The sequence below is a fragment of the Dipodomys merriami genome, unplaced genomic scaffold, assembly GCF_024711535.1.
Source record: "Dipodomys merriami isolate MVZ:Mamm:240054 unplaced genomic scaffold, mDipMer1.0.p SCAF_440, whole genome shotgun sequence".
Taxonomy (NCBI): Eukaryota; Metazoa; Chordata; class Mammalia; order Rodentia; family Heteromyidae; genus Dipodomys; species Dipodomys merriami.
Window position 1 is genome coordinate 749,966 of NW_027206003.1, and position 72,089 is coordinate 822,054.

Below are 72,089 nucleotides of genomic sequence, written 5' to 3' on the forward strand. Positions count from 1 at the left end.
GGGGACGGACACAGCGGGAGTTACCTAGTTACCTGCGGGGTTCAGGTAACGTCCTGGCAGGAGCCAGGACGGAAGGAAAGACAGACTCCTGCACAGCCAGGAGCCGACATATTGTGGAGGCTCTGCATTGCACAGGGAGCGGAGAGCTCGTGTGAGCGGGCTCTGCATCCTTCTCACAGATGCCTGGTCTGCAGACTCTGAGTGATGGCCGTCTGCCAGTGTCTTCCCTCCGTGGGAACCGTCCGTCCTACATCCACAGGGTCACCTGGCCGTGCACCCCGTGACCTGCGGCCTACTCTGTGCCCGCAGATGCTTCCCAGTGGAAGCCAGACTTGGTCTCTTCATTTGGAATCTCATCAGCTGACTATTAATGACTCAAGAAGTGAGTGGTGGTGGGGAGGATTAAAAGCCAGTCCACAGGAGTTTGAAGATGAACCTGCGGCCCTCAGCCGGCCTCAGCCGGCCCGGGGAGGTTTGGGCTCACGGCTCCCTTCCTCGCTGGCCAGCCCAGCGAGCGGCTGGAGGTAGGAGGCCCTGCTTGCTTTCACTCTTTCCAAGTCCTTGCGCTTTGCTTCCCTGGCGCAGCTGGGCGGGGAGGAGCCGCCGTGAGGCGCGGCGCCCGGGAAAACCTCTGGCCAGAGGAGGCCGCGGGGGTTTTCTCTCAGCTAGGACAAAAAGCTGGCCCCGGGGCCCAGTGGGAAGCGCACGCTGGGCGCGGGGCTGCTTTCCTGAACGAGAGGGAGCAAGGCGGCAGGGGCCATCTGCGCATCTGCGCATCTGCAATCTGTACATCTGCACAGCTGCGTTTCCGTCCGCTGGGCCTGCCCTGTGCGATAACTCCCCCTCCCCCTTTCTGTGGTGTGTTCTAACTCGTGGCATCTTAAGCAAAGAATGAAATGGCTTTGCCTCAAGAAATGATATTGGCCTGCCGGGTCCCAGCGAGGGCTTGCGCACCTCCACCGGTCTGTAACCCTGCCCAGCGTGTGGAGAGAGGAGGCGGAAGGCAGCCCGGCTGGGGCACGGCAGCTGGTACGCGGGGTGTGCGGGGCATGGCCAGCCACCTTCCTCCCGAAGAGATTCCCGCTGCGTTCCAGCAGGACTGCTGACCGTGCAGAAGGACCGGCGCTCCGCGATGCCGGTGCCAGCAGCCATGACTGACAGGGCTGCCCCAGGGGGAGGAGCGCGGGGTTAGCCAAAATGCCAAGAGGAAAATCAATAGGATGACTGCGCTGTGCCTCCAACGAGGGGAAAGAAAGCAGCAAAGAAGCCGTGCAGTCAAAAAAGACGAAAGGAAAGGGGAAAGAGAGAAAGGGGAAAGGGAGAAAGGGAAAGGGAACGGAAAAAAGGAAGGAGCTTCCACTGTCCCTGGTACTACCTCAGGCTCTGGCTCTGCTCATGTCCTCCGTCCGAGGACGGCTCTGCGAGGGATAGATGTAGATGTAGACATGCGTGGAGGGGGAGTCAACCCACCCAGGTGTACAGGGCTAGCAGCCTTTTCTTTCTGGTCTGGTGAAGATCTGGGAATACAGGGAGACGCAGGGCCGGGCCAGGTGTGCGGGAGACAGAGGTCTGGGCGCCCAGGGCCGGGCCGGGTGTGGGGGAGACAGAGGTCTGGGCGCCCAGGGCCGGGCCGCTGCACGCCTTTTGAGAACATTCTTTTACCTCTCTGCACCCGTCTTCAGTGGGTAAAGCATATCTCGTTGGAAAGTCTTTATAAAGCAAGCAGCACACATCTGGATGCTAGCCCACGCTCAAAAGCCATCGAGAATTGTCGTTGGGCAGTGGGAGGGAAGGAAGGGCGGTGAGTGGTGAGTGCGTGGGGAGGGCAGGCGAGAGGCGGGCCCTGCCCTGCGGTCGCTGCCCCTGGGGGAGCCCAGAGCACCGAGGGCAGAGCCACACCTGCCTGAGGAGAGGAGAGCGCGGCTCGTCATGGGTGCTGCTCCCTCGGCTCCCGCACTTTGGGAGACGGGCCTGGACCACAGTCCGGAACACACCCTGCGTCCCGGGACGGATTCCCTTCTACTCTCTTAATGATTCTGACCTCGTGTGTACCCCACACAGCCGCTGCTTCTGTGTTTCCTCTGGTTTTCCCTCTGCTGAGTCGGCTTTGAGAACGTGTGTTCCTCCAGCCGCTGGCTCTCCAGGGGCCAGTACCTGCGCTGCGCCCAGAGTGTCCCTCTGACGCGCTTACCTGTCCCTGCCCCGTCCTATGAAGCTGTCTGTGACCTGGCTGGGATTCATTCAGTGCTGTCTCTCAGGGAGATACATGTTTGTAGCCATTATCTATACACAGGACGCTGAACTGAGAGGCTGTTAGGCTTTGAAGGCGTTAGCGGTGAGAGGCTGGCTTGGATCAGGTGACCCATGTCTGTGTGACCTCTGTAAAAGCCTGTGGGTTAGTTGGTAAGCAGAACTGGTGCCGTTTTGCTCAGCTTTGTTTAGATTACTCAGTGGAAACATTCAGAGTGTGTGTGTGAGACACACACTAATACCAGGGCTTGAAGTCAGGGCCTGAGCGCTGTGTCTCAGGTTTTCACTCAAGGCTGGTGCTGTACCACATCTCCTTTTCCGGCTTTTTGCTGGTTAACCGGAGATAAGAGCCACACAGACTTTTCTGCTGAGGCTGGTTTTGAACTGTGATCCTCGGATTTCAGCCTCCTGAGTAGCTAGGATGACAGGCGTGAGCCACCAGCACCTGGTGTGCTCCAATGCTTGAACTGTGCCTTTACCTTTTTGCTTTTAGTTTGTTTTTTTTTTTACAGTCTCATGCTTTGGACATGAAAGGCTTTGGGCTGGGTAGATGGTACCACATGTGTGTACTACAGCACCTGTTTTGTGTTGATAGTCTTGCTAACTGTTGCTGTGGATAACTTCAAATTGCAATTCTCCTATCTCTATTTCTCAAACAGCTGAGGAGCAGGGTTTATCTTTCTGAGGGGAGTCCAGCCTGCAGGTGTAAGACACAGTTGCAGGGTTACTGTTTGTAAGAGGACAGACAGAATTTCGGTGGCCAGGATGAAGCATCTGCACACCGTGTTTGTTGCTCCTCTCATTCCTGGCCATCCCCGCTCATGGAGAGGAGGGGCGGCCTGTGGGAGGGGCTGGGGAGCGGGATCTCTGGAGCGCCGCAGCTCCCTCACAACATCGTGTTCAAGAACAAAAACCAAAGGCCAATATTTGAACAAGGTGCTCTGAACTGTTAGGATCAATTAAGAAGCTCTTAATGTAACAGCCTCTTAGATGGACGGATGGCTTTCACATAGTTAAAAGAGCTATTTGGGTCTCCATTTATTCTTTTTTCCACACCCAGACCTGAGACCATTAGGAGTAGACCTAACTAGAAGGAAATTTCCCCTTTGGGGGATAAAGTGCAGGTGAAGTCTCCACCATGAGCTCCACTGCCCAAGGTAGATTTTAAATAAACCTAGAAAACCAGCTGACCTTTGTTTCTCCCCCTCCCCCTCCCCTCTCCCCCTCCCCTCCCCCTCCCCTCCCCCTCCCCTCCCTCTTCCCTTCCCCTTCCCTCTCCCTTCCCTCCCCCCCTCCTCCTCCTCCTCCTCCTCCTCCTCCTTCTCTTCTTCTTCTTCTTCTTCTTCTTCTTCTTCTTCTTCTTCTTCTTCTTCTTCTTCTTCTTCTTCTTCTTCTTCTTCTTCTTCTTCTTCTTTTGATTTTTACATCGGGCATTAGCTTGCACCTGTTTTTAGGTCCTTCCTGAAGATATTCTCTCTTCCTGGATCTGTTTTAAATTAACAGAGAAAGATAAAGTTTTCTACACTTCCCCCTCTCTACTACAAAAATATACTTCAACTTCAAAAACACATGCACACACTTATAAAAGGTCTTACAAGATTCCTGTAACGCCGGAACCCATTGTTTTCCATTGCTGTGTTCTCATGGAGAGCTCTCCTCCTTCAGTGCTCTAGTGCATTTTTTTCCACTTGAAACTATTGACTTAAAAGAAAAAGAAGTCGTAGAAAAGGGAAGGGTTCGTGTCAGAGCATAGGAAAACAAAACTCTAAAAATAGCCCGGATCCTCAGATTCCCCCTCAGACATGATGCAGCTGCTGGCCACGCTCAGGAGCTGCTGACACCCAGAGCATGATTTCTGGTCCTCTGCCTTAGTTCCCATCAATGTTTTCTCAAAATCAGGTTCTGGGCACTGCCTCTCGAATGTAGCCCTATACAAACAAGCCTACACAGACCCTGCTAGAAAATCCCAATGCTGCAGTCAACGCCAGTGATGGAGATGGACTGGAAGCTTAATGATTATACCCCGTTCTTTACATTCACCTCGTAAGATGGTGAGGATTGAAGACGCCGAAGAAGCTAGAGGTGGGACCAATACAACCAGAAGAAAAATCACGATTTAAGAGCTGACTTGATGATATTGAGAAAACTGGGTAGTGTAACTCAACAGATTGAAGAAGACTTGGGATGTTAAAATACTGGGTGCTGTAATCCTAAGTACTCAGGAGGCCGAGCCCTGAGGATCAGAGTTCAAAGCCAGCCCAGGCAGAAAAGTCCATGAGACTCTTATTTCCATTAACCACTGAAAAGCCAGAAGTGGAGCTGTGGCTCAAGTGATAGAGTACTAGACTTGGGCAAAATACTCAAGGACAGTGCCCAGGCCCTGAGTTCAAGCTCCGATGCACGTGTGCACGCGCGCGCGCGCACACACACACACACACACACACACACACTGATCAGTCCATTCATTCTTCCAACTATTGCTCCTACTTTGTTCTTTAAATTGTGGAGAATGATGGAAGGCGCTGAGGTGAACCTGCGTTTATCTTATGTGACAAGAGTTGTGCACACTCCCCTGGAAAAGAAGGTCGTGACAAACTCTTGTGGGGAAGAAACCCACCCATAAAAGAAAGTGAAAACAGTAGAAGACGTCACCAGGTGCCAGGCTTCACGTTTTCTCTCCTTCCTCAATCCATAGTTATCCTAAGAATATTTATCTTTCTAAAAAGAAAATCTCACCACAGAAATCTGCCTTCAGCCTTCTGATTTGTTTTTGGTATTTTTGGGACAAAGACCTGCGGTACCTGAGCGTTATGATTTGCGTGAGTTTTGTTCCCAGAGCTGCTGGGACCTTTTTGACAGCTACGGCTGTGGCGTACTTACCTCTCACTGTCCAGGATTAGAGAGAAGACTGTAATACTAGCAATTCAATGACGTTTTAATGAACGGAGCCTTTTCCACCGATCCGTCTCTTTTCAGAACTGATATTTAACACATATGGGAAATTAAACCATCGAGTGATTTTACTCATAAGTTGTCTTCATTACCACCTGACTAAAAATCTGTGACGCTGTTGGCTCTGCAGAGTTCCTCTGAGCTCCCCGCTCTTGGTCTACCCTTCTTCCTGCCATGTGTAACCACTTACCACATCTGTTAGTCTGTTCTCGGCTCAGGTCAAAGTCCCTGCTTCACCTCCTGTCCCGTCTGGATCTCAAACAGAACTCTGTATCCACTGGAAATCTCAACTAACATACCGAGTCCTCTAAATAGATTTACATTTACTCTATTCTGCTCACAAGGCACACTATTACTGTGCCTTCACCGTCCATCTCTTCATCTGTCCAAACAGATTTTCCTGTGTCTATACTCTATTGTTAGAGACCTGCCTTACTCTGTTTTTAATTATGTTTTATTATTTCTAAGTGGTTGCACAGAGTTTCCATTCACAAATGATCTCCTCTGTACACTGCGTCTTCATTGATGTCCCTCGCATCATTCCACCCCATCCTTCTCATGCCCCCGTTTGTAGTGACGATCACAGAGGTGCGCCAGGAGCAAATCCTTATTAAATTAGTAAATGTTGGTTATGTCAAAGCATGCAAAATGAGTGAAAGAGAAAACAGAGAGCATCGTCTACACAAACACATAAGCACACACGCGTGTATATACGAAGGGAGGGCAAGAGAGACACAGAACAAATGGTAGTGCACATGTGTGTTCCAGAGTTTTACACACTGGAAATCACTCTGTCCCTCTCCCTTATCGCCCACTTCCTCAAACCAGAGCAAGGGGGGGGGAAATCTACACACACTTCCATGACAAGAAATGCCACTGTAGCGGCTGAAGAAAGTGTCTGGAACCAAGGGGTAGATGTCCTGCTTTAGCATTCCACTTGCAGGCCACCAAGGGCAGAGTCCAAACTCTGAGCATAGGGTCTTGTCTGACCTGGGCGCTCTAGGAATTATTTGATCTTGCCAGGAAATCTGGAAGAGATGACACTGGAAATCCCTTTGGGCACTCTGAAAGTAGGGGTTAAATGCGTCATTTTATTTAGAAATTAAGTTGGGTTAGTTTTGGGAGAACTGAAATGCAAGTTACCTCTTGATTCAAGTTAGTGGACACAGCTAAAGCTATTCATCAGCCTGGATCCTTCCTCTCTTAGATGGCATAAATGTTAAACGTGGGCGTGTGAATGCTCTCTCCTTGCTCGCAGGCTGCTCAGTGATCCCCCTCCAAGCCCTGCCCTGTGTGCACGCATTAGTAGGCAGGAGTTTCATTGTGATCATCTCACAGATGCATACGATACACTCGGGACAAGTTCATCCTTCTATGAATCCCTCGAATCTCCTCTTCACGCTCCCATTTTTCAAGCAGTATTTTGGTGTCGCTCTCACTTTTGTTACAGAATTAAACTCTTTGAGAGCCAAATGAAACACATCCTTCCTCAGAGGAGCCCTCGTGAAGGCAGGGTTTGTCTGTCTTGCTACCACAACCCTTGTCTTCCTTCGGGTGCTCAGCTCGGTCTGCTCCCCCTGGGCATGTTCACGGGTCCCCGGGGCTGCGGGCTGCCCGGCGGGCTGGGGCTGCCGTCCCCAGGACAGGGATTCAGCCTGTTTCCCAATAGATAAAGAGTTGTAAAATACTGCTCTGGACATTGTGTCCCGATAGTTACCTTCTGCTCATCAGTTATTAGATTAGTTACCGAGGAAAGACAAGGGAAACAAGAAAACCGTCTAGGAACCCCACGTCCAAAGACAAATAAAGAAGCTGATGAACATGGTAGTGTTGGAAGTGGGCGGAGGGAGAGCCCGGGAGCCAGGCCTCAAACTTAAGACCCTGGGTCGGGAGACAGGTGGCCAAATGGATTCCCTAAAGATAGATGGGAAATGAAAAGATACAGAGGGCTTCAAAGTAGAGGGGACCAAAGCCAACACCCCGGAGGCCCCAAAGGCTGGGCAGCTTCCAAGCGGTCACAGCAAACGCAGGGATTTATTTGCTCACCAGATGGAGTGGTGGCCCTATCACTTTTCCAAATGTACCAGACGAGGAAAGGGACGCGGTATGAAAACATGAAAGAATGGCTAGAGAATGATCTGTGCTCACTGAGAAGGGAGGATCCTGTGTTTCCAGTTGCCCAAGAAAAAGAGAAGAGAATGCAACGGGGCACACTAATGCACAGACTTAAATTAAACACACGCAGAGCTTGTTTCTCTATTTTCCATGATATGTTTGATCTTCCTTATAACAGTTCACACCTTTTTGGAAGGGGAGGGTGGAGATTTAAGTTTTTATTCTTTACATTACATGCTGCTCTAGGTTGAATGGTGCCATAGCATAATATATAATACATATAGCAAATATTATAGGCAATATATTATATAGAAGATAAAATTTTAAGAGAAAAATAGTTTATAAGGAAAAAGAATGTTTACAATGATAAACCAGGTTGCTAATCCATCATGAAGACATTAACTATTTTTGGGTCTAGCTATAGAGTCCCGAAATAGGTTAAGATGATAGAAGAGCAGGGAAAATAGAAAGCTAAGCAGTCATGGCTGATCTGAAGACAAAGAAAATCTATAGAAATGATCACGGAGGGGTCACTGTAAATAGAGTTTCACTCCTTCCTTCCTCCCGTGCCTCCCTCTCCCCTTCAGAAAGATCATAGATGGAGCAAGAGCAGAAATGATTGCTGTAGCAATTGGGGTGATGTCAGCTGGTCCAGAAGACAGTGGATGGATTTAGGAGGTATTTTGAAGAGGGCAGGGGAGGGCAGAGAGGAAGGAAGAGGCTACTGGTAGGAAATGGGCTGCTAGCCGAGGCGGGGCTCACGTCTGAAAGTCCAGGCACTCGGAAGGCAGGGAACGGGCTCAAAGCTAGCCCTGCCAAAAATTAGTGAGGCTTTATCCCCACAATAAAACCAGGCGTGGTGGTATCTTCTTGTATGTGAAAGGTCTAACAGTGCTCCAAGGCTCACCACCACCTCTCTGAAAAAGAACCAAGTGCGACGGTGTTGGATGTGTATCTGGCTCACATGGTAGAGCACTTGGTTAGCCAGTACGAAGACTCAAAAGCAAGAGGGAGCTCTTAGATGGCTAATGGTGGAGTGAGGAATTTGAGAGCATCGGAAGCGGCTGAGGTGACATCGAATGGTTTCTATCCTAGACATGCTGAGTAATGGGATTTCCAAATGGAGACATCAGCAGGAAGTTGCACGTGTGAAGCCATAGCGCTAGTGATCTTTGTTCTGAGATCTGGAGTTTGGACTTGCCATCAGACAGGTGGTTATGAATGACCTTGCGGAGGGCAACCTCACCCGCTGAATGACCTTGCGAGAACGGAAAAGAACAACGAATCCAAGGTCCACACACATGAGCATTTCAGGGACGGGAAGACCCGTCGTCAAGACTGAAAAGATGGAACCGGGAGGCGAAAGGCAGACAAGCCGAGGAGTCTCAGATCTTCTGGGAAGTCGCGCACGGTAAAGGTTGGAAAGGTGTTTTGCAATCTAATTATAAGCCTCTTGGGCAATTGTTGAGCGTGAAATTGGTGACATAATATTCTAATCCTACGATATTCTGTTTAAAGGAAAACAATAAGTCCCTTTCTCAATAAAGACTGTAGAGTCCCTTGTACAGGTACACATGGGGCCAATTAATGTCTTTCTTTAGAAGCGAGGACTTCCCGGGCGTCTCCAGCCGGCCTGAGGGTGGTCTCCTCGTGCAGCCCTGCACTGCTGGGTGGAGCCTCGCGGCAGACCCTTTTGAAGGTGTTTGGTTCAAAGCCCCTGAGGGCCTTCGGAGGTGGTTTGGGGTTGCGCTCACATTGCCAGTCCTCCGACTGGCAGGTGGACGTCCCCATAACCTTCTTTAAACTAGCAAGGACCCCGAAGCTCAGGGAGGCTAAGCAGGTCAGCCAGGCCACCCAGCTCGATGCGCCTCCCGACAAGGTCAAATTTATGGACAGTTAACTGAGACCCAGGCATGCAAAACATCTCTGGCCCAGTGGGAAGTCCCAGAAGCATTCCTAGTTTGCTGCAACTCTGTCTTCCATTAAACACAAACTGTTATGGGTGGGGGGGGAGGGGAGAGAAGGGGAGAGAGAGGGGGAGACAAGGGAGAGAGGGGAGAGAGAGAAAGAGAGAGGACTTTCCTTAATCTTCTGTTTGACCTGCTGTTGCCGGCAGAGGTTTTTCTGAATGAACAACGTATGCCCTCTGGCAATGAAGAACATTCCAATCATTGGTTCTGGTTACTAAATGTATAAGCAATGGGCTGTGGTTTGTGTGGCAAGGTGTAAGGTCTTATGTGTATAGTGTGTATAGGTTGTATAATGTATATAGTATATATAGGGTGTATAGGGTGTATAAGGTATATAGGATGTATAGGTATATAGGGTGTATAGGGTATATAGAGTGTATAGAGTATATAGGGTGTATAGGCTATACAGGGTATATAGAGTGTATAGGGTGTATAGTATGTATAGGGTGTATAGGTGTATAGGGTGTATAGGGTGTATAGGGTGTTTAATGTGTATGGGGTGTATAGGTGTATAGTGTGTACAGGGTATATAGGGTGTATAGGGTGTATAGGGTATATAGGGTGTATTAGGGTATATAGTGTGTATAGGGTGTTTAGTGTGTATAGTATATATTGGGTATATAGGATGTATAGGGCATACAGGGTGTATAGGTTATACAGGGTTTATAAGGTATATAGTGTGTATAGGGTATATAGTGTGTATAGGGTATTTAGGCTATATAGTGTGTATAGGTTGTATAGGGTATACAGGGTCTATAGGGTGTATAGGGTATATAGAGTGTATAGGGTAATTGTGTGTATAGGGTGTTTTGTGTGTATAGTATATATAGGGTGTATAGGGTATATAGGGCATACAGGGTGTATAGGGTATATAGGGTGTATAGTGTATATAGTGTGTATAGTGTGTATAGTGTATATAGGGTATATAGTTTGTATAGGGTGTATAGGGTATTAAGTTATATAGAGTGTATAGGGTATATAGTGTATATAGTGTGTATAGGGTATATAGGGTGTATAGTGTGTATAGGGTATATAGTGTGTATTGGGTGTATAGCGTGTATAGGGTATATAGTGTGTATAGGGTATATAAGGTATATAGTGTGGATAGTGTATATAGTGTGTATAGGGTGTATAGTGTGTATAGGGTATATAGGGTGTATAGTGTATATAGGGTATATAGTGTGTATAGGGTGTATAGGTTATATAGTGTATATAGTGTATATAGGGTGTATAGGGTGTATAGTGTGTATAGGGTATATAGGGCATATAGGGTGTATAGTATGTATAGGGTATAAAGGCTATATAGGATGTATTGTGTGTATAGGGTATATAGGGTGTATAGTGTGTATAGTGTGTATAGGGTGTATTGTATGTATAGGGTATATAGGGTGTATAGTGTGTATAGGGTGTATAGTGTGTATTGGGTATATAGGGTGTATAGTGTGTATAGGGTATATCGTGTAGATAGGGTGTATAGTGTGTATAGGGTGTATAGGGGTATAGGGAGTATATGTATAGGGTGACTGGAGCTGGGTTGTGGATGCTGGATTTGTGGCTTTAGGAGCACACTCCTGGGGTTCAGTAGCACTTTAGATGTGTGGACTTTGACATGTGCAGTCCCTGGACTGGGGATAGGGTATTCTATTAACACTCAGAATAAAGGGTGGGGCGGTATGGAAAAGTATTTCTTATAATTAAAGACAGGAAAAATTTTAAAAAGCTCTGGATTCCTTTGATTAGTGTGAACTTGATATTCTCAGGCTTTTGAGTGTTTGGAAATTATCTTTTTTCCCCTTTCTCCACTGAGCTATTGTTGATGACATGTGCGGCTTGGCAGTCAGACTCAGACCTTTCCGAAGAGGAAATAGAGTTCAGCTGGTCGGCTTCTATGGAAAGTGGTAGCTGTTAAAACTGGATTGGCTCAAAATCTAGCCTCAAAAGGAAGCAGTCCATTCACTTACAAGATGTGCTGAGAAATCTAGTTTTGAATAAACATTAGAAACATTGCTTGATTAAGTTACAAATAGGTGCATTTGCTAAATTTATTGTTCTTTTTCTCACGTGTCAAGACGAAGAATATAACCTCCTCATTTTTACATTTCTCACTGACCTTTAGTAAAGTCTCCTGTGTTGGCTTTCTGTTCCTGCTTTAAGATAAGCAGCTTGAAAAGAAAGATGTAGCCAGGCACTGAGGGCTCACACCTGTAATCCTAGCTGCTCTGGGGAGGATCGTGGTTCAAAGCCAGCCAGGGCAGGAAAGTCAGTGAGATTCTTATGTCTAGTAAATTACCAAAAAAATCCAGAAGTCAAGCTGTGGCTCAAGTGGGAGAGCACTAGCCTTGATCAAAAGAAACTCAGGGATAGCACCCTGATTTCACCCCCCCCACACACACCAAAGAAAAAAAGTGTGCTAGCTCACACTTCAGTGGTTGCCACAGTTTGGATGGGGGACACTGTCATAAGGCATTTGTTGCTGAAACATGAGACAAACACTTCACGGCCGGACACAGGAGAATCGGGTGGGGGGGCTGGGTGCTTGCGCCCCTTTAAGGCCCACCCCCAACGGCTCAGTTTCCCCAAACTTCCACCACTCCCAAGAACACCTTTCTGTGGACTGGATTTTGGTCAATGGGCCTATTGCAATCACTTCCAAACGAGAGCACTAACTACAAGAAGACTGTGCGTAGAGGAAAGCGTCAAGATTTCTAGTTTGTATGCAAGTATGCAGTTTTTCTTTCTTCTTTCCCCCTAGAACTCAAGGATCCGGGCCACACATTTGATCCCTGTGTGCCTCCTGAGCCCGGCGTGAGCGATGGGTTGATTTACCCTCATTCCATTGAGGTACTTGTGAACGAGGACCCATTTGTGCTTGCCAGCAGACCCTCATCTACTTCTTCATCTTCTTGAAGACTTTGAGTTTTACTGCTGGGCTTAAATCAGCTGCGGGGGGACTGGCTGGAAAGAGCAGCCACCATATGGAGTGTTCCCGTGGTGCGAAAGCTTCGTGCCGACTTCTATGACCTCCTTGAAGTTTTCCTTCCTGTCCTGCATGTACCTGATTTCTTCCAGCTGTCCGCCCACATTCTCGTTGGCTCAGTTGTGTATTTGTGTCCTCTTGGCATTCATCTGCCTCCTTAAACATTTCCTCTTCAAGGTCACTGAGCGACCTTGTCATTCTGTTTGTGTTTGTTGTTGGCAATGTCTTCACTGCTATCGCATCTGACTGTGGTATTGGTCTTTGAGGAAGGGTGCTACCTTCCTCCAGAACGGAATCCTCTGGTGCCTTGATCCGTGCCTTCTCAGCTTGCTTCCAGCGCCGAAAAAGCAAATACTGCCTTAGAGGAGCAAAAATGGTCCGAGATACTACTCACTAAGCAATAACTCCCTAATGTCCTGTGAGCAATGTCCTAGGACTACGATTTTTCTACATCCTCACCAACAGTTGTATTGTTTGCCTCCCTTCTTAGTTCAATTTACTGTAAATATCTTATGTAGAGATAAAAAGTTTCAGTTCATCAAATAAATATAAAAACTATAACCACATTGATATCTATATCTGTTTTACGCCAATTCTTTAGAGTTTTGAGCTTTGTAATATAATTTGAAATGCAGTAATAGGATGTCTCCAGTATTGCTATTACTCAAAATTGGTCATTTAGGAGTGCCTTGAATAATCCCCCACCTTTGTGAGTTTTGTTTTTATAAGCCTTTAAAAGGTATTGAGACCATATTTGTAGCTGCATGTATATCCTACCTTGGAAAATGTTCCATAATATATTCTGATATTATTGGGTAAAATGTTCTGTATTTGTCTGTTAGGTCCTGATTTGTTTTATCTCTAGTTATTCTATCCATTGTTGAAATGAGTTGTCTGTGTCTTTCATTCTGTCACTTTGCTTCATTTATTTAGGAGCCCTGATAGCTGGAAGGTATGTCATTATAATTTTTATATTTATTTGATGAACTGAAACTTTTTATCTCTATATAACGTCCTTTGTTGTTTCCTGAAGAGGTTTGATCTGATATTAGGATAGCCACCATGCTGTTTTTTAGTTCCCATTTCCTTGGCATATATTTTTCTATTTGTTCTCTTTCAACTTTCATGGATCCTAGGCTTAAACCGAGTCATCTGCGGCCTGTAGTTGAATCTTTTGATATCTATTCAACAAATCTGTGTCTTTTGACTGGGAAGTTTAGGCTGCTCACATCTGAAGTAATTACCCTTGGGGCAGGACTTGCTTTGATTGATATTTTGTAATTTGTATTTTCTGTCTGTCCCCTAACATTTTGTCCCTCATTCTTTTCCATTAACTTTTTCTTTTCTTTTTCTTTTTTTTTGACGGTCGTGGGCCTGAACTCTGGGCCTGGGCGCTGTCTCTCAGCTCTTCAGCTCAAGGCTAGCACTCTACCACTTGAGCCACAGCACCACTTCTGGGTTTTTCTGCTTATGTGGTGCTGAGGAATCGAACCTAGGGCCTCAAGCATGCAAGGCAAGCGCTCTACCTCTGAGCCACCTTCCCAGCCCCCATTAATGCCATTTTTGTGTTTAGTTGGTTATTTTGGTAGTGTTTAGACTTTGGTTCTCTTCTCAATTCTCTTCGTGTACATTCTCTATATTTTATCTCTGGTTATGAGAATCGCATTCTAAAGTTATAATAATGTACTTTAATAGCTTCAATCACATACAATACTCCAGTTCTTTACTATTCTACTTGGCTGCATTTCATGTTACTGATGCTATAAATTGCACCTTTTTAAGTTTTATTTACCTTAAATTAGATTTATGAAGGTGTATGCTTTTATCTTTTTCAATTTTATTAAATAAAAATTTACTAACCAAAACTACAATAATGGAAGTTCTTATATTTGTTCATATAATTACCTTTGCTAGAAAACTTTAGTATTATGTATGACTTCAGAGTATGGATTAAAGTCTTTTCATGCCAATTTGAAGGATACCTGTTAGTTGGAATAAGTTCCAACTTTTATCTGGAATTGTCTTAGTTTATCTTTCACCTTTTGAAGGAAACTTTTACCAGACAAAGAACTCTGTTCACAGCTTTTATCTCTTGCAACACATTAAATAGATACATGATCCCACCACGTCTGTCTCCTGGGAAACCTGCTAGTGCGCTCCTTGAGCATTTCTTATATGTGGTACCTTAGGTTACTTGAGGTTTTCAACTTTTTCTTCTTATCTTCTTTTAACTCTTTAGTAGTTTGGGTAGCATGTGTGAGTGTGAGGGGCTCAGGTTTATTCTACTTGGAGTTTGTTAAAGTCGTGTGTATTTATACCCATATTCCTGAGAGGTTTTTGGATATCATTTCTTCACATGAGCCTTCTTCCTTTCCTCTCCACTGTTTTTAGATTCTCCTAATTCATCTCGTGGTGAGGGGAAGGAGAGAGTTCTTCATCATTTTGTTCTTATGAGAGCATCATTATGGAAAGAGCCCCCCGGCCCCCGGCTCTCCGGCTTTCTGCCTATGATGTGGCTGGTCCCTTTCTCGTGCACAGACTCCCTCCACGATGCCTCCCCCGATTAAACTCTGCCCAGCGTGTCTTGGGTCATTCTTGCTCCTTCTCACAGACTCCCATTTCGTGTGAGCCTGGTCTGCAGTTGGCTTGCCCCCCCCCTCGCCCCGTGTCCATTTCTCCCTTAAAGGATCCCAGCCTCACGGCTCACTGGCCTGAGCCCTGAGTCCTGCAAGAAGAACTCGTGTGTCCTTTCATCCCGAGCAAAAGGAGGAACTGGGAGCTGGGTGGGGTTCTTCAGAGCGGCCACTCTGTCATGGAGACTCCTAGGGAAGAGCCGGCCGAAGGGCCAGGAACTTTCCGATAGCTAGGTTTCCTTGACTGGGCACTTTCTGTGCGAATCCCTTTCCGTTGCTGTGTTGGGACGGAGGCTTTCTGAGGAAAGGTGTGTTAGGTCATGCACTCTCTCCTCCCCCGTGCGTGCGTTGTCAGGCTTCGTGCATCTGGAAATAAAGCCCTGTCGGGCCCTGGGGGGCGGGGCGGGAGGGGCTGAGCTCCAGGCAGAGGCCTGTGTGCGGGCAGGGCACATGCACCTTGCACGGTGGTCAGACAGAAGGACCTCTGGGTGCAGACGGCACATTCCCCCGCGCGGGAGGGCGGCGGGCCTCCGTGTCAGCCGCGCTGGTCACTGCCCGGCCTCCGGGGAAGAACAGCCCCCGTGTTTGCTTCTCTGACAAGGATGTGGTTTTGTGGGCAGGTTTACATGACAGCAGACTGGACAGACATCAGGAAGCAGACAGAGCAACCTCTCTAGGCCTACAGGGCGTTTAGTAAGATCCTGCTGAGCTTCTGGAGCGGACCGACCGTGGTGAGTCAGGCTGTCCGCCCCGCAGGCTCCGGCGGGTGCGCGGTGCCAGCCCCCGCCTCACAGGCCGGGCAGCGCCAGCTGGGACTGACGGAGTTGTCGCTGGCCGGGGGTGGGACGCGAGGCAGAGCCTTCCGCGCCGCCTGGGCGCCAGGGCTTCCCCACCCCACCTCCAGGCAGCTTCGCTGATCGCTGCTTTGTGAGTACCTCAGGCCGATGCAGCCACCTGCCCACCCACCCAGCGCTGACCGCCCAGCCACCCAGCGCTGACCGCCCAGCCACCCAGCGCTGACCGCCCAGCCACCCAGCGCTGACCGCCCAGCCAGCCAGTGCTGACCGCCCAGCCACCCAGCGCTGACCGCCCACCCACCCAGCGCTGACCGCCCACCCACCCAGCGCTGACCGCCCAGCCACCCAGCGCTGACCGCCCACCCACCCAGCGCTGACCGCCCAGCCATCCAGCGCTGACCGCCCAGCCACCCAGCGCTGACCGCCCAGCCACCCAGCGCTGACCGCCCACCCACCCAGCGCTGACCGCCCAGCCACCCAGCGCTGACCACCCAGCCCTTAGGAGGCAGATGCGAGGATTTCCCATCTGGAAATAAACCCTCATCCCCAGGGGCTTCAGCCCAGCAGAGACATTTGCAAGTAGGCACATGACTGCTTATTGACTCCTGTGGTATGCTGAGTAAATATAACACAGATCAGTATAGTGATCTGAGAGTGAGTGAGTACTTAGGATGAGGAGTTCCTGAGAAGGTTCTCTGACCGGTAGTAGCTGATCCTTTTTTTTCAGATTGGATTTTAGAGTTTGACAACTGTTGGTCCATTCAAAGTGAAGAAAGCACTTCTTTCTTTCTTTCTTTCTTTCTTTCTTTCTTTCTTTCTTTCTTTCTTTCTTTCTTTCTTTCTTTCTTTCTTTCTTGTCTTCCTTCCTTCCTTCCTTCCTTCTTTCCTGCCTTCCTTCCTTCCTTCCTTCCACTATCTAATCTATCTATCTGTCTGTCTGTCTGTCTGTCTGTCTATCTATGCAGCAGCAAGGGAAAGCAGTAGAATATCTATAAGGGGAAAAGCCTTGTGTGTATATATGGCACACATCAGGTGGTGGTGGTGGTGGTGGTGGTGTGTGTGTGTGCGCGTGTTCTAACTTTGAATTTGACTTTATTACAATACATGGGTATGGATAACAAAAATAATCTCACTAGAAGGTACAGAATAGTCAAGGGTGTGGTGGGAGAGAAAACAGATAAGGTTGATGTGAGCAAACTCCAATATACCACATGTGAATTACTGGCAAACCTTTGAACAATTAAACTAAAAAACAAACAAAAAAAAAAGAATTATGAGAAAGTAAAACAGGCCTTTTTTTTGGTGGGGAGGAGAGCAGGTAAGAGAGGGAGGAAGACCATTAGAGCAGGTAAGTGAAGGTGATGTCGTAAAAGGACTCTATGCACGAATGAAATAGAATCATGAAACCTATTGAAATTGTTTTAAGAAGGGAGAGGAGCTATGGGGGGGAGATGGAAGGGAGTTAGTTGGATTGGGGTGCATTATATGCATGGATATGCACGTATCACATTGAGCACCCATTGAACACGTTACTATATGCTAATAAAATGCATAAGAAACTGATTCAAAATATGGCTCCATCTGCAAACTTAAGCCATTTTAGGATTAAGGAAGAAAAAGGAAGTATATGAACTTAGACACACAAAAATTGTGCTTGTCATCAATAGAAAGCCCACGGATTGGGAGAAGATCTTTACTAGCCATACAACGGACAAGGGTCTCATATCTAAAATATACTTGGAACTCAAAAAATTAAACCCCCCAACAACAAATCCTCAAAGAAACAACTGCCCAATAAATAAGTGGGCGAAAGACTTAAAGAGAAACTTTTCTGAAGAAGAAAGAAGGATGGCTAATAGACACATGAAGAAATGTTCAACATCCCTAGCCATAAAAGAAATGCAAATCAAAACAACATTGAGATATCACCTCACTCCAGTTACAACGGCAAAAATCAAGAACTCTAACAACAACAGATGCTGGAGGGGATGTGGACAGAAAGGAACCTTACTTCATTGTTGGTGGGAATGTAAACTTGTTCAACCACTTTGGAAAGCAGTATGGAGGTTCCTCAAAAGACTTCACATAGATCTCCCCTATGATCCAGCAATCCCACTTTTGGGCATTTACCCAAATGTTTACAAACAAGACCACACTAAAGCTACCAGCACAACTATGTTTATTGCAGCATTATTTACCATAGCTAAGATATGGAACCAACCCAGATGCCCCTCAGTAGATGAATGGATCAAGAAAATGTGGTATATATACACAATGGAATTCTATGCCTCCATCAGAAAGAATGACATTGCCCCATTTGTTAGGAAATGGAAAAACTTGGAAAAAATTATATTAAGTGAAGTAAGCCAGGCCCAAAGAAACATAGGTTCCATGGTTTCCCTTATTTGTAATATCTAGTATATGTATGAGTCAAGCAGAAAAGGTCAGATAATGTGATGTCAGGAAAATGAACCATTAGATGTGTATTTTAATGTTTTTTTTCATTCATGCATGTGTTTCTAACGCATTTATAAGATTATCTCTTTGTTGCTTTGTATGTCCCTCCCCCACAGTATAACCCCTGCTTTCACTATATTTGATGTCAGTATAACTTGTGGAGGAGATGGGGAAAAACCAGTTGTTTAAGGATACAGGTGGACCTGTTGCAACAATGAGAAGTACAAGTTGTCATGTCCAAAACGAGCTTTACAACGTCGGTGGGGGGGGGGGAAGGGGGGGAAGGAGAAGATTGGGATTGGGGGGGAGGGGGGAGGCTGGGAAGGGAGGTGAAGGGTAAACAAAGGAGGAGGCTGCAATGCTTGGTAAGAAATGTACGCATTATCCTGCCCATGTAATTGTAACTCCTCTGTACAGTATGTTCACAAATAAAATAAAATTAAATTAAAAAAATTGTGCTTGTCTTAAAATACATTTATTTACTAAACTTTTCTTTCCAAGCTAGTTGTCTCTCATTTGAATGCTCTGCCCCTGTCTCAAGTCCTGTCTCTTATCAAGATGCTAAGCAAAAAATCAACTTGAGAATTAACGTGTTCTGGATTGAATTTTACCAGTTGTATGTTTGGGTAAATCGTTAAACATCTTTTAGCCTCAATTTTCTTTTAATCTGTAAGGCTTAATAAGACCTGCTTGTTTAATGTTATATTAACAAAATAATTGGTGTTTAAACTCTAATGTGGTGTCCCACAGAGACCAAGGTTTAGTGCATACCGTTTCCCTGCTGATAGCTTGCCATTCTCTGTCTGCCTCCTTTTAGGGCTGACCTTTGAGACCACTACTTAGTGCTGTTGCAGCCAGTGAAGCCGGCATCCGGCATGTTCTAGGAATTCATGGGACAGGAGGTTGAGTGGGCGGGGTAAGGTGTGTACGTGTGTGGACAGGGAACACTTTTACTTTTGGCCAGAGAGATTTCCCTGTGGCTTGTTGGACGAAGAGCGACTGGAAATAATTTGGGCCTTATCTTTGCAAAATAGCTCTTCCTTAGTGCTTGCTCTTTATTTAGCCAAAGGAAACAGACTGATGCTGTTAGAGTTGGCAGCATTTCACCAAAGCAGCATTCCACAAGAATGTGATTCAGTGCTTTTTCCACTGGGCAGACCAGCCTAAAAATTCTTTGTAGGTGAACATGCTACTGTATGTATGCATGACTCAAGTTATCAGACTGGATAGACAAATAGCTTGAACAACTCCAGATACTTGGCCAGTTCTTGCCTTAAATTGAATTTCCTAACAACTCTGGGGGAACTTACATAAGATCATACAAAGATCTATGATTGCAAACGTATTTTCAATGCAATTTTGGAAGTCTCAAATGTGTAAGGATCTGTAACGATCAAGCAGAACTAAAGACTAGAGACCTTAACTTATCCCTGTTCATTTCTCCATTTCCAACATGCGTGTGCATAGATAAATGCAGATGCATATGTGCATATATACGTCTATTAAATATGCATTCATACATTAATCAGTAGTCAGTTGCTTAGAAGAATGGATTCTGAAGTTTTTATTTGGTTAACCTCTCTTCAGGCTTAGGTCTCATCTGAACATTACCTTTTCTCGCCTCTTTGATGAAATTGCTCCTTCCTGTTAGCAAACTTAGATATTTCACGCTCACCTTATTATTACACCTTTCCTGTATTGGCCTCGTGCTTGCCTTCCCCAGCCACTTGTAAGTACCAAACAACTCAACACATTTGAGCATAGAGATCTGACCATTTTCGATCAGTATGTAAGCTTCCAAGAGTATACTTGTTTACAGAGAAGGCATTCAAAAATATTTCCTAAATTGATCAGGGTAATACTGTATTTAGGGATCACAGAAAGGATAAACCTTGCTCATTGAGATTTCCAGAGCTGAGCCAAACAACCCTAGCCACAATCACATTGTGTCAATTGAATGGCACCAGGTCAATCTAGATGAAGATCAGATGAGCTAGTGTCTCTGAGAACACATCAGAACTGGATGTTGAGATCAGTAAATGTGCAGATTGTTTTCCACTGGAGCTGTTGTGAAGTGGCTTGGAGGGAGAAATTTTGGAAAAAAACACTTTCTTGTTGTATTTGCTTTGCTTTTCCAGGGATACCCCGGGAAATCCAGGAGATGGGAAGAATTCCATCTTGGGAATCTTAAGTCTTTTTAAAAAATCCAATGAGGTTAAATAATCATGCAAAATAAATAGTTATGAATAACTACAAACAATTCATACTTCTCTGGCAATCTAGGTGATGTTCGGCCAGAGAGGATTTAACAGCAAAGTCTGATCACTGAAGTGTCTCAAGGATCTAAAGTCACATGGTTCTGAATAGGTGGTATCATGCCATAGTGTACGATGAAAAATCTGTTCTCAGCTTAGATTCCAAGTGGGAAGCCACAATTCTTGCCACAAAGTGTTCAGGACGCGCACGGTGGGCAGACGGCATCGCTACGCTTCTTCTCCATATCCCAAGGACAAGTGGTCCGAGCTGAGGAGACAGACCTATAGCAGAGTCTACCCCTTCCAAAAGGCTGCCAGGACAGCTTACAGGAGAGGGCAGCCGAAGGCCGTGCGTAAGTCAGTGAAATGAGACAAACCGTGAAGAGTTTCGGAAAGAGTTAAAAAATGTCAACACACAAAAATAGGGCAAAGCAAGACAAGGCATAGAAGAGAGTCACTGGGTTGTGGAGGTCAAAGTAGTTTAAATATTACCATTCATCTAAGAGGGCCCTTCCTCCTCTCAAACAACCCATTCCTGGCCTATTAAAGTTGTCACCTGTTTCAGCTCATCTAGAGAGTTCCGTCTCTTGTGTGATGGGCATCTCTATCCGTGGGTGGAAGATTGTAATCTGGTTGGATGTAACTCTTTGGCAACCATGACAACTTTATAACCCTCGAAGCTCCTTGAATAATCAAATTGTACATATTTGCAATAGATTTTTCCATTTGGACTTAATTAAAAAAAATCTCATTCTCAAATTTTTGAAGTAGGACAGGTCAGAAATCCAAAGTTTGAGTATGGCTGCTCACCTCCCCTTCATCCAATCCCAAGACGTCACCTGTAATCATTGCAGCTTCTACCAAAAAAATGTACTGACTGTGACTCATTACTTTAGAATTAAAACGTCTTCTCTACTGTCACCTGTCTTAACTTGAAGTTCTTTCATTTCTCAACCCATTCCATGGAAAGAGGTTCTGGAATGAAGTCTCTTCAAGTGTGTCATTTTTCCTCAGAAACTATCACACTGTGAAAAGGTAATTTGTTAGGTTCTGCTGGAGTCAGACCTAGATGGATGACGCCGGGGAAGGGGTCACTTGAAGAGCTCCTCCTGTGACCACACTTGGAGTAGGCAAGAAATGTGCATCTGCCATGAGGAGAGGAGACCAAAGAAGGAGCAGATTACAGAAGCAGGATGCGAGTAAGCAAGCTTTGTGGCAAACGCTAACTTCCAGGTTTGTATTTGCAAATTCCAGACCTAAGTGTAAGAGTTACAGGCTCGAAGCATCAGCATGCTCCGTTTGCATTTGGTGGTGACTCAGTCCCTGGAATCACACCATCTACCGCAGAGCTGTGGGACCACGCTGTGCTCAAAGTTACTCTCTGATCTTCTAGCCTTGAGACACGTTTACTGACCAATATAAAAGCATCCTGACAACTCAGAAATACTTCCACAAATACTATGGTACTAAAATAGCATGGCTAGTGACAAATTAGCATCTCTGGGCCTGGTGTCCACTCCATCATTAACTAGTGGTGAGAAGCGCCATTCTCTCCATTAACCTTAGCTTCCTCTTTCTTTCATGAATGAGGATGTTACATCTCCTTTTGTCTGATTTAAAACAAGTACCACGTGCAGTGGCTCACACCTGTAATCCCAGCTACACAGGAGGTGGAGATCTGAGGGTTACAGTTGAAAGCCAGCCGGGCAGAAAAGTCTCTGAGACTCTTTAATTAACCACCCAAAAGCAAGAAGTGGAACTGTGGCTAAAGTAAAAAAGCTAAGGGACAGTGCCCAGGCCCTGAGTTCAAGCCCCAGGACTGGTGCGCGCACACGCATGCACACACACACACACACACACACACACACACACACACAAAACATTTTCTTCAAAATACTTTCATTTAACCCCTATTATTTAAGTGAATTTCAGCTACTTCTTGAGGGAAATAAAAAATTTATTTCATGACGAATTGATCTTTATTGTATTTCTAAAGAGCGGAGAAAGACAAACACACAGAACGTAACGTTTAAAGTGACTTTATTTTTGCAACAGTCATGCGAAGTAGAGAATTTCTTCACTCTACAGTTAAGGAAACTGAGGCTCAGAGATCAAGCCATACGCCCAGCACCACAGACGTAGCAGCGAACGTAGTTCTCAGCCCAAATGATTTCCAGCATACCATGTTGGACTGTGCAAGAAAGGAAGGTCTCCATCTTCACCGACGAAGAGGCTGAGGAACAGTGAACTAGTGAACTCCTCAGTGTTGTAGTAAATCCAGCATTGTTGATCGTGTCAAGAAAACACATCTTTTTTGTTGTTGTTTTGTTTTGTTTTCTTTGAATGGAGAGGAGGCTTGGGACAGGGGACAGGAAAACAGACTTCTTCGTAATATCTGCTAGCCCTGATGCTTCAGAGCTTTTAAATGGTGGAATATGAGAAAATTGAGCTTGCTGTATTTACCTTTTTGTTGGGTTCTAATAACACACATGCTAGTGGTTCTAGAGTCTATCCCAGAACACACACATTTTATAGCCTAGAAACACAGGAGACTTCTTCCTGACATAGAGTCGATTTCATTTTCCAACTTCATCGAGCCACAGCCGTATAAAGGCAAGCCATGCAGTGACATCACGATCACAAACACATTTTTTTCCTCCTAAACTATGCGCCCTCTGCTCACCCACGTGGCCCTGGCATTTGGAGTCTGAGAAGGCTTGAATCCAAACTCTGCTTCTTCTTATAAAAATAATTCCTCTCTGGAAATAATTGGGGGTATTTCCTCAGACAGGCCTCTTTTTCTCCAAAGCCTCACTGAACATAGACACTGTACTTCCTCTTGCTCCAGGAAAGAGTTTCCCCCTGCTTCGGAACTTCCCTCTTCTTGGCTTTTCCCCCCTCTTGTGTTTGGGTTGGCCCGAAGCCTTCCATTCCTTCAGCACATCTGCGTGGTGCCAAGTGAGAGTCAGCGCTCAGCCTTGAAGTATCATTTCTGACTCAATGTTTCAGAAGGAAAACTCCGCCTCCCTGCCTCCTACACGCCTAATTACCATAATACTACAAAACATGACACGGCATCCTTCATCCAACACTGTGAATATCCGCCTTCCACCGCTCAGACTCCTCCAGAAAATGAGCCGGGGACACATGGGAAGTATGCTGTTAAGCCAGCCAGACCACCAAGGAGCACAGAGGTCATTCTGGAAGCCCTGCTTCATCTGCTCAGCAATAATTCTCTTGCTATTGGTTTGCTCCATTGTGCTAGTTGCTTATTCCCTCCCATTCAAGGTAAGGAAGCCACAGAACCTGGCCATGTGTGTGTCAGTCTAGTCACTGTCATGCCACTCAGGGCTGGTGGTCTTGTAATGACATAGGTCTTGAAATGTGCCTAGGTGTTTTGAGACCAAGGATAATGGAAGGTGGTCAATGTTAGCTGCAGAACTGTGGGACATGGAGCTAGTTGATTTAATCACATGATCGATAGATGTCTTGGTGTTTTGTTTCTTTTTTCCTCCTGGAATTTTGCTACCCCTTTCTTGATAAAATAAAAATCAGGACAAAATATGGTATTTTTTTCCCTCAAGGAGTTACAGGCCAACTATGGTGTAATTAAGGGAAAAGACATCAAGAGATAATAGAAGACAGGATACAGCAGTTGACAGATGATCAGTGTATCACTGAGGAGAAAAAGAGCAGTTAAAAATTAGGTCTGAGAAGAGCTGGATGCTAGGTCTTGTTTTCTGAGTAGCCAACTGTACAAATCTGAGAAGGCCATTTGGTCTCCCTGGTTTTCAGCTTTTCCATCTGGGAGGTAGGGGAATAGATGTATTTAATGTTTGCACTAGTAGTACTGTTGGCTATAAAATACTGTGATCTATGATTTATCCACGAGTGGTATGGAATGTAATGATGTGGGAATTCAAAGTGGAGCCAGGACTCTGGGCTTGAGGTGGGGGGGGGCTTCTTGGATGAGGGGGGGAGAGCATGTCTGTTTGGGAAGCCCCAAAATGCTACTCAGGAATTTCCCAAGGAGCTGCATTCTAAGCTATGTGCCTTAAGAATGGAATCTGCACTGGGGATGGAGACAGGTAGAGTCTTTACTAGCTGTGTTTTCTGTTGGCGATCCAGTATGACCTGAAAGAAAATGAGAAAACTCTAATTCAGGAGCCAAGCATTTTCTGGGTACATGTGCAGATTCTGAGTCTTGGGGAGAATAAGGTGGCGCATGTGTATCTGAGACAGGGCTTGGGAGTGAATGGAGAAGCATTTTTCTAAGAGCATTGACCAGAGCAGAGTTCAAAGGGGTGTGTGTGTGTGTGTGTGTGTGTGTGTGTGTGTGTGTGTTGGAAAGCAGCCAAGGCAAGATGCAGGATAAAGCAATACCCTTTAGATACTAGCTCAGACTGGGCAAGTAGAGCCCTGGCCAATGTTTTACTGGTGAAAGTTTGCGCCCAACTTAGAGGGGTGCACAGGTTGTTTGGATAGTTTCCTGGCCAGATGTCTGCAAGACTAGTTCCAATGGGAAGGCCGGGCGCCCGCTGGCAGTGGGGCCCTAGCTCACGCCCTCCTCTTTCTCCTTGCCTGCACTTCCTTCCCCTGTTACCCCACAAATAACTATTCTAGAAGGGAAGCCCTGGATGGGCGCCGGCGGTGAGTCACCCAGTCGCTCCACGAGCCGCCACGCCCACCTGCACGGGCCACTGGCGCCGGCCTGCAGCGGTGCTGCTCTCCATTCGGTTTCTTCTCTGTACCTTCCCTAGACACGAACTGAACTCCTATTCAACGAGGAGTTTGGCTTCTTTTAGACCAACAGAAATCTCCTGGGGTGATAATCATCCCTTCCCTTCTTCTAGTAGACATTTCACTAAAAAAAAAAAAGTGAGCTAAAAAGTTTGGTCCACCCTTCATTATTAACAACTTCACAGAATTTGTCCAAAGAGAAAACAAGTGTGGAGGAAAGTCCCTTCCTGCAGTGAACAGCAGGATGCTTCCACCCGGGGAAGTTTCACTCGCACGGAAAAGCAGCGTGCATTTTATTCCACATGATAATCTGATTAGGGTGGACGGGAGAAAAATGTATTACGTTTTGGCCATTTTGAGTCCAACCATGTAAGAGGAAGTGCGGCTATAGAACACCTGATTCTGACCCTCTGTGCGTGTTTATAGGTGGGTGTCTGTTCCTTCCGCACACGGCTAGATTATAAATAGAAACCGGGTGAGAGTTTTGGAGATGGCAGGCTGCCCTTGGCCCTCAGCCCAGCCTCCCCTCAGCCTCATGACCTCAGGGATTAATTACCCAATCCTGCTGGCCCGTTTCCTCATCCGCGGAAGGGGTGTGCTCATTCTTACAGTTGCCTCCGAGATCGGTGATAAAGTACAGTGCCTGACAGGCACAGTCTGAAATTCCTATTCGAATCGAGGTTACACTGGTTTATTCTTTAAGCTTTTGACTGTCATCACTGAAAAATTATCTCATAAGGAGATATGGGTTAAAATGGAAGAACACACCTTTTCACCTTCTTAAGGGAATTCTGCATTAATGTTGTCCTTTGCCCCGTTCCTACCTTTCTGTCCTTATGTCACTGGATTCCAAAGTCTTTCATGATAACCTCTGCGTGACTAATCTGACATCTTCCTATCTCTTTCTTTAGTCTAATCTAATGGTGAAACCATCCATGGAAAGCTTCCAACGCTGATTAAGTCCAACTGTGCTGTGTCTCAGAAAAGAGCCAGCCCTTTCGAAAGTTCTAACTTAGATCCACTCACTTCAAGTGGGACTTTCATGTTGCTGTAAAAAGCCTGCGTTTCCCCAGTCCATTTGTTCTTCTCTACTGAACGGCTTCGTATGTGTGGCTTCTCTTCAAATATCCAATAACATCCCCCTTAACTCTGCTGAGAACTTTGTCTCCAGGTCCTAAGAGAAAGCAGAAGTTGGAAATAAAGAAGATCCTAAGCCCCCAAGACCTACCCTGCACCTACACGGTGTGCATGGACACTGCCTTCTCTCCTTTCCACGGATACATTTCCACATGCCCACCGGGTCAACCGACAAAATAGATCCTATTGTGTTACTTGCTCACGGATATTGCTATAATTCTCTCCTTGCACTCATGTGTGACTCCTCCATCAGTGTACAGGAACATTCTCGTCAGACAATGAGCCTGTCATCCTGGCTACTCAGGAGGCTGAGAGCTGAGGACTGTGGTCCCAAGCCAGCCTGGGCAGGAAAGTCTGTGAGACTCTTTTGTCCTAGGAACCAGTGAAAAGCCTGCCGTGGATCTGTGGCTCACGCCTCGTGTCACAGAGCTCCGGGACAGCCTCGTCCGTGTCACGAACCCTCGCGGGCCACATGCCCTGCTCTCCACTCGTTGTTGAGACAGTGTCTCAGCGTGTCGCCTCGGGTTGCCTCAAACGCTCCATCTTTAGGCCTCTGCGGTTCCCAAGCAGACGCTGGTGTCACGGGCCAACTGGCCCTCTCCCGAGCGCTCATCTCCTCCCCTAGCCCCAGTGGGCTTCCCTGCGTCCTTCCTAAATGCAGGAGGCCGGACGCCATCTCCCTGCCTTTGACTCTGCCTGCTTTTTACTTAGATACTCACATTTGTAAAGTTCGCCGCTGCTGATGTTACCTTTTAACATGGAAACTACGGGATGCGGCAGTCATTTCAAACTCAGGGGTCCGCTTCTGTAGCCTGTCTTGGTTGTTGAGATTATCTGGATATTAAATAGGGGTGGCTTTATCAACCCGAATTGTACATATTTATAGAGCTGGTTTTGTATGATTTTAGGTAAGGATAAACATAGGAGTTGTGTTATTTTCTTCCCACTTGTCAATAAATCACCTTGTGAAGCCACTGGGATGCGGAGGCTGCTCTTCAGAAACGAGAGGGGGACATGGTCCGGTGGTTTTCCTGTACGGGAGGTCCGGTGGCTGGAATAAGACATTGTGCTCTGTTAAAAACCAAAGCGGGGGGGAGGGGTTACGTGAAGAAAAGGTGAAGGACACAGCCAGCCATCTGGAAGAAGAAGTTGGGGCGTTGAGACGTGGGGCAGGGGGGACCTTTTTATGGCCCTGTCAAGTTCACTGACATCAAATGTGTGGTTAATCAGAGCTACTGTCCGCAGCCTGACTGATTGTTCTCCTCCTTCCGCAGCAGCCCGCTGGAGAGGCCTGTGTAGCAAAGTTCGGTGAGTAGCCCGCCTTCCACGTCTCCCTTCCACGTTGCCTAGCTCGTGATGGCTGAGGGCGGTGGTAGTGTGCACCGCAGATTTGTCCGTTTTGTTCCCATTTCAGCTGCTGTTTACGGCCACTTGTCAGCCGCTTGGTTGGTGAAGCTCACGTTTAGGATCCCATTTGTGCAAAAATATATGTCACACTTAAAGATGTGTGAGCCTGAGATTGAGCAGTCAACTTGTATTTCTGTTCCACTAAGGACAGATATTTGATTGTCTTTAGTTTCTATCCTTTCTTTCCCTCAAGTCCTGCTCACACTCACGTTGCTGATGTCCAGAGGAGCCACCAGAAGCAGCATTTCTGTTAATAAACGTAGAAGAGAAGTAGAGATGCAGGGGAGCCCCAGTGTCTCGGCAACTATCTCCTCTTAGCTTCCAAATCAGTTTTCCTTATGCACACCCGACATTGGATTAGGAAAAACGATGAGAATTTGGCAGCTGCATCAGAGTGGGGGGGGTCTGGGGAGCCCAGGCGGTGAGTTTGTGAGACTCGCAGCCCAGCGCCAACAGGAAACCGCAAGTGGAGCTCAGCGTAGCAAAGCCGTGCCTTTGAGCACAGCAGCTGAGGAACCGCACCCAGGCCCTGAGTGCGAGCCCCAGGCCTGACAAGAACAAACATAGTGCTGGACTCATCAACATCGTTGTTAAATGGCGACTCTGCTTTCATGTGAAGTTGAAGATGGACACCGTGGCCTCTGGGGGAGTCAGGAGACGTGAGGCGTGGTGTGCTGGGGGGGGGTGAGGGGAGGGAGTGGAGGGGGATACAGAAAGCTTCAGGCCAGGCTTTGCAAGTTTGTGGCTTCGGCATAGTAAAGGAATTCACACGTCACGCAGGCCGGGCTCCGGAAGCCTGGTGTGCAGATCCCGAGCAGCCAGGTGTGGCCTGTTTGGGGAAACTGAGGCACCTGTAACCTGGAGGGGTGGGAAGAGGGGACCTTCACGGTCAGAGGCTGCAGATCCCCATCAGCAATGAAGCCACCTGCAGGCGGTAACTAACGTGTTCCAATCGAGAAGAGGACACATCGTAGAATTCATGCGCCTTCTGTTTTTTTCTCACAGGACCATTTCCTGCAAAATGGCAAATGACATCTCCGGAGCCTCCTTGTGTGACTGTGATGTCTGGCATGAAGCTGAAGGTCCTTCAGAACGGCGTGTACTTGATTTTTGGAAGAGTGGTTTTGGACAGAGCGTATGAGGGTCTTGCCCCTTTTGCAGTTCAGCTACGTAAGAATGGCGACATCTTAGAAACTCTGACAAGCAACTCCCAAGTCCAGACATTAAATGAGATTCACGAATTGCATGCTGGAGATATAATACACTTGTTATTCAACAGTGAAGACCAGATTCTAAAAAATGATACATACTGGGGAGTCCTTTTAGAAGCGCGCCTTCCGTTCAGCTAGAGATTTGATTTGGTTTCCTCCTCCTCTTCAGTGTATTTAGGCAAGCTGGTGAGTTGGAGGAGGGGCGGGGGTGGATTTCCAATGTGGACAGCGGGTCAGGGATTCAAATCAATACAAATTCTGTATAGGAGATCCTAGGTTTGTGAGTGCGTCGAAGGCTTTTAGCCAGCCCTGGTCTGGGGCCTGCAAGGAACGATCAACGACCCATGATACAATGAGTATGAGCTCCACAGGGTAAAAACTTCCCAGAGTCTCCCTCAAAGCCTGGAATCTCTGGGTACAGGAAGGAAGTCCTGTCATGGAGCTAGTGTGCAGAAAGGTCTCGGTCTCTTGCCCTGTTCTCATTTTCTCAAGCTGCTTTATTTAGTCTTTCCATTTCTTAGCCCACCAGGGCCTATCTGCCCGCAACAGCCTGCCTTAGATGTAGCGTTTCTGTAGATCAAAGTTCACTGAAAAACCGTCGGGACAGAGGTGCGAATCGCATGGAATTTACTTTATCTTTGAATTTCACCATTCTCAGGACACAAGTTGCTTTATAAAGCTAATTAGTGAAAGGGATCATTCCAAACTTTGGTCTAGTGGTAGATTAAGAGGAACCAGTAGTACTCATTAGATCTAACTCCGGGAATTGGTATTACTACTGCTAGTTTTATTTATATAGGCATTATATAATTTTAGCTATTTTTTCTTGTTTGAAGAGTATGTATCACACAGCAACTCTATTAGGTTAATAGACTAGTGTGTTTGGAAAAAATGTTCAGTGAAAACTTTAGAGTACATAAGCATTAGATTACGGTCTCAGTTCAGCACTAGCAATGGACGGATCAAATAAGATTTCCAATGTATCACACCATTTCAACTCTACTACTGCTATCTCATTTTAAAGATGTATTGCCCTTCAGCACATTAAAGCTAAGTGAGCTCTTTCCTTTACCAGCAGACTTATTCTTCTTTCCTTGCCAGGAGCAGGGAGACCGGGGTGCTGCTCAGGGCTCGCTCCAAACTCACCCCCCCCCAAGAGCTCTTCACAGTCAAATGTGCTGTCACTCAAAAGTTATAAGTAGCATTCAACTCCAAATCCTGCACTCTATTGAATGTGTTGCTTGTAAGTTCTTTAGGAATATATGTACTATTAAATTTTGAATCAGTTTAGAATATTTATGGGTATTTGTGGAAAACTACGTTAAGTTAATATATTACATGTAAACCTAATTTAAAAACATTTTGCATTGTGTACCATAGCATTTCTTGGGTGTGCTAAGCTATTTCTTCCTATTTTATGTAACATCTGCTGAGTACTAATATGGCCAAACACTTGGCACGAAACCTTTTGTATTTGCCTATCTCCTCAGGAAATTAAAGTTGTGTCATATGTATTTATAGAACCTTGGCTGTTGTATTATGAGCAGCAGTGTGCTGGAGTGAGCTAGTATAAGCTGATTATTATATTGTCAGATTATTAAATCATCAGGAAATTTGTACTCTGGCTTTTAAGTATGGCCATAACAAATCACAGCTTTTGCTTTTGGAAAATTTGTTCACTTTGTCTACTTTGTCTTTGCCTCATTTCTGGGACAATTAAGACAGGCAGAGAGAGAGAGAGAGAGAGAGAGAGAGAGAGAGAGAGAGAGAGAGAGAGAGAGAGAGAGAGAGAGAGAGAGAGGGAAAGAGGGAGAGAGAGATCAAGAATGAGTGAGACAGAATAGATTTGCCCTACAAAGTAATGATTTCTCAGGGCATGCAGAGGTTTCTGTACATAAAGATGACAGTCAACAGATAACAATTGAACAAGTGAATTTCCTGGCAAGTGTTAGGTAAAAACGAGAGCGGGGTGTTGGTCATCACTTCTGGCAATGGCTGCTTCCATCCTGATGAGTTAGGCAGCTCCACCCCTGACTTCCAGCCTTCCCTGCTCCACCCTTACAAAGCTCAACCATCAAAGCAGATCAAACCATTGATGTGTTACACGCACACACGCACGCACACACACGCACACACACACGCATGCACGCACACACACACGCATATGCATGCACACGCACGCACACACACGCATGCACGCACGCACACACATACACATGCACACGCACACACACACACACACATACGCACGCACACACACACACGCACACACGCACACACACACACACACACGCACGCACGCACACACACCAGCCCTAGTGTTAACATGTCAGGGCTGGTCTTCAATACCTGCTGTGTTCCTTTGTCTGTATTGAAAAGCTATAATAAGATGTATGTCAGTACGTGGATTTTTCTTTGGGTATCACACTAGAGTTAGCAATCTGGGGAATATGAAATCATATCAGAGAAACTCTTCATGCAGATGAACACTTGTTGGCAAGTGTTAGGTAAAAAGGAGAGCGGTGCCACCTCTGGCCGTGGCTGCTGCCATCCTGATGAGTAGGCGGCTCCACCCCTGACCTCCGCCCTTCCCTACTCCACCCTGACCAAGCTCAGCCATCCAAGCTGCACTGGCTGCCTCACACCGTGACCCTCCTCAGAGCTGATGTAGTTTGCAGTATTGAACGGTGGATCGGCCCCTGCTTCCGAAGGGTAGCCGTGAACTGAAAACCAATGTCATCTTGTGCATTTGATGGAATAATAAGTTTGTAATTAAGTGTATTATCTACACATCTTGGGGATCACATTCCTTCCCCTTTTGATCTCTCCTAATTCACAACTTCATTTTGATGTGGGGTGCCTTTTTCTTATTATAAAGGAGAAGCAAAAACATGGAGAACTGGAAGGTCCGCAGCTTGCCTATTCCTTGCAGACAGAAGCCACAAAGCATGGCTTGCTCCCTGTAAGCCGGGAGAGATGGAGCCCGCCGAAATGCAGGGAAATACCCGTTTCCAGCACCACGCCGCTGGTCTCTCTCTCCCTACGCATTGTTTGGGTGGAATCAGACTACGTGGCTCACGGTGAGCTTTCAGAACCAGGCACCAATGCTTTGGATGTCCTGACCTCAGGAACTATATTCCTAGCCCTCCTAAGAGTTCCTGATTAGGCTTCAAAATGAGCCTGTCATGGCTGCCTGCCCTTCCCGGGTCACAGCATGGCTACCGCTCTCTATGAATGCTCTCAACGGTTCTGCTGCCCCAAATGGCCTCACACTGTGTCCTCGATCTGACGGAAACATCGCAAGGTGGGCAAGAGGAGGCAAAGTATACACTCTACTTAATGCTGGGGAAGTATACACTCTACTTATTGCTTGTACACAAATTCAAAATGTTCAAAACTGTCACTAAAGGATTGATTAAATATGAGCTGGCTTACAAGGGAGAGAGAAAAAGAAAAAGTTACTGGGAAATAACTTTCCTTTTCTGAGACTCGCTGTCTTGTCTGTTTTGTTTGCTGCTTATCCAGGTTCTGACAAACCAAAGTCAAATTTCTGTTGAATCAAAAATACGTTTTAAATATGTTTAAACACCAACTAATATATTCAAATCTCTTGGCACAGGGCGGACTCTACACAGGTGGTGGCCACCATCGCTTTTATGTCAGTGAAAGACTGAGATTTATTTCTACGGTTTTGGAGTTGTTTGGTTCCCAAGTTAAGAGAGTTTTATGTAACATCTACCTATCTCTTACTGTCCCTCCCAGAGAAAAGCAAACTTCAAAACAAAAGCAATTTAGTTACTTCTATATCAGCAACTCCTATAGCAGTGTCTGAAATCGTTAAGTATAGAAAATATTAACATTAATAAACTAAATGACACAGCCCCTTCTGCTATATGAATGATCAGTAAGACACGAGGTTTCTGTCTCTCAAATGATGTGTTTTCTTTCATCCCCCATGTTTTAAAAACTCTAAGGTGGATAATGCATGGAAAATTCTAAGGGCATAACTAATAAATCACAACAAACACTGCTCTCACTACTGTGTGGTCTCCTCATTACCACGGTGCCCATAATTTCATTACCCTTGGATTCATGGGAAGTGGTGTCCTATTGTACAGCAAGGTCCATTTACCGTGATGATGGTTTCATAGATTTTAGGTTAAGCCGTGCCTTTGCCTTTTATTAAATACTATATGACAAACAGCCACGAATATCTCCTCCCCCCACCCAGAAAAAAACCAGTTCTTTGAACACGGTCTTAAATGCTGCTCTTCATTCTTTAGGGAAAACATATTCAGAAAACCAGACCTCTCACAAACTTAAAGCCAAATGTCTAGTATTTCCCTACCGTAAAGTAGTCTGTGGAATTTTGTTTTGTGAAGTCATTATAGGTATTCATCATCTTGAATTTTGTATTAGTTACTTCAAACAGACATTTGTAGAAACACGCATGTGGTTTTTGAGCACAGATGCTAAGATGTTTTTAGTGGGATTTTCTTCAAGATGGTGGAACATTACAATGTCTGAGAAATTGTCTTCAGTTTTATATGTGTCCAAGAAACTCAATTTTTCCAGTCCCAGAGTTTATAAATTTATCAGGTATTGCGTAATCAAACTCACAAGAGAGTGAACTGAATGTTTTTTAGCCAGTGTACTGTGTGGCTAGGGAGCACTCTATGGGAATTCAAATTATAGCTAGAAGCTGGGCACCAGTGGCTCACGCCTGTAATCCTAGCTACTCAAGAGGCTGAGATCTGAGGCTCGCGGTTCAAAGCCAGCCCGGAAAGAAAACTCTGTGAGGCTCTTATCTCCAATAAATCACCAAAAACGTGGTGCATGTGGAGCTGTAGTTCAAGTGGTAGAGTATTGGCCTTGAGCTGGAATCGCTCTGATTCAAACCTGATTTCAAACCCAGACCCTGATTTCAAACCCAGACACTGCCAAAAACCAAAACCAAAACCACAAAACAACAACAACAAGAGACTAGAATGTTATTAGGTAGGCACACAGCCAAAGGGAGGTGGTTAGGAGGAAGCCTGAATGAACAACGGCTTAAGATACTACATGCATGCTGTACTCATTAAAAATGACTCACTGAAACGATATCTTCCAGAAATTATGCTAGATACCAGGGAAGATACACACATAAAAAGGTGCGAATGCCTTTTCTTAAGATTTTAGAGTTTAGCTGAGATGATTGTTGTACATGAGTAGAAAACTGTTCACGTACTGCTGTCATGGGAGTAAATTCATCTGGAAAAGGCTGAGAAGCCAGACAAACACAATGGTACCAGTGATGAAAAAGTATAACACAGAATTACCAGAAGGTCGTAGTTGTGGTGGCTAGTATTGGGGCTTATGCCCACCTCCCACTGGTTTTCTTTTCAGACTTTCTCATCCACAGGTGTTTGTTTCAGACATTTCACTTTCATTGTAGGTTCGTGTTTGTGGAATTCACTGGTCTCTCCATGTTCACCATCGTTTGATAAAACTGTGGAATGGCCTTTTGAACAAAACTCAGTTACAGCATTGTCGAAGTGGAAACACATGGTGGCGGTGGAGAAAGGTTCAACAGAGGTCTGCATGTGCTCTAAACCAGGTTGAATGCATGTAGAAATTAAGAAGTGGAAGTGAAGTGGAAATACTGATCTTTGCTTCTATGAACCACTAGTAGAATTGACGCACTGACATCTCAGTTCCAAGAGGAGAAATAGTTTCACTAGGAGATGCAACCCTAATCCTAGTGAACCAGACTTTAGAACCACCGTATGGCCCTTTGTGCCTCTGAACCATCAGGTCAGAAGGAACAAAAGTGCTGGCTGTTGATCTGGATTATCAAGGGACAGACAGCATCCCCCTCCTTAGCGGAGGTGAGGAGGGGTCTGCAGGAATGCAGAAGGTCTTCTAGGATATCAGTATTGCTATGCCTGGTGGTCAGAGGGAAACTACAGGTTAATGGGAGCAGAACTAAAATGGCGTAGGGCTCTCTCTCTGTCTCTCTGTCTCTCTGTCTGTCTGTGTCTCTGTCTGTCTCTGTCTCTCTGTCTCTGTCTCTATCTCTGTCTGTCTCTCTGTCTGTCTGTCTGTCTGTCTGTCTGTCTCTCTGTCTGTCTGTCTGTCTGTCTGTCTGTCTGTCTCTCTCTCTCTCTCTCTCTCTCTCTCTCTCTCATTTGGAGGCTAAGTATGGGATGTCTACGAGTACCAGGTTGACAAAGGATGGACTTGTGCTGGCTAATTTTATGTGTCAACTTGAGCATGCCGAAAGAGCTGGCGCAGCGTTTCTGGCTGTGTAAGGGAGGCGTTTACTCACGCGCACCAACTGAGTGAGGCTGAGTCCTCGTCAGTGTAGATGGGCATCCTAAAATCACTTGAAGGCCCAATTAGAACAGCAAGAGGAGGAAGGGTGAGTTCACCCTCTCACTTCTTGGTCTGAAATGGTCTTTTGCCCTTGGACATGGTGACTCCTGACTCAGGGCCATTATACAGTCTCCCTTCATGTCCCCTCCCCGGTCACTCAGTTGTGGTGCCCAGGTTTTTGGATATGGACAGTGCTGTGATTCTTCATCCTGAGACTTCCCAGTGAGCCAACTTGCATAACTAATTTCCTCATAGCTGGGTAGATAAGTAGGTGTGTGGTGTGTGTAGATAAAGATATTGATCATTTCTCCAGATAACCCTTGCTATTCAGCAGGTTCCAATGGTGTGAGATGGGGTAAATATCTGAAAGCCAACAGCATTTGGAGGAAAGTCGCTGATGCAGGTGAAATCATTACAGAAGGCGTCAAGGGAAAATGGGGCAAATCACTGGGACGTAGAAAGCTCTGACATTTGTGAACCAGCACAAAGATGGCATCTGGCAAAGGAATAACCAGAGTCAAATGAGCCCAACGAGAAGAGGGTGACCTACAGACATAGCCAGTGGGAGACTCAGAAAAGGAAGTGGTCAAAATGGCATCGTATCCACAGGGATAATCACTCTGAGAACATAGGAACTGAAAATGGCTCATTGGATTTTGTTATTTAAGAGAGTTTCTAGTGATATCATCTAGTGATATTACACCATTTTCAATGGTGTAACTAGAGAAGAACTCTGGTTTCAAGGATCGAAGAACCCCTGGGAAGAATTATCAGACAATAAGTAAATGGAAGGTGCAAACTATACTAACGGAAGATGGATGGGTTAAAGGGAACAACCGTATAGGAGCTAGGAAGCAAAGGCACCGTTTGAAGTTTTTGCCAGGTATCATTCTCTACCATTGCGCTGGGGCAATGGCTGAAACAGTTGAAGGTAACTCTGGAAAAGGGACTTTCCCCCCCAGAGGGGCTGCTCTGACATCACCCCAGTGGAGCTCAGCGCGCCTTATCTCAAATCATCTTATCTTCTTCCCCGAAGACTGTGGGAAACAAACACACAGCATGATCCAGACCTTTGTACAATATAATGAACTAGACAGACCTGATTCCATTTTTTCAGGAGCTTGGCCTGGACTATAGGCAGAGGAAGTACTATTGATCGGTGGAGAAATGAACTAAATGACATCACAGCACTTTGGATAGGAAGGGTCACTAGATCTGATTAAAGGAAGACACAAAGTTTGCCACATAAAATAACCAGAAGAGGAAGACAGTATCAGGATTTCAGGAGGCCTGGAAACGTGGGAAACAGTAAAGAGCTAGAAGGGTTCTAGAAGCCTGAGTTGATAAACACTCCTTACATTATAACCTTTTAAGGGGAAGGATATAATAAAATAAAATTTTGTGGATTGATTGCTGCTGATATCTGGATGCAGAGTGTGAAGAAACATTTCTGGTTGTATGTAATTTTTTTTTACTAGTTCTAAGAACTTAGTCATTAAATATCTCTTGTCTTTAGTTTCTTTACCTATTTAAAAAAGGATTATGTTTGAGGAAATTGTTACGAGGTTTATATAGTTTTACAAACTGTAGATCAAAATGTTTGGTCCTAGTTGCACAAAGATTCAAAATTAGAATCTTTGGAAGATTCCTAATGCAGAAAAGGAAGTGGTAATTGGACCAGAATAGACTAGCAACAACCCCCTTCACCCCCACTTCCTGTTTGAATACATAATGTTTGCAGCACACAGCAGGGATTTTTGACGACTTGGCAGAAGTGAATGCTGCGGAAGAGTTGTAATCCCTGTGAGACAATGGAGAAACACTACTCAAAAGTCCTCGGTGACACACGGATGAGGAACTAGACGGCAGGCAAACAGAGTGGCGAGAGCTCCTCGGCTCAAGGCTTAGGGAAAATGGATGCCTACCCAGCTCCGTGGTCTAAGCCAAGTCTCTACTCAGAGCCATGCCATGCAAAAGACAGATTCTTAACTCTACTCAAATAACTGTGGAAGGCAAGAGGACCCAAGGAGGAAGATACGGACATCATTTTGAAGGCTGGTTTCTTGACCTGATTAAAATGACACTGGAAAATACACAGTTATGTTATTAAAACTGCCAGGATTTTGTTCTGCTGTAGCTTTGCCTCATGAAAAAAAACCGAGGTTAGAGGAATTTAGTAAATGCTCCAGATAGGACATCTTCAAGTAGTAAAGAATTGCTAAAGCCAGATCCATCTGATGCCCAAGCGCACGCGATTAGGCCGTGTGTTTAAAGTTCTGTGGACGGTGCAGCGGGTCTCAAGAGCGCCATGCGTAAGGTGAACCTCAGTAGCAACTTTATCAAGATCACAGGATGGCGCTTGGTAGCACGGTAACCATGCTAAGGGAGCCCGGGCTGCATGGTTTCCCTCATGTGGTAACAGGACTGTGACGGTGAACACGCTGGGAGGGAAGGCTGGGGCAGGGTGGGCTGCGCAGGGCCTCTGAGGATCCGCAGGGTGAGACCAAGCGCCGGCATCCTTGGGAGAGGAGCAGGCCTCTGATCACATCAAACAGCCGCGCGGCAGCCAGCTCCAGGAAATGGAAACAGGAGGATGTTTCCTTGTTGCTGCTTCTGTTTTCCTTTCCTTGTATCCTGCTTGTTCATTTATTTCTCTGTCTGTCGTTGGGAGGGCCGGGAAATGGTGGGGCAAAGGACGAGAAAACTGCAGCTGCGGCCCTCACCAGACACCGTGTGGAAAATGAACGGCGCGGCTTGCGGCAGGGTGGGAGGGAAAAACGGAGAGAGCGAGGGAAGAGGTGACATCGTCTAGAAAGAAGCGTCCTCTTCACCTGCCGATGTAACCAGCCCCCCTTTACAATAACCGCAAAAATGCCTAAAAAGAATCTTACACATCGAATAAAGACACACAGAGACATGGAAAAAAAGAAATGCCGTTTCTGACTGCTGGTTCTAGTGTGTTCAACGTGTTCCTTCTTGGGATTAAGGAGGGAAATCCAACGCTGGGTTGGTGTTTCATACAGTGCTTTCAGGATTAGAACGAGCTTTAACGCGCAGGAAGATGTAAGCCGCTAGATTCCACTTGGGAAAACACTGGCTTCTTGTTCCGTATTGCGTGTCTTTCCCGTGTGGAATCTGCGGTGGGCCCCGCAGCTCTGAGCCTGTGGGCAGAGGGCACGGTTGGCGGCTCCCTCTCCAGACTCCCGCTCGGCTTCCCACTTCTGCTTTCGCAATGAAATCGGTTTATTTTAAAAAAGTGACAGTAAAGGAAAAAAAATTATGCAAATTCTTGTCCAGGAATTTTTTTCTTGAACTCTAAAAAAATAAGTCTCAGCGTGGTTAGGAAACGTGGTTTAGTCTGCCGACCCCTTTTATGTCTATTGATTTTCTCTTACAGTCCCTTCTTTATTTTTTGAAAAGTTCCTCCAGTGACAGTCATTTAGTTGTCTTAACGCTGGTACCTAACCATTCGTTCAGAATTGCCTTTCCACGTTGTTAGAGAGTTAAGATCATTCACGACGTCATCTCTACGTGATGTAGCACAAATACAATCGTGGAGGTTGCGGGGTCAAATCTAGCTTTGCCCTTTAGCCACCATGCTACTTGGTCAAGATACTTAGTGATTCTCAAGTTTGGCTCTGCCATCTATAAAGAAGGAATGCTTTCTTTGATATGTCATGGGATTATTATGGGAATTAATATCGTAAAGTCTGCCAAGACTTGTTGGCTGTGAACTGGTGTGTAAATGTGGTTATGACGGTCCAGCCTCTACTCACAGTTCGGTAGTTATATTCAAACTGAGACCATGTGCAATAGCGTGGAGCTAACAGGTACAGTGTGTGTGGGGAGGTCATTTCTTTCCCTGATGGAAACCTTCTTCTTCAGTATGCCTAAAATGGCATCCGGTTAGTTCATCTTAAACTTGAGGTCAACTGAAATACCCAACCCTTCCCGGATCATTGTCATTTGCCCAGATGAAACAATGATGCAGAAGTGTGTCCATATGCTAAGGTTCACGGTGCTGGACTCCATCCATGCCCCACGCTGAGGGAGTTTGTAGCCTCCACAATGCACCGCTTTCCTTTCCGACATCGTTTGCCTGTGGCTTAGGTTTGCTTTTTACTTTTTCTCCTGCAGGGTTGGGAGAATTTTCGGATGTAAAAGATTCCTAATTATTTTAGGCTATGAGCTTCCAAAGGGATGCTCTAGAAAGGGCCTGAGAAAAGCCCAACTTCTATCCTTCATAGCAAGAACTCGAGCGGCTTACTCTCCCGTCCCTGCTTTTGAGAGTTCTTGCTGTCTCGAGGTGAACGCGACAAGGCCCCGTGGAGGCTGATGACCTAGGAACTTCCCATTTTGGTCGCTGGTGTGCTGAAAAGTTAAAAAGGCTGATTCGCCCAGTTTCTAATTCCGAAGGCTTCCTGTGTCCCCCAAGAATGCTCAGTGGAACAAGAATGCTCAGTAACGGAACAGTACACGCTGGGTAAGAGATACCACGTAGAACTGACTTCTCACAGTCTGGGTTTAGGAAGGTCACCAGGTTGGTATCTGCCTAGTGACTTCCTGTGCGATTCTTCCGTCGCGGGAGGCAGAAGGCGGGAGAGCAAGCTCAGCACCGCAGCGGCGTTCTGTGGCACCCTCTGTTCACAAGGGCGTCTTCACGATCTCAGCACCCCCAGCGGAGCGCACCTCCCGCCCTGCCGTCCTGGGATTACTGGTCTTCGGAGAACGCTTGTAGATCACAGCAGTGTCGTTCTACGTCAATAATCCACCCAGATATTCTCTTATCTCCATCTCACCAGTGATTACACACAGGAATTTTACAACCTTTAGTGTCTTTTTAAGAATCAGATTTTATTTTAAAAACTCTTATTTTATGTATCATATAGAACTCTAGCTTGATTAAGTCTCCATTGCTAGCAGAGGCGATCACGTTAGAACCCCAATTTCTTCATCATAAAAAATAAATAAAAGGGAGCAGCTTGACGTGCACCCCGGTTGATTTTTCCTCTAAAAGTACCTGTCATGAAATAACCTATTGCTCTAGATGCTGCTCTTGGATTGGCAATCTTTAGGACTAAAAATCTAAACATCAATCTAACACGGACCAATCATACATAGAGCAACTATGAAAGCTATTCAAAAATGTTATGGTAGACTGAGTAACAGAAAGAAAATTGAGCAAAACTGGCTTTGGTACTTGGGCTTTAAGAATATGCATAAAGACAGCAACAAAGGAGAAAAAACAAAAACAAAAAAATAACAAAAACCTCTTGTTTGCATTTCCTGGTTCATCTTGACAGACAACACTTTATGTGCTCGCATGCGCGTGGCTATCGAGCCTTTGTGAGCCTTGCCTACTTTCTGTCTCGTTTGTAAGTTTATCTGTTTTGCACAGGGTGAGAGGAGGCAGACAAAGCATGAACAGATGCAGCAGCGATACTCACAGCACTGGGTTGAACATGAACTTACAACTTGTGGGGGACAAACTGGGAGAGGAGGAGGGAAGAGGAGACACTGTTCAAAAAGAAGTGTTCTTATTACCCGACTTACATAACTAAGCCCACTGTATAGCACCTTTACAATAAAAGTAAATAAATAATAATAAAGTTCACAGAGATGCATTGTACTCTTAATGTAACTTCTGAACTTGAACCCTTTTGTACAACTACTTAGTAAAAATAAACATTAAAAAAGAAAAAATGCACAAAAATCCTTTTATGAATATCTTCTTGCATTTTGTTCCAACCCTTCCCTTGTATCTCAGTACCTGGAACTTCAATGCCATTATGACAACTTTCATTTTCTTTTTTTTTTTTGGTTGGTTGTGGGGCTTGAACTCTGGGCCTGGGCGCTGTCCCTCAGCTCTTCAGCTCAAGGCGAACGCTCAACCACTTGAGCTACAGCGCCACTTCCGGTTTTCTGGTGGTTTATTGGAGATAGGAGTCTCACAGTCTCTCCTGCCCAGGCTGGCTTTGAACCGCGATTCTCAGATCTCAGCCTCCTGAGTAGCTAGGATTACAGGCGTGAGCCACCAGCGCCCGGCACAGCTTTCATTTTCATCTGTACCCAACCTTTCTCTTGTGCCATCAAACAGGATGCGATTTTATGTTCCCCATCTTGAAAAAGCTGCATTTGACCTTGCTAGGAACCCCAGCATCAAGAAAAGTGGACTTTTCAAGCTATGCATAACTTTTGCTTTTACTTTTAACTTGTCACTTTTAACTTGTCGTCACATGTGGATCTTATCTTTAGCCTCTGCTGTGGACCTGAAATAGTTCGGCTTATCTGTGGTATCTGAATCGGCCTTCTCGGTTCTCTTACTCTTTGCCTTCTTTGCAGGATGAGTGTGGTTGGCTCTCGTAAAGTTCCCCTGCCCTGGTCTCCAAAGTGCTGTACTGTCTTCATTCTTCATGCTGCCTTAGCTCTTGACCTCCTGGTGCCCTTGAAATAAGTTTCAAGATAGTTTAAATGACTTTCAAATTCCCATATAATTTTGGCCTTTTTTATGTTCACATGGGATATTTAATGTTTTTATTGTTATTGTAAAAGTGATGCTCAGGGGGGTTACGTGCTATGTCAGGTTATAAGTACACTTCTTTTTGAACAGGGTCTCCTCTTCCCTCCTTGTCTCTCAGTGTTCCCCTCCTGACCCACACCACAAATTGTACAGTTCATTTTCACCTCGTGTCTAGTGGGCGTACCCGATGCACATGTTGACCCTTCATTCCTCCATTTTTGTCTCTCTCTTTACCCTCTCCCAAACAGACGAATTTACATAGAAGATAAAAGGTACAGGAAACAAAAACAGCGATAAAGGAGAAAACAAAAACAATGTAACAAAAAAACCTCTCGTTCCCATTTCTTGGAGTTCATTTTGATAATTTTATATGATGGTGTGCACATAGCTATTGAGCCTTTACGATCCTCTCCTAAGAACGTCCTCTTTGTGTGAATGTCTAGAGTCCTATATAAGTTATCATGTCCAAGTGTACTTTTTTGTCTTTTTCCATCCAATGTGTTTACTTGTAGATTTATAGGCACATTCTAGATGCAACAAATGAGGGAAAGCATGCAGCCTATGTTTCTTTGGGTCTGGCTTACTTCGCTTAATATATTTGTTTTCCAAGTCTTTCCATTTCCTTATGAATGGAGTGGTGTCATTCTTTCTGGTGGAAGCATAGAATTCCATTGTGTGTATGTGTGTGTGTGTGTGTGTGTGTGTGTGTGTGTGACATTTTCTTGATCCATTCATCTACTGAGGGGCATCTGGGTTGATTCCATATATGATTTTGCTCTTTTGTCTAATTATCCAGCCTTATTTTTTGGCCATTTTTCATCTTGCATTTTACACTCCTCGGGCTGAAACTCTTTTGGTTTCCTGATACTCACTCTTTGTCTGCACTCAGTTCTGGCCTTGAGAACGTCCCCTCCTGGGATTACTTAGGATTCTTTCTCCTCATCTGGGTCACTAATTAGTCATTTCTTGTTTCACTTTAAGTGAAAATCTTCCTCAAGGAAACTTTCTCCAATGTTTAACTTAGGGCTCTCTACTCTTTTAGCTCAGAGATCCATATCAGAATATCTGCTGTATTTTACTTTTAATATCTCTCTGTCAATGACTTTTACTGTCTCTATCTTTCCTTTGTAAAGATGTGTATTCTTTTATCTTCTTGGGAACCACATCCTTCAGTTCTCAGTCTTGTGAGTAGCTAGGATCACAGACATAGCACCCAGCACCCAGCTTCTGATCAGATAAATTTTAGAAATCAAATGATCTGTGTAAGACCTTAGAGAGTTCCTTATTCTGATTTATAATAGTATTTTACTAAAATAGAAGCAACCAGAAAAGAGGGAAGAAGTACCAGCTGATGTCAGAGTCATGGAATGTGCTCTGGGTCATTTTTTAAAAATCAATTGTAGGATTTGAATTCAGGGCCTGGGTGCTGTCCCTGAGTTCTTTGCTCTACTCCTTTGAGCCACAGCTCCACTTCTGGTGTTGTTGTTGTTTGTTTGTTTGTTTGTTCTTGGTTTTGTTTTTTTGAGTGGTCAATTGGAGATAAGTGTCTGCCTGGGTTGGATTCGAACTGTGATCCTCAGATCTCAGCCTCCTGAGTAGCTAGGATCACAGGCGTGAGCCACCGGGGCCCGGCCTATGTTATTTGTGAGTGAAGTGAGTCAACAGATCTGGCCAGTACCCCTGCTTCCTGCCGTAGCTCTTCTTCTTAGCAGGATGTTTACTGTTTGCCCACACAAAGCCATACAAGAGAAATAAATATTTACCTATTTTCTAGTCCTTACTTCAAAGTAGTGCCCTATTTTTGCAGTAAATACTGAATGTATTCAATGTATCCAGACTGAAGTATCTGAGATACTTTATACCTGGACAATAACAACAACTGCTACCCATCAGTGTTTAGTGTATGAAGTGCCATTCTAAATATGTGTGAAACATCTCATTCAGTCTCATGTCAGATAAGACACTGAGATTTAGAAAAGCTAAGACAAACTTACCCAAATTTGTATGGGAAATAAATAGAGAAGCAATGTTTAAAGGAAAAATGACAAGAAACTCATCCACCCTGGAGACAGGAAGTAATATCTAGATCCAATAATACAAAAAACTCAAATAGTACAGAATTCTTCATGGAGATACATTATAATCAAATTGTCAGAAGTCAAGAGGAGAGTTTGAAAGCAACAAGAAAAAATGACTTTCCACTGAGAAGACTGGCCTTAAGACTATCATAAGATTATCAGTAAGAGGAATGGCACCGTGGCTCAGGTGGTAGAGTGCTCGCCTTGAGCTGAAGAGCTGAGAGACAGCACCCAGGCCCAGAGTTCAAGCCCCATGACGGACAAAACAACAACAACAAGAACAAGATTATCAGTAAGAAACCTTGCAAAACAAGAAAGTGTAGGATGATACATTCAAAATATTGAAAAAAAAAAACCAAAAAGGAGCTTACAATAATTTTAGGACCCAATCAGAAGACCTACTTGTATCTAATAGATACTGAAAAAGGAGAAGAGCAGACAACTAAGGCACAAGAAATGTATCTTACAGAATTATAGCAAAAAAGTTCCCAAACATTCAGAAAGAACAGCCCATCCGGGTACAAGAAGCCTTTAGAACACCCAACAGACCAGACCACCAAAGAAACTCCCTCCGCCACGCTGTGATTCAAAGTCGTTTAGCTGTGGATAAACACTGAAGACCAATAAAGGAAAACTGGTCAGAATAAATGCAGATTTCTCAGCTGAAATTCCAAAAGCAAGGAGGGCTTGGCATGCTTAACAAGCACAGAATGCAAACAACTACTGGCCAAAAATACTGTACCTGGCACTTTCATTCATAACTGAAGGGCAGAGCCGGGCACTGTAATCCTAGCTATTCACCAGGCTGAGATCTGAGGATCGTGGTTCACAGCCAACCCCAGCATCACAATAGTCAACTCCAGGTGACTCTTATCTCCGATTAACCTCCAGAAAACTGGAAGTGGAACTGTGGCTCAAAGTGATAGACGGCTGGCCTTAAGCAAAAAGAGCTCTGGGACAGTGCCCAACCTTTGAGTCTAAGCCTCACAGCCAACAAAGAAAAAAAACCCCACCCAACAACAAACACCCACCCCCAAAACCCATTCTAATGAAAGTTAAAACAATTTATCACCACCAAGTCATCAGTAGAGAAGGGACTCAAAGATGTCCTACAAGCAGAGAACCAATATGAAACATGAAATAGGCAGAGAAAGAAAACCCTATCAGATGAGCAGATAGATATAGTAAGAAGAGAAGAGACACAACCCCATACAAAGGATCTATCACATAAATCTCACTTCTAACACTTTAATATCAGTGGGCTCAATTCCCCAGTCAAAATACTTAGGGTGCTGGTTGGATCCATCTGCTGCCCATAAGAGACACGTATGACTAACAAAAGCAAATTTTTATTTAAGGTGAAAGGTTGTAACAAAGTCTTTCAAGCAAACGGCCCTCATAAACAGGCCGGAGCAGCAACACTAATTTAAGATACAACAGATTTCAAATTAAAATTAGTAAGAAGAGACAAAGGACAGTACACATTAGTAAAGGGAACTCTCTACCTGGAGGACAATTCTCAATATCTATGCAAATTCTGGACCTCCCAAGTTCATCAAACAAATACCAGTTGACCTAAAAATACACGTACACACAGTTCCAAACACACTGGTTATTGGTGATTTCACATCTTTGTCACCTCTGGATAGATTATCCTGACAAAAACTCAGCAATAAATAATTATATTGACCAGCTAGGCCTAACAGACATTTATAGAATTTTTCACCCTGAAGCATCACAATATACATTCTGTTCATAATAAAACATGCTTAGAAATAGACCATATCCTAGGTGATAAAGAAAAAATCTCTGCAAATTCAAGAAAATACTCCCTGTATCCTGTCAGACAACAATGGAATAGAACTCAACGGCAAAAACCATCACAGAAAATACTCAAGCTCATGGAAACTAAACAATACATTCCTGTATGATCAGTGGGTCACTGAAGAGATAAGAGAAATTCAAATGGTTCTGGAACTCAATACAAATGCACATACGAAATTCCGGCTCCTTTGGGTTCAATGAAGGTACAGAAGGGAACGTTTCTAGCTATTAGCACTACATTAACAAACTAGAGAAATCTCAAATCAATACTCTAATGATGGACCTTAAGCTCCTAGAAAAACAGGAACAAGCCAAACCCAAACCAGTACCTGGAAGGAAATAAAAATTATATTGGAAATTAATAAATCAGAGATGAAAAAACATATGTAGAATCAACAAAACAAAAAGTTGATTCTTTGAAAAATCAACAAAATTGACAGGCCCTTAGCAAACCTAAGAGAAGAAGAGAAATCACTCAAATAACTAAAATTATGTATGAAAAAGGGAATATCATAGAAACAAGTGCAATTCAGATGAGGGAATGCCTTGAAACCTTTATGCCAAGAGATTGGAGAATCTGGCAGAAATGGATGCATTTCTGGAGAGCATCTGTCTACCCAAACTGAACCAGGAAGATATAAACCAATTAAATGGACCGGCAATGAAAGATGTCCCATCCCCCCAAAAGCCCAAGACCTGCTGTAATTCTATAAGGCCTTCGAAGGAGAACTGCAATTCCTCAACCTCTTCAGTGAAATAGGAGGGGAAGGATCACTACCAAACTCATTCTACGAAGCCACCACCACAGGTGCCCCCAACCCAGATAGAAAGAAAACTACAGACCTCTCTCTTTGATGAACATAGATGCAAAACTTCTCAATAAATTTCTGCCCAACTCAATTCAATAACTAACCCAAAAAATCAAACACTATGATGGTTCCACATACATGTAAATCAACAAATGTAATACGGCACATAAACAGAAGAAAGACCAAGAACCACATGCCCATTTCAACAGATGCAGAAAAAGCTTTTGACATGATTCAACACCTTTAATGATTTAAAAAAACCATCTGGAGAAGTAGAAAGATAGGAAACGTTCACCAATATAATAAAGGCTCTGTATGAAAAAACTACAACCAACACTATTTGTAATGATGAAAATTAAAACAATTCCTTCCGGAATCAGAAATGAGACGAAGATGTCCACTTGCTCCACTGGTCTTCAATACAGTACTGGCATTCCCAGCAAGAGCAATAAGGTGAGTGAAAAACGTAACAGTATTTCTTCCTGAGAGAAGAGACTGCAAAAGACCATGCTGTCTGCTTCTTGACCTTGGGAAGTGTTGAAAGAAAACTAAAATCACACCTCAGCCTGGTGCACGCTGCTCTGCCAGCACCGAGCACAGAGCTGGGCCCAGGCCGGAGGGCCGAGGGCTCACACCAGCCTTGCCTGCTCCTGCTTACCAGACGCTCCGTCTGCTCACCTCTGTGCTGCTATGGGAAACACTTCTTGATGACAAACGGTGACAGTGACAGGATCTGAGAGGTGTTCAGGAAGGTAAGATGTCTACACCGGCCTCTCTACAACCCCACCAACAAGAAGGAAAATGCAGCATCTCCCTCTGCTCCTCCTCCAGGTTCACGCAGTCCCTTACACACACACAAGGGGTAATGGAAAGTTACCCTTTCCGTTGTGGGGAATCTCAGATGGGCTCCAACGTACGATGAAGAGTGGCTAGAATCCGAGGGAGAGCCATTTAATCTCCTGAAACATCTCGTAAAGCAGGGTCTCACGCCTGCCTCCCTCCAGGTCCTCAGCGCCGCCTGGCCCCGGGCGGGCTTGGGCCTTTGCTTCGGGTTTTCCTGTTCAGCACGGCTCCCCATCCTCCCCTAAGTCTCCCTCTCAGGTGCTCCCCACCACGTGGCACAGGAGCTCAGCCCCTCGGCTCCAGGACCTCCGTGGAGAGGTGCGCATTATTATTGAGCTGCCCCACCGTTCTCTTGTTTATTTATTTTGTTTTCCCAAACTTCACAGAAAGGGATCGACTCATACAGTTATTTTACACCCACAGCTAAAAGGTTCTCAGTGTTGGGTCTGTAACTGGGCTCGCCAGAAGCTTCCTCAACGCCCTCTGGCTGGAGCCGTGTCGCTAGACCACTGAACCAGAGGGAAGAGCGGAGATCCCAGCTGTGGGAGCGGGGGACCGTGATAAAAGGATCCCTCAAAGGAGCACCTGCTACATGTGCATCCGCCTCAGCCGGCTCTGGAAGCGAGGTGTTCTGTGAGGGGAAGTGGGGGGGGAGCAAGGTGAGCCCCAGGACTCCCAGGCAGGGGCGGGCTGGGCCTGTGAGCGTGCGGGGCAGAGCCCCTGGCCGCTGGGGCTGGGCCTGGGAGCATGGCGCAGAGCCCCTGGCCGCTGGCGCTGGGCCTGGGAGCATGGCGCAGAGCCCCTGGCCGCTGGCGCTGGGCCTCCTCTAACTTCCGCCTTGTCAAGTCTGGAATCACAAAAGCATGGCATGTGGTTTATTCACATGGATGTGGGCAAGACTTACTGGAATTCCTTGGACAGGGAAAGAGACAGGAAATGAGGATTCGGTGGTTTTTAAAAACGTATGACTATATTAATTTGTGTCATGAGACTTTTTGGTCTCGTTCAAAAACATGGCAATAGCCACCCAAGTAGGAGCTCACATCTGGAGACTCACAGCGGCTAATCTGAGCGAGCTCGGTAGCCGGGTCAAGGTTCAAGGGCTGCCCGTGTGGAAAACATGCGATTAAACCAGCTGTCGCCAAAGCAGGGAGCCCGGATACCATTCCTCCTCCTTCCCTAAGTAACCCAGGGTGCGAGAGTTGAGAGGTGTCAGTTCTACTCACCTGAGCGCGGCAGGCTGATTTCTCAAGAATCTGTGACACGGTGTGGGGCTTTCTCTTACAGAACCTGACGACAGTCACCTTCAGTCAGTCAAGATAAAATCCTAGTCTTAGGGGAAAAAATTCCAAGGAAAATCCCCTTAAGATAACAAAAATGACAGCGCTTTCTTGAGTGATCAGAATGTGCTAGAGGCCCGAGATGGCACTTTACACAGTCTAGTTCACAGGATTCTCACAGTGGGGACAAAACCATCACCCTACCCCAGTCATTCTACCGATAGGTAAGCGGACGCACAGACTGGGTAAGCGTCAGAGGGTGTTGAATAAGAGACACAGGCTTTGGCTCCAAAGTCTGCACAAATACGTGGCTTCTAACGGCAGGCTCTGCGCTCCCGGGGCATTGAGGCCAATCCTGTACGCACGGCATCTTGGCTAGTGCTTGGCACGGTGGACTTTAATAAACACTGTCTCGTGGTCCGCTGCTCGGTCAGTAGGTGAATAGCGACGGGCCAGTGGCCTCCTCCTCCCGGGAACTCGTCCTGTTCTGGGGTAGTTATCCCCGATGGAAAGAAGCTCAGGACGTCGGGGATGAGGACTGTCAGTCTCTAGGCTGAGAGTCCAGAGAGCGGCCGTCATTCACCTCCCGCTGTCAGATGTGGGGAGGCCTGGGTTTTGGGGGTGCTTCTTTAATGAGACCCCGAGAGTGTCCTCACAGCAGTGATTCTCTTTCATCTGTTTCTTTTTCTTCTGTTCTTTCCTCTTATTCCTTCTCTTTATTTCTATTTATTTTTATTAGAGTTAACATTATTTGATGTATGCACAAAGCCAGACAAAACTACAGTTACAGCCCCTCGGGTCCCTCCCCACTAGGGAAGTGTTGGGGCACAGAGCCACACAGCCCAGCACGAGCCACACAGCTCGGCACGAGCCACACAGCCCAGCATGAGCCACACAGCTCGGCACGAGCCACACAGCCCAGCATGAACCACACAGCTCGGCACGAGCCACACAGCCCAGCATGAACCACACAGCCCAGCACGAGCCACACAGCCCAGCATGAACCACACAGCTAATCATGAGCCACACAGCCCAGCATGAACCACTCAGCCCAGCATGAGCCACACAGCCCAGCATGAACCACACAGCCCAGCACGAGCCACACAGCCCAGCATGAACCACACAGCTAATCATGAGCCACACAGCCCAGCATGAACCACTCAGCCCAGCATGAACCACACAGCCCAGCACGAACCACACAGCCCAGCATGAACCACACAGCCCAGCACGAGCCACACAGCCCAGCATGAACCACACAGCCCAGCACGAGCCACACAGCCCAGCATGAACCACACAGCCCAGCACGAACCACACAGCCCAGCATGAACCACACAGCCCAGCACGAGCCACACAGCCCAGCATGAACCACACAGCTAATCATGAGCCACACAGCCCAGCATGAACCACTCAGCCCAGCATGAGCCACACAGCTCGGCACGAGCCACACAGCCCAGCATGAACCACACAGCCCAGCATGAACCACACAGCCCAGCACGAACCACACAGCCCAGCATGAACCACACAGCCCAGCACGAGCCACACAGCCCAGCATGGAACTTACACCAGGTCAAACTTGAAAAAAATCATCTCTTAATCAACCTCCCTGGCTTGACCAGAATTCTCCTTCCCCTGGGAAGCCGTGATGTCTGAGGAGACGGAGAGGGCGCGGCCAGGCACCAACACAGCAGTTGCTGTCTTTTGAGTGTCCGAGATCGCCTCTGACTCATAGTCAGGCACACAGGGCAGTTCTCAACTAGAATATGGTCGTGGTCAGGAAAACCAGGTGTCCTCTACCGAATGCTGTGTGCCCTGTAAACTGTTTGATTGAAAGGCCGCTCCTGTCCACAACGCCCACCAAGATCACGCAAACACTTCAAAAATGCTGCGTGCTACGACTCACTTCCAAATGGAAGAGCATGCAGCCAACTGTGCATCTAAGAGTCACCATAGCCGGGCGCCCTGGCTCACGCCTGCCATCCCGGCTGGTGGGAGGCTGAGATCTGAGGGTCGCGGTTCAAAGCCAGCCCGGGCAGGAAAGACTGTGAGACGCTCTTCCATGGGAAAAGACCAGAAGTGGTGCTGTGGCTCAAGTGGTAGAGCGCTAGCCTTGAGCTGAAGCTCAGGGACGGTGCCCAGGCCCAGAGCTCAGGCCCCACGACCACAAAAAGTAAAAAGAAAACAGAGTCCTGTGTGAACTATTTCATAGTGTTTACGTTGCGTGAGCGGTTCGCGAAACTTTACAGCATTGAATGCTCCCCTCCAACGGTGCCACTTGCGCAGTGTCACTCAAGATGTCGCTCACGATCCCTCCCTTCCCCTCTCTACCCCATCCTCACCCCTCCACCCCTCCACAGCCCTCCTCCTCACCCCTCCAGCCCCTCCACAGCCCTCCTCCTCACCCCTCCCCTCCACAGCCCTCCACAGCCCTCCCCCTCACCCCTCCACCCCCTCCACAGCCCTCCTCCTCACCCCTCCAGCCCCTCCACAGCCCTCCTCCTCACCCCTCCAGCCCCTCCACAGCCCTCCTCCTCACCCCTCCCCTCCACAGCCCTCCACAGCCCTCCCCCTCACCCCTCCACCCCCTCCACAGCCCTCCCCCTCACCCCTCCACCCCCTCCACAGCCCTCCTCCTCACCCCTCCAGCCCCTCCACAGCCCTCCTCCTCACCCCTCCTCACCCCTCCACAGCCCTCCTCCTCACCCCTCCAGCCCCTCCACAGCCCTCCTCCTCACCCCTCCAGCCCCTCCACAGCCCTCCTCCTCACCCCTCCCCTCCACAGCCCTCCACAGCCCTCCCCCTCACCCCTCCACAGCCCTCCTCCTCCTCACCCCTCCCTTCCACAGCCCTCCTCCTCACCCCTCCCCTCCACAGCCCTCCTCCTCACCCCTCCCCTCCACAGCCCTCCTCCTCACCCCTCCACCCCCTCCACAGCCCTCCCCCTCCCCCTCCCCCTCCACAGCCCTCCTCCTCCTCACCCCTCTCCAGACCCGCCCTCGGCTCTCCAGTGCTGTTTGTTGGTCCCTGTCTTGCAGCTCTGCTTCTGCTGCTGGTCTCTTGGTCGCCTCCATGCGCCGCTTCCCGTTACACCGTCACAGTGCTGGCCTGCGAGCCCGAGTCTGTCTATGGGACGTCTTCATCTCAAAGGTTCTGAGTGAACTTTCCTCACCCCTCCAACAGTTATCTCCTCCTCCATTCCTTCTTTTGGTCCATACCAACACCAAAACAAAATAGTCTACCTAAATATGTGTGCAAGGCCAAGAACTATCCCCGGACCCCGCCTCTGCCTCTTAATCTTTTCATTTGGGCCCACGTCCCATTGCTTAGGTCAGACCTTCCTGGTCTTTATCTCGCTTGTCAGGTGAGAGCCTTACCCAGCACATCCGCAGCCCCTCCCGTGCGCCTACGCATACTTTACCCGCGTGCCAGCGTGCTTTCTCAAGCACACGGTTTGTTATTCCAAATGTCAAAGACTCCCTCGTTGTGTCGGTTAGACTAGAGTCCAGTGCTTACCACAGTGTCACACACATGTGACCTTTTCGTCACAGTAATAAAAACGGATTTCCTAGCCGGGCTCACGCCTGTAATCCTAGCTACTGGGAGGCCGTGATCTGAGGATTGCTGTTTGAAGCCAGCTTGGGCAGGAAAGTCCAGGAAACTCTGATTTCCAACTAACCAGCAAAAGCCCAAACTGGAGCTGTGGCTCAAGTGGTACAGTGCTATCTTAAGAAGCGCAGGGACAGTGCCTAGGCCTTGAGTTCAAGCTCCAGGACTGGTGCCAAGAGAAAAATTCCTTTACTGTGGTTCAAGTAGAACCGTTGTAACCGGGGACCCCGGGCTGCCCGGCGCAGGGGTGCAGGGCTCCAGAGACCTTGCAGGGCTCACCGTTCCCTCGCTCTTGTTCTTTCTCAGTCTTTCCTGACGTCTGCCTTCCTCAGTGCGTCTGCCCTTTTTGGCAAACAACTTTGGGCAGCCAGGAAATGTAACTACCTATGACTGTAGGATCCATGAGGGCCAAGACTCCAAGGGAAGAAAGCTCTTTTGTGCCCGTTTCCACTCATCAGATGGGAAGCAAGGCTCGGCCAGGCCTCGCTTGAGTCCTGTGCCTTGCGCTATACAGGAAGGAGGCACAAGCTGAAACTGGGCGTTTGGAGCCAGTGTCTAGTCCCAGAAGCTTCCAGAAGCTGGCCATGTGAGGGGGCCCAGCCGGGACCCCACGTAGCAGGGCAATGGGCTGCCTGGAGGACACTGGAGTCTCTGAGCCCAGCACCTGGAGGCTGCACCGTCCCCCACCGCTACGTCTCCCCCGTGGGCCACCCACAGTCAGTGTGCCGGTCCTGGACGTCCTGCACGCCTTTGCTACCGATCTCTGCCTGAAATGTCGGGTTAGCTAGGTTTTAGTGTCCTTAAAAGTTCAGTTGGACTGTCTCGCTGGAGTGACCTCCGCTGACCTCTGCTGACCTCCGCTGACCTCTGTCCTCCCTCCGTCTTCCTTCCCCCTTTGTGCCACCATGATACTTGCTGTTCTGCTTTTGCCATTCTCGGTCACGGTGGTCGACGATGTGCTGGAAGCTTGGGGTTGTACCACGGTATTGTAACTTACAGGCCAGGCGCAGCTTCGGTATGTAAACGTGATCGCACCGATACGCGTTGGACGAAGGAAAGACTGAGATTCTGAGGAGAGAAGCGACGCTAACCCTTTCAATTTTCCTGGAAGGTCGGGACCATCCTCTCTCCCCTCAGCCTTCCACCGGCCTCCCGCACACACAGATGCGAATGTGCAACAGTTCCTCAAAGGGGAAAGGGGGCGGCCTCGGGGCGGCCTCTCGTCGCCTCTGGACAGAGGCTGCTTTTCCAGTTGCTTACTTCTGTTTCCCCCGCTCCCCACACAACCAGAGGAATATGTTGGTCTTTGAGATCTTTTTTGGAGGAGGGGATCACTTCAGGAGTCTGAGGAAGGCTCAGGGGCTGTGACCTCCCTGGAGGTCAGAGAGGAAAGGGCACAGGAGAGCAGCAGATCCCAAACGACAGACCCTGGGCGTTCCCCTTCACGCTCAGTTGCCACGTCTGCTTTCGTGGTTAGGAAATGGTGTGTGTAATTCTTCTACTACTTGTACCTATAGCCAATTGCTCTTCTTTAGGTGATATTCAAGCAAGTCTGATTTTGCCTAATATAACTAAATTCCTCTTAAAGAAGTCTATTTGGTGGCCATGCATCAGTAATATATGAAGGCTTGGACTTGACAGACAGGACTAAGTCACTAAGCTCTCTAAGTTTATTTAATTTCCTACAAAATAGATAACATGAATCCTGCTTTAAGGGCTACTTGTGGTTCCTCAGTGAGATGTGTGCGGAAGTGTTGTGTAATATACTAAGTGCAATATGTACAGCAATGAGTCATCAATGTTAGAAGAACAATATTGGGTTGCGCAACTGGATTCTCTGACATTTGTTCCATAGAATTATGTGAAGGCAAATGCAGATTGCAATGCTCTGGAGTTTTATTCTACCGATGTTCTTGAAAGGGCAGTAAAAAGACTATGAGCACTAGTTACTAGATGGTCCGACAGAATTTGTGAATTGGACAGGATATATCAAAATCTGGCAGGTAATATCTAAATCCATTTTGCCGAGGAAAATGAAGAGACAGAGAAGGAAAGCAACAACAAAATATACATAGCCACCTTTACTAATGTAGGTATACTTGCTAAAGAAAAATTAAAAGAGTTTCAGGGACTGAAAATCACAACTGGCAGCAGCTAGTGGTCAAGAGAGGGTAGAGCCAGGGCAGAGAGAGGAGACAAAAGGGGGGGTTTCAAATTCTAAGATGTTCCTGACTCCCATGACGATGAGGAAACCCTCCTTTGCCTTCTGTGTGGATGGGGTGGTTAGCAGTGGAACAAAGCAAAGCAAAGACAGCACCAGGTGAGCTCAGGATCCAACTGAACGACTAAATAGCGCATGAACGTCCAGACCTCAGTGCCTTATGTACAGTGTACGGGATCGCTATTTGTCCCCTAAATAGACGGATTTGTACGGGAGTCAGAGATAAAAGCCACACTCGATGACAAAGGACTGCAAAGTGAACGGGAGCCACCGGTGATGGCTATGCTCCGTCACCTTCAAAATTCGCGTGTTGAAAATTAAAGCGTGATCGCGTTGACAGGTCATTTCGGAGCGGGTGGGGCTGCGGATGTCGAGTCTCAGTAAGCGGAATTAGGGCTTTGGTGTCAGCTTATTAGAAGTGGTATCTGTCACAGGGCCTCTCCATGCAGCTAGCCCTTCTAGCAGGTGAAAGCACGGCGGTAAGACATCATTTTGGAAGCAGGGAGCAGACTTCACCGGAATCTGATTTTGGGACCTTTGTGATAGAAAAACAAAGGGACCAGGAGACATCCTTCCATACGTAGCTACTCTGCGTCCCTGGAGATGTCTGTCTGTGCCATCTTAGGCGACGCCCATGACAGCAGGGGACACTGAGGATTTTACAGGCACAACCTTTACCCAGACACACTCGGGGAGTTCTCCTCCAGCCCACCTTCTCCATCTCCACGCTCCGAGAACACCCACAAGTCAGTTTCAAGGAATATTCGTTTCCTCTCCGGGGCTGGCCACCTGAGGCGGGATCCGGTGCTCTGGGCATTGAGAAATTCAGCCTGCACTTAATTGTCTCAGTCAAGCTGGCAGTGGCCACAGAAACGTCCTCTTTCCCCTCCTCCCTTTCACACCCCCGCTGTGGCTGCGGTTCACCTGGTATTTCATACAGCGTAGGAGTTCAGCCAGGAAGGGCGTGGAGATAAAACAGAGGAAGTCTCGGGAGACCACACAGCAGCCCCGGGCTAACTACGTTACTCCCAAATGCACCTGGACATTCAGGTCATCTCCATTAACTTCTATCATCTACATCATATATATTCTTTTATAAGAAAGTGGTGTTGCTCAACTTATTTTATAAGCATGGGATAGACATGTTTCCTAAAGTAAATAAGATGTCTAATACGTGATAATAATAGTAATAATAATAATAACAACATAGAAAACTAGATATAGCCAGGAAATTCCTTAGCTTGATAAAAGTCATATACCAAAAAGTTAGAGGAAAAACTGGTCAAGCTGGCTCCAGCATCCCAAGCACCCTTATTTGAGCTATTGATGCAATTTCCATTGAGCTTAGTGATGAAGGCCAAACAGAAACTAAAGGAAGGTTTTAAAACTCCAATCAGGACATCTATACAATACGACAATGTCCAGAGGAATTGTTGGGTCCCAGCAGCGCGGCTGGCCGTCCTTGGGGACTGAGCAGCCAGCCAGGCTGGGGTGGGTGGGACTCACGGGGTATCTGGCTGCCTCTCCTCCAGTTCTGTGGTCCGATTCTGCGTCCTTATTCCTTTGGAAGCACACTCGCGTTCTTGCGGAATGTACGCCGAATCTCACCATATTTGGTGCCATTAGTTGGTACCTAAGCAGAGGATGGTGCATTTCAGTCGTTTCAAAATTCTGTAAACAGATAATAAACTTGTTCCCAGGGACTTTTACAAACAAATGGCAGCTGGCTCTGGCGTGAATAGCCAGACACTGATATCCAAGCAGCTGGCTTGGTTTCCCTCGGGAAGCAGAAGACACAAACACCCTGCCCACACACATTCCCCCCACTGGAATTTGTTTGATGTCTTGGTTTAAACTATTAAACCATCGTCACATGGAGCAGTATACCCAAGTGGGAGAAACTCCCAGAACTGACAGACACATTAAGTGAAACATTGGTCACAAAGCAGGCTAGAATCAGAAGGCAAGCATGGTGATCTCCAGCTGCGACTCCAGGAGGTGCTCAGAAACATCCACGCCACGGGGCGCGTCCGTCCACCTGACATCTATCACGGAGAGCTCCCTTCTCCACCTCAAGTTCTTCACATTTCTCTGAGCACAGAGAGAAAGAGGGTGAAAAGCAATATTGGAGAATGAGCAGAGACCGGGAGAAAGTGTGTGTGTTGGCATGGTGAATGAACAGCTGGTAGGAAGATTGTCCTAGAGAGAGGAGAGTGGGTAAATTGGGAAGCGGCCCGGTGTATATGGAGATAGCCAGTATGAACGGGTTAGAGCGTAAAACAAGGTATTGATCCAAAGGAAACAGCGTTACATTAAGTAAAATTTGATGGGCTATGAGATGTTTGGAAGTACTGGAACTTGAACTCACATCCTCGGGCTTGCTAGGCAGACGCTTCGATCACATGAGCCACACTCCCTTGCTCTAGTCATTTTTTTTTTTTTGACCAGGGTTTCAGTTTTAGGCACAGACTGTCTTGGACAGCAATCTCCCTGTTTATGCTTCCTCTGTTGCTGAGGGGGAAGGTACACAGCATAATGCCCAGCTTATTGGTGGTTGAAGTGGGGGTCTCACAGGACTTTTGCCCAGGCTGCCCTAGAACCATGGTGGTTCACCCAGTAGGTAGGATTTCAACAGGAGCCACAGTGTCTGACTTGGAGTAGAAGGTGGTGACATGACCTAATTCATACTTTAAAAGCTTGTCCTGGCTTCTGGGAGTGAGGAGAAAGCATAGAAGGGAGAAGAAAAAGTAGGAGACTTATTTCTCTGGCACCGCTATGATGAATCACGGTGGTGTGGGTTAAAGTGCTACCGAAGGAGACAGGGAGTTGTGGTTTAGCTGAGGTGCTTTTGGAGGACAAGCTGGATGTGGAATATAAAAAGAGGAAAGAAAGCAGGGAGCGACGGACGCTGAGCACGTCATACAACCACGTGGACGTGCAGACAGGCCGCTGGACGGGTGAGACTGGAGGTCTCTGTGTGACGTTGTGAGCTGGGAAAGTAACTACAACTCACCCAGCTAGGAAAGGGACAAGATGCTCTCGTGTACTGTTCTTTCTAGGGGTTGAGAGCTGACCAGACACCTTGCATGTTTAAGAAACTCTTTCTATAGTGCATGCTTCTCTGAGCCTGTCTTAGACCTCCAGAATCCAATGTAGATATCCTCTGAACACATAGTAGGCATTTGATGAGTGTTTACTAAGCTGAAGCTTTCAGCCCTGACTGGGGCTCCTCCTCGGGAAAGACGCTAACGAGGGCAGTTTCTTCGTTATGAAATCTTTTGCAGGATTATTGTAAGAGAGAGAATGCGTGAATGGAAGTAACTGGAACGTAGTAGGTTCTGGTGATTAGGGGAGATATCACAGGTTGAATGCCAGTCACTGTGGGTCCAACTGTAGGCCATCTGAGAAAGTCCTTCTTTTAAATGGATGGTGTCAAGGAAACCCTGACCAAAGTTCAGGAAACAAAACTCAATAGACTTGTGTTCACCGTTAGAGTCAACACCACGGCTCAGAGGCATCCGAAGTTTACTACAGCCTTGAATCATACTAAACATATGTATTACAGGCACAAGAGCACCAAGACTGTTTTTAAACAGAAAAAATAAGGTGTGTGTGTGTGTACTAAAAATGTGTATGTGTGTGTACTGTTCTATTTATTCTGTGTCTGGTATCACATGTGTTGGTATGTGTATATGTATAAAGGAGAGGGAGAGATTTTAAGGAATAGATTGGTGTAACTGTGGGGCTGACAGGTCTAAAATCCGCAGGGGACCTTGCAGAGAAGAGTTGGTGCTGTGGTTCAAGTCCAAGACATCCAGGAGACAGAATTTCTGTCTTTTTTCTTTTTTTGAGACCTATCATCTTTCTTCTGAAGGCTTTCAAATAACTGAGGTCCATCTATGTTACAGAGGTAATTTGTTTTATTCAAAATGTACGAATTTAATGATAAACCATGGCCTCACAGCCGCATCCCGACTTGTGTCCGGCCCAGCGCGTGGTAACACGGTCAGCCTGGCTGACGCCCAACACTAGCCATCACAGCTGGGACCAGGGGCTCTCAATGAGGCCGAGATCCAAGGGCCTTCTTTGGAATTGGTTCCGCTGATTATCTCAGAGACAGATGTCGGTAGACTTTGCTGCCTGACCTGGTTTCCATGGCCATTCTCTGGATCTCGGCCCCATCGAGAGCCCCTGGTGGTGGCTAGTGTTGGGCGTCAGCTGGGCTGGACACAAGTCTGCATGCGGGTGTGAGGCAATCACTTAGGTTTTGCACACTCACAAACCTCCCAGGTTTGAAGCTCGCAGCAGCGCCAGGTCCGGGTGCTGAGACTGTGGACCAGCACGCCGGTGGCAAGCTGCTGCTGAGAGGCTGTTGGTGGAAATGTCCAGAGATTCTCTAAGGAAAGGGTCTGGGCTTCAACTGGTGTTCAGTCCAGCGCATTCAGTCAGTGGCATTCAATTCACACAATCTGGATTTTATTCAGAGGTCCTCCTAATAGAGTAATCCTTCACTTGGCTCTACTGTCTTAACATTTCTGTTTCAATCAGCTACACTGCTTGATTAGGACAATTAATATTACCTTTAATAGTAAAGTTAACTTTCATTAAAAAAGGAAACCATCAGCAGAGCTCAAGTTGTAGAGCAGCAGCTGACCAAGACCCAGTGCTGAAAATAAAAAACAAAACAAAACAAAACAGTGTTCATCACTGGAGCTTAACAAAGCAGGTGCTGTTTATTCTGCATAATGGAGTTATTCAACAAACACAAATCTATAGGAACGCATGAAGAGAAAGCCTCAAATATTAAAATTCCAAAATGAGGCTTTCACACCAGCCTCGCTCAGTTTCTCCCCACAGTGATTATGGAAGCTTATGGAATTTTACCCCCGGGCTCTTAGGGAATTTCCTCTCCATCTCACGCTTGTGTTGTTACTTCGCATTCCTTCTTCTCTACTCTTTTTTTATTTTTCTTAAATTTAATTAATTCTTGTGCCATTCCTGGGGCTCGAGCTCAGAGCATAGGCACTGTCCCTGAGCTTTTGTGCTCAGGGCTGGTGTTCAACCACTTGACCCACAGATCCACTTCTGGCTTTTTGGTGGACAATTGGAGATGAGTCTGAAACCCTGTCCTGCGTGGCCTGGCTTTGAACTGCGGATCTTTATACCACGGGTGTGAGCCACTGGCACCGGCTCCCCCTCTCCTCTACCCTTGTATTATCAGATCCCAGATACCCCAGGTGGAAAAAATGCGACTGCAAAGAAGAAACGAGAGGATAGGCAGAAAGGAACTTCTATTCTAACACCTGGGCCTTGGGGCACACCTTGGTAACTGCACCCTGGAGGCTGCGGCCAGGGCCTCCTTCTCAGGCAGGCCGTGACCCCAGCGCTGGCTCACGGCAGCAGATGATGGAAGGATGGTCTGGAAGGGTGCGCCTCCAGACCAGCCGTCCGGCCAGGTCAGTTGTAGATCATGCCTCACTGACCGGCTGAAACCAGAGGTAGCAGATGACTGAGCACCAGAACATACCCTGTGCCGGTTGATTTTTAAAGCAGAATAAGCTCTGTGATCGCAGAGTTGTTTGAGGCTTAGAAAGCCTACACTGGCTATATTTACTCGACAAATGTTTCTAAGTCCAGTTCTCAATCAACTTAATTGATTCCTGTTCATCCTGTGAGAAAAGCGAGGCTCTTCGGAGATTAGGATGAATGTTTTAAGGCCATCAAAAACATCCACGTCTGGTGACCCAGGCAGGAAGTACAGACACACCGCTTCCATCCAGTGTGGCAATGTGGCAGCAGGGACCCCACAGGACGACAGTTTCTCTGGGTTCTAGGGGTTGTATGATTTCTCACATATTGGGAGGAAATCCCACTAGATTAAGAGATTTTTTGAGTTTCTATAGTCAAGGCACGGTGGACTAGAAGGACATGATGGCGTTGGGGAGACTGGAGATGGGTAAGCCTCTCTAATGACAACCTAGAAAGGAGAATGAAGGCAGAGCACCATGCAAGCAGGATATATGCAGCAATGCACACGTACAAACACTTTTGTCGGAGCTTATTGGCCAAGGTGCTTTCTTTCTTAATTCTAGAGGATGCGTGCAGCCAACAACTATTATTTTTGAAACATAATGTATTGCCCAACTATTAGCAATAAACTCAGTTTATGTTGGGACTAGTCTCCAGACCTAAGAGCAGAGCTTCTGCATTGTTTTATCTCTTGGTCTTCCAAATGTAGGTCTACAGAAATCTACTTCTGTAGTTGACCTCCGTCCAACATGATGCATGGCGCTTTAAGAGCTTTTGGGAGACCACCCGCGGGAACCTGCCTTCCAGGAATGTGAAACCCCCGTGAATAATAAGTGCCACCAAATATTCTGTGTGTTCTGCGCCCTTTGGCCCTTTCCTTGTGCTAAATTTCCATTTGAGTTTCTGGCCATAGACACTTTGGCCTTAGTAACCAACTATTTGATTTCCTTTGTGTCAGTCCTAGGGCTTGAACTCAGGGTTTGGGTGCTGTCCCTGAGCAAGGCTACCATTCTACCGCTTAAACTCCCCCAAAAGAAAGAAAAAGATGGAGATTCCAATTAAGTTCAGCCACAATGGTTTCAGTTAGGGAAATAAAACCAAACAAACCCACATGCTGGTGAGCATGAAGGAAAGGGAACTCTGTTCACGCTATTAGCGAGATTGTAAATTAGCCCCGCTGGTATGGAAATCAGAATGGAAATTCCTCAAACAGGACTACCATAGGGTCCAGCTACCCCATTCCTGAGTAGTTGTACTTAGAGGAATCTTCAAGATACCCGCACGCTTGTGGTTATTTGACAGCCCTACTCACAACAGCCAAGTCCTGGAATCATCCTGGATGTCCATGAATAGATAAATGTATCACTCATCTCATTTCAGGAAAACGGAGAAACTAGATATCGTTGAAGTGAAATAAGCAGACTAAGAAAGTCAAATATGAGCTGGGCACCAGTGGCTCACACCGGTGAGCCTAGCGACTCAGGGGGCCGAGATCTGAGATCTGCAGTTCAAAGCCAGCCTGGGCAGGAAAGCCTAAGAGTCTCTTATCTCCAGTAACAGCCAAAATATCAGAAGTGGTGCTGTCAGGTGGAAGAGCGCTAGTCTTGAACATAAAGGCTCTGGGACAGTACCCAGGCCTAAGTTCAAGCCCAATCGCTCTTGCCACGTGCATGCGCGCACACACACACACACAAATATTGACTGTTTTCCTCATACGTGAAAGGCATGAACATAGACGGACTACAGGGAACGGGAAGGGAGCCGGAGGAGGTGGATATAAACTCAGTCAATGGACCCCACAGGTGAGGGTGAAAATATCACAATGAAGCCACTAGTTTGTGTGATTGACATACAACAACAAACTGTGTGTATGTACACACACCTCCATATGCTATCAACTCTTCATGTCACCCCTTTATATATATGTACAGGATGTGTTCCCCACGGGGCGGAGGTGATGACCAGCTTTTTGCTGGCATCTGGTGAACCGAGTCACCATCCCCGGGTTGGAAAAGTGTGTCTCTTAAATTCTAAACGATCCCAAATGAGTTTCTCCACAAAGAGATACACGGAACCTTTGCAGCTCCAACGCTGCCCTTTGAACGTGCGTAGGCCAGCTAGCGTAACGACAGCACACGGATTTGGAAATAACCAAGGGCACAGTGGAACCCAGACCCTGCCCCGCTTCTGCCAGAGCCAGGCCAAATGCCAGGGCTGCACGGCATCGCCCCCGCCCCCGGAGCCGGGCAGCCGCTGCGAAGTTTGTCCAGCAGTGGTGTCAGTAGGAGATGATGAGCTGAGGGAAGGCGGGGCCGCTGTGCCTTTTATCCTGGGCACAGCAGAGCTGCCCCAGGAAAGGAAGGTCCCCCAAGGGGTTGGGCACGGCAAGGAGAAAGCTGTTCATTTTGCAAGAAGAAGCTGAGACTGGGAGTGGGCGGGACAGGCACAGAAACTCTGCCCGGGGAGCTGCTCCCTCTGTTGCAGGATATTGTGTAATGAGTTTCATCAGCACTCATGCGATCGAGTTTCATCAGCACTCAGGTATGGAAGCTGACGCTGTTGATCTCCAAGAGCATGAGGCTTAAAAAAAAGTAAGATGAGCCGGGTGCCGGTGGCTCACGCCTGTCATCCTAACTACTCAGGAGGCTCTGAGGATCACAGTTCAAAGCCAGCCTGGGCAGGAAAGTCCATGGGACTCTGATCTCCAAGGAACCACCAGAAAACTACAAGTACAGCAGTGGTTCAAAGTGGTAGAGTGCTAGCCTCACTAGCTTAGAGCTAAAAAGCCCAGGGACAGTGCCCAGGACCCGAGTTCAAGCCTCCTGGCCACCACCACCAACAAAATCGAGATGATGACATATTTTGGAGGATGTGAATTTCAAGATCAGCATTCTGGCCTTTGCAGCAGGGTGGCTGGGCTAGGGTGGTAGATCAGTGGTTAAGCACTTCTCTAGCATATGTGAGGGCCGGGTTTGATACCACCCACCTGAAGTACTGCAAAACAAAAGAGAAAGGGAAGAAGGTGGAAATCCCTTTCCATTTGAGAGGGAGGAAGAGGAGGAAGGGAGAGAGACGGAGAGAGAGAGAGAGACGGAAGGTGAAAGAAATAGGAAAAGAAAGAGGAACATAGAAATGGAGACAGAAAGGGAAAGAGAGCAGGAAAAAAGAGGAAAAGGAACAGGAGAGGGAAAAGATAGGGAAAGGAAAATGGGACGGATAAAGGGCAGGTGTAGGGGAAAGGAGGAGATGGTTGAAAGAGCACAAGGAATTCAGCACCGTCTGTTGCACGGTGTGGGGAAAAGCTCCTCATTTTTACCCTTGCAGACAGCAGCCATTCCAGGTTTCCATTACGTATGGTGACCAAAAAGTGAAAACAGACGGGCTAGTAGCCCTTTAAAAGAGAAACTCAGAGTTTTAAATAAACAATATACTTCCCAAATCACTTCTGATGCAGAGCTCCACATTACTTTGTGGCTAAGCCTTAACAAGGCGCTGGACACAAAATGGGCAAAAAGCAGAGGAAATGTAACTTAAGGATGAATATCAAGTGCCCCAAACATACAGATCTGTGTGTCTTTGGTAGACGCATTGGAGCCACCTGGGACCTTCTGATTTCTTTGGCTGAGAGACCTCGCTCCGGTCTTGTCAACGCTTTCCATGTGGTTTTAAGATGAAGTCACAATGAAGATCAATGCATCAGGGGCTGTGGGTCTCAAAATGGGTTCCCCCAGCACATAGCCTCTTACTGCCTGGGAATTTGTGAAAGGCTAAATTAATGTGTCTCCCACTACACCTACTGAACCAGAAACTCTGGGCCAAGAGTTCAGAAACCTGCATCTTTGAAGCAACGTTTTTATTATCGTTAAGTAGTTGTAAAAGGAGTTGCTATTTAACAAGGCAATTTATAAATGTATCTTTAACAGGCTAACTAAATGATTTTAGTGGCATAAAGCTTGCGAAATACTGCATGCATGAGGAACCGTAAAAATGGTGCTGTGGGTTTTTTGGTGTTTTTTTGGCAATCAGCTGCATGACACATTTTCTAAAAATTCCTTCTCAGTGTCTGGTCTGTCCTTAGGTGAGTGAGTGAATCTACACGTCAGCAGGATCATACATTTCTGCAGTGTAAGAACTCTAGTAAGGAAAGGACATTTTCTTGGGACTGCTGGTGCATTCGGCAGATGGCCAATAAGATTTCAAGACAGGCTACACCAGGGACGTGTTAGAAAGCCAGGCTGCGTTGCAATACATGCTTCCCGGGTGACATCGTCTGCTTTCCGGGTGACACCGGAAGTCCTTTCCCACAGCACTGCCCTTCCCTGCTGGAACCCAAGGAAAGCCTTCCACACACAACAACGAGCAAACACTTCCACATCTGGGCCTAAGAAGTCTCAAGACGTGCCCATGCCCACAGCGAATCATGAGGAGCCCCCCGTTCTGGCCTCTTCCTACTTCTTTGTGCTTTGGCCATACTGGCTTTTTATTTTTTCTGTCCACTTGCTCTCAAGCATCAACCCTGCCACAGACTTTATCCACAGGCTCCGCCCTCTGTCTAGAGCGCTCCTCCCCTGCCCCGCCCTTGGTGAGTCCATGTAATTCCTCCTCACCCATTAAATCTCACACAGTCATCACTTCTTAAACTCTGGGGCTCTTTGACATTTATCACACCTTCCCCTCACCATCCAATCAGGCTGTGCGGGCAAACTCTCTCGTATACCACGGGTATGCAATCAGCACAGGGACTGGCCTGTCGCAAGGGCTCAAGAAGACGTCAATGAATATGTAAGTGGATGAACAAGTAGCAATTTGCGATTCTGGAAGGACTGTCTGCTATTGACGGTTTGATGGTAGTCACTGCCTTGCATCGCTCAAGTCATATCCGATGGCTAGGCTCTAGAGAGTCTTATGTGGAGGGAAGCAAGTGAAGTAGTTGTGTCTCCCATCTATCAGAGCAGGAGAAATGTGTGCAGGAGAAATGGAAGGGAGTGGAGGGGTTTTCTTGGCTCTGATTGTGCCGACTCGTGCATGCGTGCTAGCTTGCTACAGTGCATTGGCTGTGAGCTTTCTGCTGCTTCCTGGATCCGCACTCACAGGCCCTACCCCTCATGCTGCTCCCATCTGTGCTTGTTCTGACAAGCTTAGAACTTTCACAGCCCACAGACTAAGACAGACCCTAGCTGCGGCCAAGCCAGGCACTTGAAGTGTGTGGAGGAAGCTGTGGGGGAGCAGAGCATTGGCACAAGTCGCTAATAGTGGGCTGGACTAGAAAGCCTGTCCGGCTGAGGGGACAGGTCCCCTGGCACACACTGCTCCATGATCAGGAGCATGGCCAGATCTGTCCGTAGCAAGAGGATTACAGAAAAGAAATGGATGATTTAGAGACTGAGGAATATACATGTCCTTCCCTCCCTCCCTTCCTCCCTCCCTTCCTCCCTCCCTTCCTCCCTTCCTTCCTTCCTTCCTTCCTTCCTTCCTTCCTTCCTTCCTCCCTTCCTCCCTCCCTCCCTCCCTCCCTCCCTCCCTTCCTCCCTTCCTTCCTTCCTTCCTTCCTTCCTTCCTTCCTTCCTTCCTTCCTTCCTTCTTTCCTTCCTTCCTTCCTCCCTTCCTCCCTCCCTCCCTCCCTTCCTCCCTTCCTCCCTCCCTTCCTTCCTTCCTTCCCTCCCTCCCTCCCTCCCTTCCTCCCTTCCTTCCTTCCTTCCTTCCTTCCTTCCCTCCCGCCCTCCCTCTCCCCCTTCTTTCTTTCTTTCTTTCTTTCTTTCTTTCTTTCTTTCTTTCTTTCTTTCTTTCTTTCTTTCTTTCTTTCTTCCTTCTTTCTTTCCTTCTTTCTTTTTCCTTCTTTTTTCCTTCCTTCCTTCCTTCCTTCCTTCCTTCCTTCCTTCCTTCTTTCTTTCTCCTTTCCTTCTTCCCTTCTTCTTTCTTTCTTACCAGTATTAACGTTTGCACTCAGGGCCTTAACTTTGCTCAGCTTGCTTGCTCAGCTGGCATTCTATCACCTGAGCCACATCTCCAGCTCAATGTGTTGCCGGGGGAGGGAGTTTAGTGAACTTTTCTGTCAGAATTGACTTGAACTATGATCCTTTGGATCTCAGCTTTCTGTGTAGCTAGAATTGTAAGCATGAACTTCCAGTGTCTGGCTGAAAATAACATATTGGTCGATTGTTTACTTGTTTGTTCCTTGGGGACAGGGTCTTGCTATTTGTCCCAGGCTGGACTGAAACTCCCCAAAGCTGGGGTTACAGGTTAGTGCCACCATCTGCACTGTGAAAATAACTGATGGCTCACACCTACAATCCTAGCTGCCCAGAGGGAGGAATGCCGCTCAAGAGCAGGCCAAGCAGAAAAGTCTGCAAGACGCCATTCCCAGCTGACCAGTGAAAAGCCAGGCGGGGCTCTGGCTGTGTTGGCAAAGCGAGCCAAGGAAGTGTGAAGCTCTGAGTTCACAAATGGTAACGTGGGGCATATTTTTGGGATGTGTGTGAGGACAAGCATCCAGTAGACTTCCCCTGGTTCTTTCCAAGTGGAGTGCGTGCTCCTGGGCCTGCTGACTCTGGCCTGCTGACCCTGGCTTGGCTGGGCCCGGGCCTGCTGACCCTGGCTTGGCTGGGCCCGGGCCTGCTGACCCTGGCTCGGCTGGGCCTGGGCCTGCTGACTCTGGCCTGCTGACCCTGGCTCGGCTGGGCCCGGGCCTGCTGACCCTGGCTCGGCTGGGCCCGGGCCTGCTGACTCTGGCCTGCTGACCCTGGCTCGGCTGGGCCTGCTGACTCTGGCCTGCTGACCCTGGCTTGGCTGGGCCCGGGCCTGCTGACTCTGGCCTGCTGACCCTGGCTTGGCTGGGCCTGGGCCTGCTGACTCTGGCCTGCTGACCCTGGCTCGGCTGGGCCCGGGCCTGCTGACCCTGGCTTGGCTGGGCCTGGGCCTGCTGACTCTGGCCTGCTGACCCTGGCTTGGCTGGGTCCGGGCCTGCTGACCCTGGCTTGGCTGGGCCCAGGCCTGCTGACCCTGGCCTGCTGACCTTGGCCTGCTGACCCTGGCTCGGCTGGACAGGTCTACAGCCTCTATTGTTGATGGATGGTGTGTGTATAATGTCTGTGGGGCTGGAATGGTTTTATTATCGTTAAGTAGTTGTAAAAGGAGTTGCTATTTAACAAGGCAGTTTATAACTATATCTTTAACAGGCCAACTAAATGATGTTAGTGGCATAAAGCTTGAGACATACTGCACGCATGATAAATAGTAACAACGGTGCTGTGGTTTTTTTGGTGTTTTTTTGGCAATCAGCTGCATGACACATTTTTTTTTAAAGCCAGTTTTAGTAAAGCCAGTCCCAGAGACGCATGTAGGACATTTTTCATATTCAAGAGGGAGCAGTGGAAAGTTGATACCAACAACTCTTCATTTTCAGGGTAAGGAATTGTGAATCTCTTAGCATGCATTGTCAGCTCTCCTAAGGAAAGCCAAACAATTAAAAAAAGTTCTAACTTAGTTGGGACTATTGCTCAAGTGGTAGGACACCAATGTAGCAAGCACAAGGCACAAAGTTCAAATCCCAGTCTCACTGCAGTTTGAAAAAATAAGAGGTAACTTGGGCCAATATATCCTAAAGAGTGTAGATCAATAAACATGATAGATATCTGCATCCACATGTATATTACAGTTCTGTTCACAACAGCCACGCTGTGGAATGAGCCCAGATGCCAACAACTGACCAATGGAGAAAGCAAATACGGCATAGGACCATGGAGCTGTAAGGAAAAGCGGATTGAAGTCCATGTTGGGGAAATGGATGGAGCTAGAGGTCATGGTGAACAAGATAACCAAGCTCAAATGTCACAGCTTTCATTCATCTGTAGACTCTAGACCTAAGATGATGATGATGAGGAGGAGGAGTAGGAGAAGGAGGAGGAGGAGGAGGAAGAAGAGGAGGAGGAGGAGGAAGGGGAGGAGGAAGATTCATGAAAGTATAGGGGTAATGTCTGAGGGGAATCTGTGGATGGGGCAGGAGGAGAGGGAAGGATCCCAGGGAGGGTGGAGAAGATGGAATTATGTTACATATATATTATGTTACATATAATTATGTTACATATATATATATATATATGCATAATGAAATCTGCCACACACTATCTGTAGAGGAGAGGAGGAGAAAGGAGGCCTGAAAATACAATTGAGGGAGGAATGTGCTCAGAGCACACTGGGGCCATCTATGGAATTAGAAAAAACACCTTTGTGCTCTTAATACAGGCTAACTAAAATTAAATTAAAAATTAAAAATTATACAGAAAGTCAGTTGTGGGTCCACTAATTTCTATCAAGTGTCCTTAATTTCTTTAAGGGCATAGATTCAGCAACATTAAAACCCATCAATAACCTTGCAAGGTAAAAATTTTCAGGGATTATTACTAGGTGCTCTATTTTGTCTTCCTATTTTTTTCCCAGGAATTTCTAACTTTTAGAGTAAGCATTCTCTCACAAAATTATATTGAAAAGAAGATTAATTAATTCAAAACTGAGGAAAAGCAAAGGAAGGGGTGATATTGTCCAAGAAGAATTGTACTCCTTACCTGGCTTATGGAATTGTAAACTTTCTGTATGATAACTTGAGAATAATGACAAAACTATAAAAAAGATTAGTTAATACAAATCCTCTATAACACATATATTCAATAGAACATTCGTGTGAAGTTGTGCATACAGACACATACCTTCCACCAACCTTACCCCAAAACAAAGTTATCTGTTCTGCAAATCAGAACTGGTGTTCTGGTGGCTTAGGTTTCACAGTTCCGACAGTGAACCTCTACAGTACTCATTCATTTTAGATAAATAAAAACTACCATTTCTACTAGGCTTGAATGCTGGTACACAGAATCAAGGAGGACTGTGAATTAGCTACGCGGTTGCTTGTCACATTAACAAATCATCTGCATTCTTCTCTTTTAACCTCATTTTAATCATGAAAAAATTCAAATACGCTAAAAATGGTGAAAGAGTGGTAGTCATTGTTCACATTTTGGAAAAATATGCTTAATTATTCTCTGTCTCTGTCTTCCTCTTTCTCTTTCTCTCCTTCTTTCCCTCCCTCCCTCACTTTCCCTTTCTCCTCTGAAGCCCTTTGAAATAAGTTAGCTTATTTACTAAAAACGTATGTAGGAACATTCTCCTCCATGAGCACAATGGCACGGACATATCTAACAACGGTGGCAGTCATCTCCTAGTATCTCCCTGTAACTAGTGAATATTCAGCTTGTCCAGTCTGGATTAGAAATCAATTTGTTTGGACTCAGATCAGTCTCCCACCATTGGAAAGAGGGTGTTTGTGTCACAGCTGACTTCTAGAAAGGACCAGGTAGGTTGCTCAGCAAGATGCCTCATATTCTGGACTTGTCTGTCAGTGTTCTTGCAACCATGTTTTAACTTGTTTCTCCAAACCTGTATTTCCTGTTAGGTGAAAGCTGGGCCTAAATAACCCTGAATTGTTCACGTCTCCCTGAGAAAAGCAAAGGGCTGAGCTCGCTTTGCTGAGGGCATCTTTTTCTCCTCCTTCCCCTGGACTTTCTCCTCAGTCACTTCCTCCGAGCGCCGCTCCCTGCCCGCCAGGTGTCTCTACCTTTCAGCTCTGCGTCTCCACCCTATCCTTCAAAGCAACTTCATTAACAAATGATTTTTTAAATTTTTGTCCTTACATTTTATGATATTGTCTTTGTATGCCTCAGTGGAAACCGCAAAGATGATTTGATGGTCTGAAAGTTCAAAACTCAATTGAACTCTTTTTTTTTTGGTTGGTTGTGGGGCCTGAACTCTGGGCCTAGGCGCTGTCCCTCAGCTCTTCAGCTCAAGGCGAGTGCTCTACCACTTGAGCCACAGCGCCACTTCCAGTTTTCTAGTGGTTTATTGGAGATACGAGTCTCATGGACTTTCCTAGCTCGGGCTGGCTTTGAACCATGATCCTCAGATCTCAGCCTCCTGAGTAGCTAGGATGACAGGCGTGAGCCACCAGTGCCCGCCCGAAGTCTTTTTAGTTTAGCCTACACAGCTTATATATTAATTACTTCATTCATTCGTTGTTCATTCATTGTTCATTGAACACAGGAACATAGCCTAGTCACAAAAAAAACCAATTAAGATACAGTTCCTGTCCTTTGATGAGTTCAAAGTTGAAATGGGAAACAGACGTGTTAGTATCATTTTACTCGTGATGTATTTCCTAACTTCCTCATTCCCATTCAAAATAGATTTGCTGCTTCCTTCATGTTGGGATAATGCTGTGTGTGTGTGCATGTGTGTGTGTGTGTGTGTGTGTGTGTGTGTGTGTGTGTGCTTAGCTTTGGGATAATGCTGTGTGTGTGTGTGTGTGTGCTTAGCTTTGGGATAATGCTGTGTGTGTGCATGTGTATGTGTGTGTGTGCTTAGCATTGGTATAATGCTGTGTGTGTATGTGTGTGTGTGTGTGTGTGTGCACACGCTTTTGGGATAATGCTCTGTGTGTGTGTGCGTACATGTATGCGTGCACGTGTGTGTGTGTATGTGTGCTTAGCTTTGGGATAATGCTCTGTGTGTGTGCGCATGTGTGTGCGTGTGTGTGCTTAGCTTTGGGATAATGCTCTGTGTGTGTACGTGTGTGTGTGTGTGTACTTAGCTTTGGGATAATGCTGTGTGTGTACGTGTGTGTGTGTGTATGTGTGCTTAGCTTTGGGATAATGCTCTGTGTATGTGTGTGCATGTGTGCATGTGTGTGCTTAGCTTTGGGATAATGCTCTGTGTGTGTGTGTGCATGTGTGTGTGTGTGCTTAGCTTTGGGATAATGCTCTGTGTGTGTGTGCATGTGTGTACGTGTGTGTGCTTAGCTTTGGGATAATGCTCTGTGTATGTGTGCATGTGTGTACGTGTGTGTACGTATGTGTACTTAGCTTTGGGATAATGTTCTGTGTGTGTGTGCGTGTGTGTGTGTGTGTGTGCGTGCTTAGCTTTGGGATAATGCTCTGTGTGTGTGCATGTGTGTGCGTGTGTGTGCTTAGCTTTGGATAATGCTCTGTGTGTGTGCGTGTGTGTGCTTAGCTTTGGGATAATGCTTTCTGTGTGTGTGCACACACGCACATGTGCTTAGCATGCTCCTTGCATCCTTGTGCTCATTCATCTTTTGTCAATGTTTTTTCCTAAGAGACTGAGAGGTCCTTGAGTTCTTTGAGGTTTCTCATCTTCAGTCTCCAGTACTTAGCATGGATTCCTGAAACACTTTAGATGTCAAGTAAATAATTGATGAGTGAATCAAGTAGAAGACATTAACTAGTACTAGAAAAACATGAGCCTGTTAGTATACAGATGTTGACAAAACGTTTGCACAGGAGATGTGAAGGCTGGGAAGTTCAGATTGAGGAGAGGATGCCACAGACAGGAAGAGCTACGTGGCAAAAGCCACAGAGAACCAAGTCTGAGAACCAAGCACCCCCCTCGAAGATGCACGCCGCCACAGGGTGAACGTAGGCGGAGTTAGACTTTGGAGAGTCTTGACGACTAACCTAAAAATACTTGGAGTCCCTTCCCTAGATTAAAAAAAGAAAAGGAAAATAGAAGCTTTTTAAGATATGAAATAACATGACCACTTTTGTCTTTTGAGCATAATTATTTTAGATTCAGACCAGTGGAGGAAACTAGTAACAAGGATTGGAAACAAAGATGGAAAACAAATATGGAGAGAATGAAGGACTGATCCAATCACAAGGCTAGCCCTCCATGATCCAATTGCTACCAATGACTAGAACAGGGAAAGACAATTGAGTTTGTGGGACATGGGTCCAAGTGCAGTGTAGGAGAAGAGAATCAGGAGAGTTACCCTAAATGGAATTGTGGATGAGGTAGGAATTAAGCTAGGTCCTGAGAAGACATGGGATCATTAAAGGAAAACAGGGACTTAAGAGGAGGGTAAAAGGTAAACTTAAGAGGGTGACAGTAAACACAGAGGCTGAGCAGAGGTGAAGGGCCGTGTGCATTCGCTGCCGTCGTCTGGGATCCATGAGGAACAGCGTGTAGACATAACTGGGGGCTGGTGGTGAAGGATTGAGCAGCTGGTGTGCTCTCCCTGTCTCTCTAGATTCTACATTCTGGCTCTCGTTAGCTATTTGTCATC

At 46.6% G+C, this 72,089-nt stretch overlaps 1 protein-coding gene across 1 annotated transcript; it reads left to right on the forward strand.

The window, feature by feature from the left end:
- Nucleotides 1-502: 502 nt before the first annotated feature.
- Nucleotides 503-30,487, forward strand: Tnfsf18 (TNF superfamily member 18). Its single transcript, XM_069994098.1, has 3 exons — nucleotides 503-524; nucleotides 27,558-27,591; nucleotides 28,696-30,487. Exon 3 carries the CDS (start codon nucleotides 28,719-28,721, stop codon nucleotides 29,037-29,039), a length of 321 nt encoding a protein of 106 aa, XP_069850199.1. The 5' UTR covers nucleotides 503-524; nucleotides 27,558-27,591; nucleotides 28,696-28,718; the 3' UTR covers nucleotides 29,040-30,487.
- The last annotated feature ends 41,602 nt before the right edge of the window (nucleotides 30,488-72,089 follow it).

What these genes read in the sequence shown, in the direction of transcription:
- Tnfsf18 (XM_069994098.1), top strand. Translation starts at nt 28,719, where the DNA reads ATGACATCTCCGGAGCCTCCTTGTGTGACTGTGATGTCTGGCATGAAG.